Source organism: Vigna unguiculata, chromosome 5 (genome assembly GCF_037176805.1).
Source record: "Vigna unguiculata cultivar grain cowpea cultivar isolate G323 ecotype 2 chromosome 5, ASM3717680v1, whole genome shotgun sequence".
NCBI lineage: Eukaryota > Viridiplantae > Streptophyta > Magnoliopsida > Fabales > Fabaceae > Vigna > Vigna unguiculata.
Window position 1 is genome coordinate 44900365 of NC_140796.1, and position 72089 is coordinate 44972453.

The 72089-nt window shown below is 30.4% G+C and overlaps 4 protein-coding genes across 4 annotated transcripts; 2 read left to right on the plus strand and 2 right to left on the minus strand.

Annotated features, from left to right (window-relative positions):
- The first annotated feature begins 10418 nt into the window (after positions 1–10418).
- LOC114186005 (stem-specific protein TSJT1-like) lies at positions 10419–12168 on the plus strand. Its single transcript, XM_028073996.2, has 4 exons — positions 10419–10738; positions 10963–11203; positions 11300–11420; positions 11630–12168. Exons 1-4 carry the CDS (start codon positions 10527–10529, stop codon positions 11818–11820), a joined length of 765 nt encoding a protein of 254 aa, XP_027929797.1. The 5' UTR covers positions 10419–10526; the 3' UTR covers positions 11821–12168.
- Positions 12169–23915: 11747 nt separating this feature from the next.
- Positions 23916–26839, plus strand: LOC114184885 (lanC-like protein GCR2). The gene is made up of 6 exons (XM_028072269.2): positions 23916–24180; positions 24317–24495; positions 24868–24979; positions 25081–25197; positions 25286–25600; positions 26366–26839. Exons 1-6 carry the CDS (start codon positions 24025–24027, stop codon positions 26702–26704), a joined length of 1218 nt encoding a protein of 405 aa, XP_027928070.2. The 5' UTR covers positions 23916–24024; the 3' UTR covers positions 26705–26839.
- Positions 26840–27305: 466 nt separating this feature from the next.
- LOC114184884 (protochlorophyllide reductase, chloroplastic) lies at positions 27306–29892 on the minus strand. Its single transcript, XM_028072267.2, has 5 exons — positions 29722–29892; positions 29521–29619; positions 28212–28743; positions 27773–28131; positions 27306–27676 (listed from the first exon to the last, which is right to left on the minus strand). Exons 1-5 carry the CDS (start codon positions 29773–29775, stop codon positions 27521–27523), a joined length of 1200 nt encoding a protein of 399 aa, XP_027928068.1. The 5' UTR covers positions 29776–29892; the 3' UTR covers positions 27306–27520.
- A 1322-nt stretch (positions 29893–31214) lies between these two features.
- Positions 31215–37405, minus strand: LOC114184865 (Transducin/WD40 repeat-like superfamily protein). Its single transcript, XM_028072230.2, has 7 exons — positions 35653–37405; positions 33718–33808; positions 33136–33293; positions 33002–33053; positions 32827–32909; positions 32560–32653; positions 31215–32245 (listed from the first exon to the last, which is right to left on the minus strand). Exons 1-7 carry the CDS (start codon positions 36955–36957, stop codon positions 31644–31646), a joined length of 2385 nt encoding a protein of 794 aa, XP_027928031.1. The 5' UTR covers positions 36958–37405; the 3' UTR covers positions 31215–31643.
- Between the last annotated feature and the right edge of the window lie 34684 nt (positions 37406–72089).

The window sequence follows — 72089 nt, forward strand, 5'->3', positions numbered from 1 at the left end:
GACTTGTATTTGTATTAAAATTATGTTACATTGACACAGTTTTTTCAAATTAAAATCTAACAACATTAACACGATTTATTCGTATTAAAATCATTCTATAACTTACCTCAATTTATAATTTTTTTTAAACTTACACCTTATTAATATTTCCAACCGTAATAGTAAAATAGACACGAATGAGATATAAATGCACATTAAAAAAAAAACAACAAATGATTTTTCTAAAGTCCTTCTGTGTTTTTAACAAGATAAATACAATCTAAAATTTAAATAAGATTAAGAATTTTTAATTGAATCTTTATTTAAAAAATTATTTTATAATTTTTATCTAAGTATTTTAATATTTAATTTCTTGTGACCGTTATTTTTGTGTTTCCATTTTCATGTCATAATGAACTTTTTTTATTTTATTTTTCTAATATATTTTAATTCGTATATTAATTCGCTCATTAATTTTGTTATTTTCCTATGGAATAATCGGTTCATCAACAAGTAGAAAAGAATTAAATAAAAAAACCGTATTGATTCATGAAAATAAATCTTATATTTTATTAACGATATAATTAAACAATAAAATACTTGGTGTTTAAAATAATAGAACTCAATTATTTTATCAATAAAATATTTATATATAAATAGAAAATTTAAAAATGAGTTTTATTAGTTATAAACACTTCATCTCTTTAAGAACCGTTTCTTCATTCTCTCTTTTCTCTCTCTAAGTTTTTGACGTTTTTGTTCATTTATTCGACTATCAAAGACCGTTAGGGGCAGTGGCGGAACTTGACCAAAAATTGTAGGGTGCCAAATTATATTTGTTATATATAATTTTTTTGGTGGGTATTGCCAAATTTGAAGACGCTTTTCCGGATCACGTTCTAAAGTATTTTCAAATTCATTATGTGTAACTTTGGGAACCTTAGAGAGTTGTTTTTCATTTTCTTCAATATTTGAATTATCATGAAGTTTCTCAATTTTAGATGACGTAGATGCATTTTTTTCATCTTCATCACAAGCCTTCCTCTTGAAAAAAGAATCAATTCTTTTACTCTTTATCATAATTTTTCTAATATAAATTTTTCACCTCTCACCTATTTACAAAAAGATAAAATTATGAATACCCAAAATTAAATCTTAAAAGCAAGACTCAATATTTTAAGAAAACTAATAACTTCTAAATGATTAGCTTCCCTTACCTTAGAGTAGATTCCTAATCTTGTTCTTCCCTTACACAACTTCAAAGCTTAAAATAGCTCTATCTACATAAAGAAGAGTTTGATCAATAATTAAAGCATGATTTTATTATCTCTAACAGATAGATATATGCCTAGAGCATAGAAAAGCAACATACAAGAGGGAAACATATTGCTTCAAAAATAAAAAGATGAACTTACTCAAAAGAAGAAATTGTTCGGTCCAAAATGTTTCTTAACTCTTCAATTTTGCTGTAGTGCAATTTGATTTTGAAAATAATAAAGAATTGATGGTGAAAATTGAGATGGAAATAAAAAGGGAGAAAGAGTTGGAGGCACGGAAGAGAGAAACCAAATAGAACAGTATAAGAAATTATAATAGAGAACAAAACGTGATTTTTAAATTTTAAAATAGATTTTTCAAACTAAATTAATATAAATAAGGTAATAATATATAAATAAAGTAATAATATATAAATAAAGTAATAATATATAAATAAAGTAGTAATATATAAATATATTTTTTTAAATATATAGAAAATAAAATAAAATAAAAATAATTAATATAAAAAGAGTAATAATTTTTAAATATTATTTTTTAAATATATAAAAAAAAAGTAAAACCAAAAACGGTTGGGGGAGCCTTGGCTCCCCCCTGTCCCTTAATAATTCCGCCCCTGGTTAGGGGGATCCATGAAGTGTGCTCTCTACTTCTACCCGGTCAATTTTTCCAACAGAGTAAGTTGATTTTCCTGCTCTTAACTTTGTTAAATTGAATCATCTACGCATGTGAAAATTCTTCTCTCGCATGAGTTATCTAAGTTTTTCTCATCATCCTCTATTGACTAGTGATTCTAATGATGTTCTTTGATCATATGTTATTGTTGTTCTAGGTTGATTTGTGATCTCTGTTAAGATTTATAAGGAGTCGATACGCGAGTTAGGTCTTCTGCACTGTTTCATATGTTAGGAGGGAAGCTAGTTTTGTCTTTTGAAACTAATATGTGTTGTAATTATGAATTTGATAAATGAGCTGTGGTGAAATTTGATGTATATGATAATTGAGATGAGTTGTTTGTAAGCTATGAGGATTATGTTTTTTTTACCTATTAAAGGAGAATAACTATTGTGCTATGTGTATATCTGAGTTCAATTAATGTGGATATGTATGATAGAATGGATGTGTGATGCTTAAACTGTCTTTGCAAATGTTCTGATGTTTTTTGGACCGCCTTGAGTAGGTATAATTATGCAGAAATCAGATTTTGTGTAATTTTGCAGACTCTTGGGCAAGTATTACTCGCTGGGCAAATGGGTTGATCTGCAGAGTTATGCAGAATATTCATCTGCAGAATTATGCAGATTAACAAACTCAGTTGGGCGAATTTCCAAGTCAAGGACTTTCAGACTTGGACAGTCGTTGGGTGAGTAATTCTCGATGGGCGAATTTTCAAGTCAGAAACTTCCAGACCTAGGCCAGTGGCTGGGCAAGTGCTACTCCCTGGACGAGCATGGGGCAATAGCTGGGCAAGTATTACTCGCTAGGCGAGCATGTTAGAACTTGAATTATTTCTTATGTGATCAATTGAGTATGATTTGAATTGTTGTGGATGGTATTTAAATTATTGATTGAAGAATGAGTATATGAGCATGCTAATTCGAGGAGAATTAGTGGTAGTAATTATATTGTAAGCATTAATGTGGGAGTTCAGTTGGAAAGTTATCATGACGCTCTAATGATCATCAATTCCTCAAGTAGAGAAGATGGGGCATGTGGTGAGAGGAGCAGGAGGTCCTAGCCTAGGGTTTTACCTTGACCAAAGGTGTTAATGGACTTACCTCGTGTGCGGTAATGTTTACAGCTCTATAGAGTAATGAGTGCCACCACAAGTGTACAACTTACCAGAACTCGACATCAATACTTGTATCCAGATCATTTTTGAGTCATAGCTTTATATAATTTATTGTGAAAAATAGAATGATAGTATATGATAAAAGTTGTTTTTAGTATGAATTATATTGATTCTTTAAAAAACTTCACTAACTTACCCTTTCTTTTGTGTTTCTTCTTCCTATGCTCTCTTCTCTTGCTATGATCACCTAAATGGTGTTATTAGCGAAGATTTGGTGGTTGGACCAAGGTAGGGTTATGGTGATCCTGTTGTTTAGATCTCTATTTCTTTATAGTATAGTATTTTTTTTTTTTGAGAAATCTCATAGTTGTTTTAGATAACTTTGTATAAATTTTATATTCAGTTGGGATATGTAATATGATTTTATACGTTCAGTTGTTTAATAGTTTATGATTGTTAAAAGGGATTATACAACAAAAATATTTTAAATATTTAATAAAAACTTAATTAAAATATATAAAACTGAATTAAGTCTAAATTAATAATTTTTTAATTCTAAATCTTAGACGTAAAAGTTCAAAACTTGTGGTTCAAAGTATAGTAGAAGAAAAATCTATCAATTAAAATAAAATATTTATTTATTTATTTTATTTGTTAAGGTAAAGTTTATTAAATCAAAATATATCAAAATAAATAAATTCTTTTAGTTGGCTACTTACACAATTTTCTTTTGATTTAGAACGCTACAGTTTTAAGTTCACAAGTTTGCTTTCGAATTCAGGAATTAAATACGGAAGTTCATGAATCTAACTTTAGTTGTCTATAATTATAAGAATTTTAAAAAATAGGGTCTATTCTACTTCAGGAGAAGTCTTTACCCCCATACGTAAATGTTAGTGCGGTGAGATTTTGCTTATTTGATTTCTTTAAAATAACTTTTAGACAGTATTTGTTATTGTTATAGAATTCAACATTTTTTTACCAATTTTCATTTGGCTAATGTAATTTTAAAATGTTTAATGATGATGAGATTCATTAAAAAGGTTTGAAGTGATTGTAAACTCGTAAATAATTTATCCTCTTAATTTTCAAAAAAAGAAACATTTGTTTTTTTTTTTTAACATTCCATTTAATAGTATAATAGTATTAAATGAAGCTTTATATAACTGATAATTCATAAACGGTTAGAGATGAACATATAACTATACTATTACAATTATCCGCGATAACCATACTAGCATAAGAGATTCTTCATACACAACTTCAAGAAACTAAAGGTTGACCATAAAATTGCAAAGCTTTCGAAAGATGGGAGCTAAACCTAGTTATCACGATCCTAGATCTATACAACTGCATCAATATCTTCCTTCTAAGGTAATCACACACCTATTTCCTTATATGCTCACATTGGTGATTATTGTAAAATAAAGAACGACAAGCATAAGAAACACAAGTACAATAGAGGGTAAGCTAGTTTATAAAAGAAATAATCAAATAACAGTTCAACTGATTACATCATAAAGTAGCATATTTCAAACATTCATAAAAATACCAAACATACAATTATAAACTTTTTAGACTCAATTATCTAGATCTAGACATTAATGTATGATTCTTGGTTGTTTTAGTAATTTATTTATTTTACTTTCTTTTAAAAATATTCTCTTTTATTAGCTCTTTTATTTATTTTGTTCATTTCTTCTTTTTATCCTTTTTTTTTTCATTTTTTCATAATCCAACAACCCCATCTTTTTTTTTATTTATTTATTATTTTGAAAGATTGATGTTGATAATGATTTCAGTACCATAATTGTGTCTTTGTGAGATTTGACACGGGTTAGCTATATTGCATTATTTAGCTTGTTTATTTTGATCAGTATTTTGTGTGACCAATATGTTGTCATCAAACACCTTTAACTAATCCTCATAAAGATGACACCCATTATTTTAAAGAGCTCTCTAGCGCATCAACCACCAGATCATGCGTAAGATAACTCTTCTCATGCACCTCCCATTATTGAGAAACATAACCTACCACCATTCCGTTGTGCCACTCTAATTCACATACATTCCCACATCTAGTGTGTTAAGTCATAGTAAACCTCGAAAGACTTTCCTATGTCATGAATGATCAACATTGAAGTGTTGATCAACCTCTTTGACAACATCTTGAAAACTCTCTTCCTACTTCTTTATGAGGTGGATCCTCTAATGCCATGTTATGTGGAAAATGATTTCTTGTGTGACCTAGTGTTTGACAAAAAGCACTTCCTAGTGTGACCTCCTTCTTGATATCCATTTCAGTCATGGTTCTAAATGATTTTGGGTGACCCTTTGGTTTTTTCATGATGAATCACGGGTATGACAAAACCTCTTATGAACATTGTGTTTTTGTGAAGAAATTTTATAATGGAAATTTTATTATTCTCTTACTGTATGTTGATGACATATTGATTGTTGGTTATGAAATAGATGAGATTCAAATTCATTTGCAATGAAGGATTTGGGTCCTACTAAACAAATTCTTGGCATGGAAATTGTCTATGACAGGAAGAATGGAAAATTGTGGTTGTTCTAGCAAAAATATATTGAAAAGGTATTAGAGAGATTTAATATGAACATTTCTAAGCCTGTTAGCACTCCACCTGTAGGTCACTTCAAGTTAATGTCCTACAAGTTAGAAAGAGAAATAATAAATCTAGAAGATTCCATATTCATCTATAGTTGTTAGTTTGATATATGTTATGATGTGTATAAAGCTGAACATTGCTCATGTTGTTGGTGTTGTTAGTCGTTTCTTTGCTAATCTTATGGAAGAGCATTGACACGTTGTAAAGTGGATACTTAGGTATCTCAAATGTACTTCTAAAATTTGTTTATACTTTGAAAGTGATAAGCCTATATTGCATGGTTACATATACATGACTAGGTATGTGGATTATAGGAAGTATCATTTGAGTTTTATGATGACTTTTATAGGGAAAGCAGTGTCATGGAAATCTAAATTACAAAATTGTGTTGCTCTATCTTCTACATAGGCAGAATGTATTGTTGTTACAAAAGCTACTCAAGAGCTCTTAAGGATGCAAAAATTGCCCCAAGAGTTTGGATTATCATAAGACAAATATGTTTTGTAATGTGATAGTCAAAGTGCAATATATTTTAGTAGGAACTCGACCTATCCTTTAAGGTTAAAACATATTGAAGTTCGATATCATTGGATACGAGATGCATTAGAGATGAAACAATTATCATTAGATTGACGATAATGGGTTATATATGATGACAAAGACCTTACTTGTAGAAAAACTTGCTATTTGGAAGAAGAAAGCCAGTTTAGTTGACTATGTCCCAATTAATTGGTGAGTGGGTGATTTTTAAGTGGGTAACCAATTTATCGAGTCCACAATGACTTAATTAATAAAAATAAAAAAGTGGATTTTTCTTTATAGGCTAGGAGCCCATTATACAATTTAAAATAATGCAACCTTTGCATTAGGTTTTCAAGAAAGGGACAAATAAAGAGTAGTTATGAGTGCCTTTGGTAAGAAAAGAAAAGAAGTCACCAAGAGAAAAGAGAAAGTGAAGAAGAATAAAAGAGCAATTAATGTAGAGAAGCTAGCTAGGAGAAGGTTTTATACCATATATCATATATTGAGTTCCTTTTGTTTTTAGTTAAGTACCCATTGGTATTTTCTTGTGTTGTTATCCACCTTGTTAGTAAAGAGTATATTTTTCTATTGATCTTTTGAAGTTTCAAAAGAACTTGTGGTGTACAACTAATTATTATTAGTGAAAGTTTTTATTGGATTAGATACGTAGGTTTTTCCTCCACATTAAGACTTTTCACATTAGTTTTGTTTTTTGTTTGGTGATTTCTTTCTTTTCTATTTTTTTTTTGCATATTATTTATATAAAAGAGAATTGATCTTGATTTTACTTCAGTTGTTATTTTTATTATCTTTCCAAACTCCATGCACTAAAAGAAATATCTTATGAATGATTTGAAATAATAAATTAACCAATATTATATGATATTTTTAGTGAAGATCATTAAATACACTTCTATAATAAAGATTGTTTAGGACACCCATATGGTGAAAGATTGTCTTGTACACACATTTAATGGAGATTTGTCTTATACTATGTGTAGTGGAGAATCTTCTTGTATAGCCAGTTGTGTCCATCATTGTATACAATGTTTATGTGTTTTACAATTTCTTGAGTGTGAAAAATGTGTGTCACCCGTCACATGTTATATTCCTTGATATGTGGCATGATTGTTGGTAAGTTTTTCTATCTTTTAGAAGTGTACAAAGTCATTTGTAATACATAAACATGTGTCATATCTATAAAGACTTGTACAAAATGTTATGTAATTCTAATCTGTCATAGACTTGTAATAAGCGTTTATAAATCAATGTTGAACAAGCTTATTGAAAGAGTTAAATAGAAACAAAATAAGGTTGAAATAACCAATATATGTAAGCGTATTAAGATTGAACTTTACCCATCTTCTTCAATTGTACTTCTGCTTATTTAAGGCATATTAATGTAGTTATCCAATGTCATTGTCGACTCATTCTAAAGAAATTCCTTAAGTTTAGAAAGTTAAGGAATTCAATCACAACGATTCCTCAATCACTAGTAAATGAACCATTAATGCAAGACTTAACTCCACTAAAGCATTCAAATATATTCCTAGCATTCAAACACATTAGATGATTTGATTGAACCTTAGATTTAAAATTAGTTTTCCAACTCAATATAAATCAGTTAATAAAATGAGTGATTAGTTCATCCAACATTAAAATGCAAAACAAATCATTAACACTAAACAAAAGCTATAACTAAAAACAATAACTACACTGGAAAGAACAAACATATACAATTGAGACATAATTTGGTGAAACAACTACTAAAGAGTGGAACAATTTCCATTGATTATGTGAAGTTAGAACAAAATCCATCAGATCCTTTAACAAAACTCTTGGGAATAAATATGATTTTAGAATTATCGGGGAGAATGAGACTTAAGCCACTTGCAAACAAAACAAGTGATGGTAACCCAACCTTTGTGATTGAAGATCCATGAATAAGGTTCATATGGATAAAAACAAGTCACTCGTTAGTTTTGATAACACTAAATGATTTTAAATCAATTAGTTCATTCTTATGGTATATGTGAAAGCTCTAGAGACTGTATTATTAAAAGGTTAAAACTTTGTAATTAAAGTTCTATGAGGTGTAAGAATTTTAACTTACAAAGTTTTTAATGATTTTCATATCTCTTACGAGTGGTATGTTTTGCAGCTTACGCTTCATGGAATCTCCTATATGAGCGTTGAGTGAGGTCACTTGCATGAGATCTAAGCAAGATCTCTAGAGTACTCCCATGCATGTACATGGACTAGTAAGAGTAACACAATGATAACAACAAGAATTGTGTGGGTGTATGATTGATAAACCACTAATACACATCAAATGTCTGTGGTTCATATAGCTTGTTATACTAATTATACTTTGTGTTAAGTTTCTCATATATCTTACTATATCAGTTCTGATGCATTTCTTTCTATGTGAGACATGATTTTTTTTTTCATTTTTTCTATTTCTTACCCTTTGCAATATGTGAAAGTTTGTTATAAAAACAAAGTTGAATAGTGTACCACAAAAGGTTTTCTCTATGTGGAATAGAATGTGCAAAAAATGTGTCTTTCCTTTCTCCACTGTGCAAACATGTTTACACCAAATTTGCATGATGCTACCTTATTCAGTGGTTCAATCCAACATTGCGCGCAGCTGATCTCGCAATAGAAAATCATAGAGTCTTTTGGAACAAGTTACTTGATTTTTCAAAAACATGTTCCTTGTTCATAAATCATGAAAAGTTAGATTCCTCTGTGAATTTATCTTACATATAAATAATGCTCAATGCTACCTCCGAAAATATACAACACATCTCTTCTCTCTTTCTCATTTTTTCTTCATTTTTTTTTCTCTTCTCTTAAATCTTATGTCATAAGACATTTTAGAATTTCTTATTAGTTATGAGATTATAAAAGTAATGTAATAAAAGAAATATAATGATTTGAGGTAACAAATTAATCGATATAATGTAATAATTTTAGTGAATAAAATATTATATCTATGCCATTGAAAATTACCGGATTCTATATGAAAACCACGGGAAAGCCCGTAAATCGCATTCAATAGAATCATTGAATGTAGGCTACACCTTACCCAGAATTAATCATTAGGAGTGGTGTCCACCACGACACAAGAAAAGGTACATCGGAACTAGTTTCGTCGTGACAATTTAAACCTCAAACAACAAAGACAAACGATAAGAACGTAACATATACTCACAATAATCCACAGCTTCTCCAAAATACAGTGGTTCTGCTGATTCTTGTGTCACAATATTGACGGCCTAAACATGTCTGAATATATTTTATTTATGTCACACGTTGGGAAGTGTAAATCCAATTGTCTTTCATTTTCACCAATTGATTAACGTTAGTTCAAACGAATAATTTAACCCTCTTAATAAATTATTAAAAGCACGTCACATCAATTGCTAACTATCTTGTCCTGTTTTGATAGGTCATATTAGCCTGCTATCACACGCAATTGCATTCTCCTCTAAAAGCAAAAGTAGAAAGGAAAACAATAAAGATTGGAAAATAAAAATTAAAGAAAATTCCAAGTTGAAGGCAAAGAATAATACCTTGGCCTTATTGCTTAAAATAAGAGACTTTGCTGTCCAAACAAGGGAAACTGCTTCCAATCTCCCATGGTAATAGCAAATAACATGGACTTTGGAAGCATGATAATGACCAAATGGGACCAAAGCCAAAGCTGTGTTACGAAGTAGACAAAAAGAGAAATTCTTGTACGTTTTTGGACAAAAATATCGTATTTTGAAAGACTACATCTGTTACCATTGTACTGCATTTCGATGTCTTTAACAGATGTCATACACATAAAACTAAGAATCAAATTTCTAATTATCCATTAATCATATCAATGTATGTTGTAATTATATTGTTAATGTTATAATTAAGGTGATAGATATATATTAATCAGAAGAAAAAGGGTTCCCAGGATAAGATCAAGACTTTACCTATTGAAAATTTGATACTTATCCATCAAACTAGGATATAGGACCCACGCCCACAACTTCAAACAAGGCCACCTTAACCATTCCCAACTTTGGGGTAGGCACCAGATATGACTAAACTAGATCCTCTCCCACTCTGAGATGATGCAATCTTAGCCTTTGATTAATTATTATTTAATATGTAAAAATTTTAAAACATATGCATTCAATGGTGAGATTTTAAAACTGCACACTGTCCAAATTTGTTCATAGAGCTATAAATATCACAATGTTCCCTTGCTCAGAATCCCTGCTTTTCCTTTATCAATTTTAATAGTTGTTTGTAGTGAGGGTAGAGATTCCTGGTGCTGAATCAAAATGTTGGCCATTTTCCACAAAGCTTTTGCTCATCCTCCTGAAGAGTTGAACAGTCCTGCTTCTTACAAAGGATCCAAGAAGCCTAAGGTTCCTGAGGAGACTCTCAAAGATTTTCTTGCTCACCATCCTCAGAACACTTGTTCTATGAGCTTTGGTCATGCTGCTGTGCTGGCTTATGTTCGTCCTGATCAACCTTTCTCTCGTAATCAAAGGTTTTGTGGCATTCTCCTTGTGTAGATCAATGATTTTGTATGCTGATTTTTACTGTTATCTGCACCTACACCTACCTTTCTTATAAAGGGTACTTTGCATTTGGTCATGTGAAGGTAGTAGTAGTAGGTGTGGTTTTTTAAATCAGTAAGGTGAAAGTGTATGATTAGTGTTGAATCATGGTAGGTAGAGAAAGAATGCTGAATTTGGGTTGTCTGAGTTGCAGGTTGTTTTGTGGGATTGATGACATATACTGTATCTTCTTGGGGAGTTTGAACAATTTGTCCTTACTCATCAAGCAATATGGCTTGTCAAAGAACACTGATGAGGCCATGCTTGTGATTGAAGCTTATAAGACCCTCCGTGACAGGGGTCCATACCCGGCAGATCAAGTTGTGAAGGAACTTGATGGCAGCTTTGCCTTTGTTGTGTATGACAGCAAGGTTGGAAGTGTCTTTGCAGCACTGGTATGCTAATCTGCCATTTTGGTTTTTACTTTTGCCACACTTTTCTTACTAATTGAAGTGCTTCTACTAACAAAGTTGTTGGTCATGGTTTTGCAGGGTTCTGATGGGGGAGTGAAATTGTATTGGGGTCTTGCAGCTGATGGATCTGTGGTGATCTCTGATGATCTAGAAGTCATAAAAGAGGGTTGTGCCAAATCCTTTGCTCCCTTCCCAACAGGTACCTTTCTAGCCACACTCTCTGCATTCTGATTTCATAGTATATAAGTGAGCCTAAAATTCATCTTAGGCTTAAAATTCGTGAAAAATCAAACTACGGAACAACTTAAGCTAATGAAATAAAGAGAGGTTGCTGTGAAACTTGAAGGAAAATGGAAGTACAATTTTGTGATGCATTGAGATCCATGACATGTTGGTGGTGGAATGCAGGGTGTATGTTTCACAGTGAAGGAGGCTTGATGAGCTTTGAGCATCCAATGAACAAGTTGAAGGCAATGCCAAGAGTGGATAGTGAAGGGGCCATGTGTGGGGCCAATTTCAAAGTTGATAAGTTTTCCAGAGTCAACAGCATTCCTCGAGTGGGAAGTCAATCCAATTGGATGGAATGGGACCAACATTAGCATAAAATAATCCTTATGGATAATAATGTTTAAATAAAAGTGTCATCCATGGTCCAATTTACCCTTCTGAATCTATTTCCTCTTCGTCTTGGTTGTGTTGTTTTTTCCTGTTTCCTTCCGGCATGGTACATATTGAAGCGTTTTCTCAAACATGTTATGTGCTGACCGTGGTGCTTGTGTTGTCACTCACATAGATTAACATGGTTCAAGTCAGGAACATCTGTGTAAGTGTTTTATTGCATTGAGATGTGCCAAGTAGGTCCTAGGAATTGTAATGTAACATGGATGACATGGTGTACAAAATGGATGAACAAGGACAAACTATAGTTACTGCGCTCAATTTCTCAATCTAAAGTGCTTCAGCTAGTTCAACGCTAGTTACTGCATTCATTTGAAAAACTGTCATTAGTGTAATATGATTTATAGATAATCTTCCTTCTAGTGTGATGCATATGAAAACACCTAATAGAAACACAGTTTTAAATAAGTTTCAATAAATTAAGAAGATGTTAGTTCATAGCTTCCCAAGTCATCATCAAGAAAATGCTAGCAAGAATATGGAATACCACAAATATTTTCTCTGAATTTCTTGTTTTTCTAGAATCTAGAACAATGATGTATGTCTTACACATGCTTAAGGGAAAAAACTAATCTGTAGTTGGGTAACGAAATTGACTTTCATTGTGGACAAAGATTTGGAATTTAAATAGGGTGTGAGATTAGACAATGCACAAACATAGTAATAGGGATTTATTTATAATTTATGTTATTTATTTTTATTATTATTTACTATCATTATTATTATTATTATTATTATTATTATTTATTACTACTTATTATATTTATTTATATCATATATATATATATATATATTATGATTTATTATTTATATTTATATATTTTTTATCATTTATTACGAATTATTTACTATTATTTTTATTATAATGTTTTTTTTAATATGCTTATTAACATTATTATTGTATAAAACTATATGAAATAATTAGAAAAGAGTTAATGTATATTTTCTTGACGAAACTAAATTTTTTTAATAAAAAATAGTCATTACTATATATCTTCACATCTAAATTTATTATGAAATAAAAACATATTTGTTATTTTGTTATTATATGAAAAATATTATTAAAAATAGTAAAAGAATAAAAGAATCATAAGACAAGGGAGAAGATTTTCTTTTGGATAATTTTAAAGTCGACTTATCAATAGTGATCGTCTTCTAAAAATATGAGATTCTAAACTTTATATTTTTACGGTTTAATTACTCGTATATGTCATGTGTCAGTCTGTAGTTTTTTTTTATTTTTAAAATTTTTTAAAATTTTTTTTAAATTTTTTTTGAAAAATAAATAAAAATGTCACACATTGAGACATATGTGGGGACTATATCAAAATCAACACAATGACATATGACAATGACACTAACACGTGGCATTGCAATGCCATATGTCACACACAGGGACCTGACACGTGACATTTTAAATTTTTTTTTCAGAAAATTAAAAAAAATTAAAAAAAATTAAAAAACTACAGACTGACACGTGATACGTCGTTAACGGCGTTAGTCAACTCCGTCTGAAAGGGACCTAATTGAAGCACTTTTTCAAAAATTGAGATGCAATTGACATTTTTTTAAAAGCAAGTACCAGATTGACACACTTCTATCAAAGTGGGTACCATACGCGTAATTAAACCTATTTTTACACAACTTCAAACATTTACACCACCACCCTCAATGGCGAAGCATACATGAGGCAGGGAGGGGCCACGGCCCCCCCAAACTTTTTCATTCTTTTAATTTTTTAATTTTTTTTTAAATTATATATTTGTTTAAAATTTGTTAAATTATTTATTTTTAAATTTTTTTAAATATACATTTTTTAAATTAGATAATAGTATATTGAAAAGTTAATAAAAATAAAATTAGGTATTTTTTATTTTTATTATAGAGTATAACATTTAATGTTAATAAATTGTAAAATATAAAATCAAATATAATAAAGAAAATAAATTATTAAGATAATTTTTATTTTCTATTCTAATTGTCTTTTTAGTTTTTCACATATTGTATTTATCTCTCATCTTTATTTAATTTCATTTTGTTATGTTACGAAGAAAAAAAAAGTTAAGAAAAAACTTATTATCTCTACCCTTAATTTTTATATCTTCTCCTTCCATTCTTAAAAAAGAAAAAAAGTAATTTTTTTTTTATCTTACTTGGTAGTGAAATACGTTTAATATTTATCACTATCTTTTTATCTCATGAACCTTTTGTATATATATTTTTTTATTGACAATTTTTAATTGTGACCTTTTTATCATAATATTTTAGTAATTATGTCTCTCAATTATAGGTTATATTATAATAAATTATTTTTTAGTCTTAAACTTGTTTTTTTTTAAATAGGTATATGAATGAAAAACAAAAGAATAAATTCATTTTTTAAAATTGATAAAAAAGTAGTGAAGATTAAAACATGACAACATGATTGCTCATCGCATACGATGGACAATCCGTTAGATAGTGTAGTTTGTTTTATAGTTATAGGTAGGCTAAAGTATTATTCATTTTCATTGAATCGGTGACAATAATGTTAAATATATAAATTTTAAGTATATTATTTTGGTTCCCCCAAAATTTTTGATCAAGATCCGCTACTGACCACCCTCTAATCATAACAAACACCTCAACCATGTAGACCAAGATTGGAAGTTATGATTGTGTTTACTTTACCATGTTTTGGAATGATAATTCATATATATTTTTTGAAGAACAATTTTGTTGTTATCTTGTAATCTGAATTAAAATTTGACTTTCTAATATGTATTTTGAAGTATTATTCTATATTTATTTATGTATCTTGAAGTATAATTCTCTATTTATCGATGTTTAAGTTGTATTTATCATTTTTATTTTGAAGTCCAATCGTGTATTTATGTATTTATGAGTGTATTCATAAATCAATGCAATGTTTGACATGTACTTTACACACATTCATCATTGTTACTTTGAAGTCCAATTGTCTATTTATGCATTTATGAGTGTATTCATAGATCAATGTAATGTTTAAAGTAATTTCTATCATCATATACACACACAACCATTCATCACTAACATATTCAAAGCACCATTTGAAGTAATTGCAACCCACCCGATTTCAATTATGGGTGTGAACAAAACCATATCAGAATATTTATTATTACCAAATAATTAAAAAAAAATATAACAAACTAAAATTTCATAAATATAATATAGTAGTTAGGACAACCTTAAAACCATTTCCTAGTATTCTTGAAAGTTCTGGTTGTTATCAAAATTGTTACATCTCCACATTTACAATTGAAGGTTATAGCACACGTCTTATTACAACTATCGTGAGAAAAACTATTATTGTTTAAGAGAAAGGATGCTCAATTTTTAAAGAAAACTAAGACAAATTCGATTCAAAAAAATATTAAAAAATAATTAAATATTTGGCCCAAATATAGAAACCAAAATAATAACTATTGAACTAACTTATAGTATTAAATTTAATATATATATATATATATATATATATATATTTATAATTTAATATAAATAAATTGGGTTTAAAATATTCTAAACTATGTTACATATTAACTAAATGTAAAATTAAATGTTAAAATATTCATTCATAAAATTAAGGATGACTTAAAGATATAATAATAAGTTTATATAAAAAAAATTATATTTGTAATATTTTCAATCATCATAAAAAAAAATAACATAGTTAAGAAGAATAAGATAATGATTTAAAATTTTATTATAACTATATAAAATAATAATTAACTAAATTAACATTTTTTTCTAATTTTTTTCCATAGAGTTGCATTCTGGTATAATTAACTTATTGTAATTTCTTATATACTTAACTCATAACTCAACTACTTCCAAAAAAAATAAGTATTAAGTATATCCACCAAACACTAACCGTAAACTCAAAATTAAAGTATATTCATTCAATTGTTGGTTTTTTCATCATTCTTGTGTAATTTCATTTGGAAATTAGTAGACTTGTGCAAGTTTTAAAAAGAAATTGCATATGAACAAGTCGTGTCAAGTTGACAAGACTTCACAACAAAGAAGTTGTGTCTAGCTTAAACGACTCAATTATATATGAACTTAAATCTTGCCAAATAATAACAATTTCCATAAAAAAATTATCTAAAAGTGAAGTCGTCAAACTTGAGATGATTTCAATTTTGGAATGAAATGAATTGAAGTCGTGTCTATTGTGACAACTTCAATTTTGAATGAAATGAATTGAAGTAGTGTCATGTTGTGACGACTTTAGTTACGAAGAATTGAAGTCGTTATAGCATGACACTTGAAGTCGTCATAGCATGACAAGATTTCAATTCATTTCATTCAGAACTGAAGTCATCACAACATGACACGACTTCAATTCATTTCATTCCAAAACTAAAGTCGTGTCAACATGACAAGACTTTACTTTTAGATGATTTTTTCACAAAAGTAATCATAACTTGACACAATCTCAGTTCATCTGTAGTGAAGTCGCTTTAGCTTGATACGACATCTTCGTTATGAAGTTGTGCCTACTTGACACGACTTGCCCATATGTGATATTTTCTTAAAACTTGCACCATTCTAGTAATTTCAAAATGAATAATGGTGAAAAACCTTCACCGATTAGCTCACAAGCATTATCATAAGATGGTACAAGAATCCTTATCAATTTCTTATCTCTAATATCTTCATCTACATAGTTAAAAAGAAAAGTATTAATACTTGATACATATTATATCTCAATTAAATCAATTATAACCTAAGTAATACTCAATACACACTATACATCAATATATATATATATATATGCTAGTATTATGGAGTTTGATTTAGTCTCACATTGTTTAGTACTATAAGACATTGTTCTCTATTTTGCTATATAAGCAACCCTTTGTAAAGCTTGAAATACACACTGAAATAAAAATACTTCCTAGTATAGTCATGGACGTATTGAACTACGTTCAATTCTTGTGTCGTTTATTTTTCTCTCCTTTTGTTGTCTTGTTCCTAACATTTGGTATCAAGAGCCAATTTCTTAGTGTGCTTTATGGTTACAACTTTGTTTGATCTTCCACATCAGAAAAGATTTAGTTTTTTCTTGGGAATCTCATTTTAGAGAAGTATTAGAAGCAATGACATTGGAAGAAGCAAAGGTGAGGGTTAAGAAGTTTGATGACAATGACTTTGGGTTCTAGAAGATGCAAAAAGCGGACTACCTATATCAGAAGAAGTTGTATCTACCCTTAACAAGGCAGATGCCAGATGACATGGAGTAGTCAAATTGCGTTAAACATCATGGATGAGAAAACAACCGTAGCTTTGATGTAGGCGTTGTCAAATATGCATGAGAAGTTATTTGCAACCAATAAAGCGTATTTTATTCGCAAGCTAGTCAATCTCAAAATGGGTGAAGGTAACTTCGTTATTAATTGATATGAATCGCATTATGGCCCAAATGGAGAAGGACTAATATACCAATTTGTTGCAGTTTCTTTTATTTAAATAAAGGTCCAATGCTTTGTAAAATTGACTGACCAAATTGTGTTTTGGCTTAACCAATTAATGGGCTTTAGTTTGAGTGGAGCATTTTTCAGTTACAATCAACCTTTAAGTAGTGGATCATTTTTAGCTTGAGTGGATCATTAATAGTTTTAAGTGGACTATAATATAAATTTATGTGTCTTTTGTAATTTTAGTGGTTAAAGCTTCTGTATAAGCTTATCACTAATCATATTAGTGAATTTAATACAATTATTGCACAATTGACATTAGTGTAGATAACTTTTGATGATCAAGTGAAAGTATTACTAAAGTTGGTAATTCTGCAAGTAATAACAAGTTGAAGCTTGATAACATCTGCGACTTGATCTCAAGTGAAGATGTTCGCAAGAAAAAGTTTAGTAGAATCTTCCAATTTTAATTTTGGTTCAACATTGATTACTAAAATTAGAGAAAGAAGTAGCCAGAAAGGTCATAATCAAGGCCAAGGTAGATCAAGTCTAGAGGGAGATCATAAACAAAAGTCCAAAATGATATCACTTGTTGGAATTGACAAAAAATGGTCACTTTACAAATCAATGTTGAGCTTCAAGGAAACACAACAATAAAAAGAAACAAGATGATGATCAATCAGCAAATGCAACAACTAATGAAATTGCAAATGCACTAATATGTAGTTAATTCTATTGACTCCTGAATTATTGACTCAGGTGTGTCATTTCATACTACACCTTCCTTAGAACTATTGTAACATCCCTACTTTTAATAAACTGTATTATTTATTTTAAATAAAATAATTAGAAAATCTTATGTTTTTACTAATGTTTCATATTTTATCTAAATATAGTTTAAACATTAAAAATATATTTTATCACGATATAATTTTTACTTATTAAAAATAACAATAAGAAGAAAACAAAGCTAACAATAAATATATATATATATATATATATTAGATAAAAATATATTAATTAAAATATTATAAAATAGGTGTGTGTATAAAAAAATGAAGAATCTTCTAAAAGAGATAAGAAAAAAATAGAAAATAAAAAGAAAAAAGAAAAAGAAAAAAGAAAAAGAAGAAAGAAAAAGAGATAAACATGATCTCATTAATGTAAGTAATAAGGATTTTGACAAAAAAAAGCACATGCATGACTTTTATTTATTTATATATATATATATATATATATGTATATATATATATATATATATATATATATATACATATGTATATATATATACATATATATATATATATATACATATATATACATGTATATATATCAAAGATAGTGACGTTTATGGTATGTTTGTTGTCAAATAATGAAATCAAAATAAAAATATTTGGCATGTGACAGTTGGGGTTTATTATTTGATTTTTTTTTCAGGATTCAATCGGAGGAAGTGTGCATGTTGATCAAAATATTAATGAAAGAATTTCCATTGTGTTGAACGTCATCTAATATTTATTTTTATAATTATTTGGACCTGTATGGACTTAAGTTTGTTTGAATTTTATTTAAAATTTATGACAATAATGTATTTTATTTTATTTTATTTGAATTTATTATTAAATATTTATTTTTTAAATAATTTTGTAAATACCCGTGGGTACCCGTGATACCCGCGGATATGAAAACAATAGACGGGTACCCGCATAACGGATACCCGATGGATATGGGTACGGGTACGGTACGGGACGAATATTTATTCAGTAAGTACGGGGGAGCTACTACCCGTACCCTACCCGCCCCGTTAACATCCCTAGTTAGGGGGAGTGAGGTTAAGTTTTTTTTATATTGATCTTGATAAACTCATGGGTGTTATATTAATCTCTTATTTATTTTGAATCATATATTATTTTATTTACTTCCATTTAACTTATTTTCATTTACTATCCTCTTATATTTATTTATTTTATTTTATTTATCTCCAGTCATGTATTAGTCATACTTATTTAATTTATTTAATATCCAATTATGTACGGGTCCTGTTTATTTATTTTATTTATCTCCAGTTATGTAGTGCTCCTGTTTATTTATTTTATTTATATCCAGTTATACACTGCTCTTGTTTATTTATTTTATTTAATTTATCTCCAGTTATGCATTGCTCATGTTTATTTATTTTATTTATATCCAGTTATGCACTGGTCTTGTTTATTTATTTTATTTAATTTATCTTTAGTTATTCACTAGTCCTGTTTATTTATTTTATTTAATTTATCTCCAATTATGCATTAGTCCTATTTATTTATTTTACTTAATTTATCTCTAGTTATGCACTGCTCATGTTTATTTATTTTGTCTAATTTATTTCCAGTTATGCACGAGTCTTGTTTATTTATTTTATTTAATTTATCTTCAGTTATTCACTGGTCCTGTTTATTTATTTTATTTAATTTATCTCCAATTATGTATTGGTCCTATTTATTTATTTTACTTAATTTATTTCTAGTTATGCACTAGTTCTGTTTATTTATTTATTTAATTTATCTCAAGTTATGCACTGGTCCTGATTATTTATTTTATTTAATTTATCTCCAATTATGCATTGGTCATGTTTATTTATTTTATTTGGTCTCCAATTATGCACTGGTCATGTTTATTTATTTAATTTAATATATCTCCAGTTACACACTGGTCTTGTTTAATTTATATTTTTGTTATTATGTTTATGTATAACATTTTAATCCTTATCTTTTTATTTATTTAAAGTTCTTGCTTTGATTCTTATTTTATCATTATTTTATTTAATGAGCTTAGACAGAAGAAAATTACATGTACATTTTATTGTTATTTTATATTCTTTGTGTATAGTTTATATAATGACATGATTTGATAGTCATCACATTTTATGACCTTTGAAAATATCCAAGAGTATGTCAGTTAAGTAAGAGTTAAGTCTGGTTTCAATAAGTTGAGATTAAACCAATGTTAGAGTGTTGTATTTGGGAAGTCACAGTTTGGTACACCACGGGATGAAAGGCAAGGACCATGGTGGGGTCTAAGGAAGTTTTACCAAGTAGGTGAATATCTGGATAGCTCATAATAGCGCACTAGACTAGAATATTCATAGGCCAAACTTTGGACTATCTGATACCTGCTCAGCATCGCCAATGTTAGGTAGTGAGTATATATCTCTTTTGTGGGCCGATAAATGGCTAATATTCACGAGAAAGAAATAATTCTGATTGTACCAATATTTTATGAGAAATACTCAACTACCTAATCACTTCCCAAAGTAACTTTTGATGTTTATAATGGATCATTAGAAGTGGAATATGGATCCATATGTCTGGTAAAACAAGATCAAGTTTAGTGGTTGTAGGTCCAATTCTAGGCCCCTAGTATCTATATTGTTTGTTGAGTTTATTAAGATTGATATTTAAGGCTTATAAAGAACTCACTACTTTCATATTTTCTTTCATATGTACCTGCTGCATCAGCAGAAGAGGAACATGCTCAGTGAGAGTTGTTCGAGATATTATTGGTAGATCTTCTGAAAATTAACTTATGAATAATTTCTATGAATATCTTTAGGAGATATTAAAAATATATATAATCTTCTATTCTGATGTAGGAATTTTAATATTATACAAATATATATTTTTGTAATATTTCATGAATACTTACAGAGATGTAATATATATATATATATATATATATATATATATATATATATATATATATATATATATATATATATATATATATATATATATATATATGAATATGAAGCTTTATTATTGTTGGTATCCTCTCAAAGAAAATCTTATTGTACAAAAAAATAATTAATTCCATATCTTTTTTATCAAATAATAATTATTTAATATAGTAGCCGGGGCGTCACAACTATCATCTAATTATGTTTAAGGAAAGTTTAGGAAGATCTACCTTGCAGATGGAAAATCTCTTGATATTATAGGAAGAGGTAAGATTAACATCAAAACCTCTAATGGAAGCATGTGGACTTTAAATAATGTCAAGTATATTCCTGCCTTAAAGAGAAACTTAATATTTATAGAGCAGGTTAATGATCAAAGGCATTACACCACTTTTGGAGATAGATATTGGAAGGTAATGAAAGATAATATTGTTGTTGTTCGTGTAAAGAAAGAATGATGTCTTTACATGATTATAGATAAGGATATGATATCAATTGCATAAGTTGGCAACAATTCCTCTTTGTGACATTATAGGCTTGTGTATATGAGTGAGAAAGGAATAAAGCTAATGATCTCAAAAGGTAAAATACTTAATTTGAAGCATGTTGACATTGGACCTTGTAAACATTGTATCTTTGGAAAGCAGAAAAAGGTTAACTTCTTCAAAACAAGTAAAATGTCTAAAGTTGAAAGACTAAACTAGTGCATGCAGATGTTTGGAGGGTAGCTTCAGTGAAATCCCTTAGAGGTTCACACTATTATGTAATCTTCATTGATGACTCTACAAGAAAGGTATGGGTCTATTTTCTTAAAAATAAATCTTATGTTTTTTGTGTTTAGAAGGTGGAAAAATGAGGTTGAGACTTAATCATGTTTAGAGATTAAATGTTTGAGATCTAATAATGGTAGAGAATATGAGTAGTGAATTCAAGAAGTTTTGCTTAGAGAATAGGATCAGAGTGATCAAGACAGTTCTAAGAACATTAGAACAAAACAATGTGGTAGAAGAATGAACATAACCTTAAATGAAAGAGTAAGATGTATTAGAATCCAATGAGGATTATCCAAGGTATTTTTGCAATATACATGACAACCTATCTCATAAGTAGAGGACCATAAATTCCTTTAGACTATCAATTACCGAAAGAAATATAGTCTAGAAATGAGGTAAATCTTTCACACTTAAACGTTTTTTGTTGTGCTTCATACATTTTTTTAGACTCTAACAGTAAAGATAAATTGGACCCTAAGGCAAAACAATGTTATTTCATTAGTTATGGATCTAACATATATGACGACAAATTTTGGAATGATCAATACAAGAAAATTATCAGAAGTAGAAATGATACTTTTAATGAAAACATGTTCTATAAAGACAAGATTGTAGAATTCATAAATGAAAATAAATAGCTAGATCAAATATCATTAGAAGAAATTCCAGAAAGTGATGTAGTAAACAAAAAGCAGAATATAAAAGTAGAGCATGAGTTAGAACTTGAACAAGTAGTAGAGTCAAGAACTCCTAAAGTCTTGATTAGAAGATCTAGTAGAATAATTGTAGCACCACAAAGATTTCTCATTCATTACATTACTTGTTGTTGACTGACGTCGGTGAGCCAGAGCATTTTGTTGAGATAAAGTCTCTTTAGAAGAATAAAACATGGTATTTAACCAAGCTACTAGAAGGAAAGAAGGTTTTGCAAAACATGTGGGTCTATAGGTTAAAAGAAGAAGTAGATGGAAACAGAAGATATAAGGCTAAACTCGTAGTAAAAGGGTTTCAACAGAAACAGGGAATTGCCTTCACACAAATTTTCTCTCTTATTGTCAATATGACTACCATTAGAGTTATCTTGAGTAAAGTAGTTGCAGAAAATCTTCATTTAGAGTAAAGTATTTTCACCCCCTCTTGGAAACTTCATAGTACAGACAAAAAAAAAAAAAATCTCTTCCTCACAAATTCTTAACTTTCTTTAGACCAAGGAAAATATCACCACTACATATGTTATGCATTAAACTTATACTTTTCTTAAGGAATTCTTATATCTGCAACAACATTCAAACACAACAATCATACCACCAATAAATATATTTTAAAAAACAAAACATTAGACTAAAAAATTAAATTAGCTTCCCTTACATTAAGCAAAACTCCTATCACAATTCTCCCCTTAAGAGTTCCACCACTTACTATGTTCCTATCTACACAACCCAAAAGTTAAATTAACCATCAAAGGATAGTTCAAGGAAAAAAGTTAAATGAAAATGATATAGATGACAAAATAATTATTTATTTTTAAAATGTATAAAATTCAATAATTTCTAGAGTTGGTTTAAAAATAATATTATATAAATTCAAATGTAAAATCTTAAAATAATTTTAAACAATTTTATAACAATTTAAAACAAATAAGTTTAAAATTTAAACTTATAAATACATTTAGAGTTAAAAATGTTTTTGGTCGTTTAATTTTCAGTAAAAGTTATAATTAGTCCATTTTCAAATCTTTGACCCAATTTTGTCCCTCAACTTTAAAACTGTGTGAATTTAGTCTTTTGAACCAATTTTTGTTAAGTTTATTTAATATTTACGTACATTTTATGATTAAATTCGTGTATTTAAGAAGGTTAGAAGACTAAATTTGGTCAAAATTTAAAAAAAAAGATTAATTATAATTTTCACACGCAAATAAGAACCTATAAATTTAAAACAATTTGAAACAAATAAATTTTAAATTTTATACAAATTTAAAACAATTTGGAGAAGGTATAAGTATAAAAACATAACTTTTATTACTTTTACTGAACTGCTTTTACTTTATTTAGCATGGTATACTCCAAAATATTCCTCTCTTTTTCTTTCTATTTTGTTACACATTTTAATGTAAATCACTTTTGTTTTACAAGAAAGATTTAATTGAAAATACAGTTTATACCGTTTTCCGGCGAGTTCTACCGCCGTTAGCCGGAGATGGCCGATCGGTTCTTTCCAAACGAGATGCCACCCTTTATGGCAGAGACAGCAGACCAAATTCCATTGACGGACTCTCTCACGGCCCTTCTCTCTCTCCCTTACCAAGCCCTATCTGCAAAGTTCCAAGAGTCTGCATTTTACTTGAAACAATCGGTACTCAAAAACTTCGTTTTGAATTTGTGGGTTTCTTTCGATTAGCTTTCTTTGATTTTGGGTAGGCTCAAGTTAGCAGCTTTAGCGATGTTCCTTTCTTGGGTCGGTCTGTAAGTGTTTTGTACTTGTAGTTCAGGTGGTGAGGGAGACATGGGGATCACGTGGGAAGCGTGTGAAGGACTATACCCTTTACACGGGGGCTCTTGGAACAGCATACCTGCTTTTCAAGGCCTACCAAGTAACCAAGGATGGGAATGATCTTAACTTGTGCTCTGAGATTGTTGAGGCTTGTCATTCTGCTTCAGCAGATTCTAGGTATTCTCTCTTTTATTCGTCTAAGGGTATTATGAGTTATGACATAGCCACTAATAAGGGTTGGCTTAAACTCTAAATTGTTTAATTATAGCGTTTATGTTTTAGGTTTTAAGGATTGCTTGCTTTTGATGGTTAGATTGGAATACAATAGCGTTGTTTGAAACACATTATACTGTTGCCTGTCGTGCTTTGTCCATATTATAACTAGAATGTTTCTACCATAATCCACAATATCATCTGCCATATTTTTTTGTTGGATGTTTGGTTTGTGTTATAAGCTGCCATCTGCTGTTAATAATGCTGGTTGCAATCCAATATGGGAAATGAGATGATCTTGGTTTAACTTTCTAAATTCTAATGTATGAGTTGCAGCCGTGTGACATTTCTTTGTGGGCGTGCCGGTGTTTGTGCTCTTGGTGCTGTTGTAGCTAAGCTTACTGGTGATGAAAGGCTACTTGACTATTACCTGAGACAATTCAAAGAGGTATTTTGTTGTCTGTATTTCTGATCCCTGTGATAATTCCTATTTATACACGGAATCAAGTTGTTTAACTCTTTTCATATATGTGCCTTTGCTTAGAACAGATTGTAATACCTCGTGATTCGCCCTATGAGCTATTGTATGGGAGAACAGGTTACCTATGGGCTTGTTCATTCTTAAACAAGCATATTGGTAACAACACAATACCTACTACCCACATGGTAATAAGGCGTTGTGCTTCATGATGAGTCTCATGCATTTTTTTACTCTGCAATTTATTTTGACAAGATGGGTTTTTAACTTCAGTAGAGATCAGTAGTGGATGAAGTTATCACGACTGGCAGACAATTAGGTCACAAGGGAAGATGTCCTCTGATGTATGAATGGCATGGAAAGAAATACTGGGGTGCTGCACATGGACTTGCAGGAATTATGCATGTTTTGATGGACATGGAACTCAAGCCAGATGAGGTGGAAGAAGTCAAGGGTACCCTACATTACATGATTAACAATCGTTTCCCAAGTGGCAATTATCCCTCCAGCGAAGGAAGTGAAAATGACCGTCTTGTGCATTGGTGTCATGGTGCTCCTGGAGTCACTCTTACCCTTGTAAAGGCAGCTGAGGTAATGTTTTCCTTAGTTGCCAAATTCAAATGCGTACTGTCTGCAGAGTCTTATCGGATGTAGTGTGTTCATTCATGTGAGATATGATTTTTCATCTCTGAAAGGAAACTACTGGTTATAAATTTTGCATCATTTTAGTGTGTTCATTCCTGTGAGATATGATTTGTCACGTCTGAAAGGAAGATACTGGTTGTATATTTTACATCATTTAAGCATATGACGTGATTTGTTCCCTTGAAAAAGTGTTTCCATAGAGGCATGAAGGGAACTCATGAATTATATACTTTGCATGAATCTGGTTACAATGGACTAAAACCGTTGCCTTTGAAAAGAATGACTAATACTAGTGAATATGGTGGCACTGAAGCTGAAAATGGTATATGCATCTCAGTTGGTATTTAAAGTTAGAGAAATGTTAGGAACATACTCTTTGACAAACTCTTTCATTGTTTAAAATTTATTGGAAATCATAAAATTTTGTGGGTCTTACGTTTTATTTAATGAATCCCTTTCATAATTTTGTAGATTTCATTAAGTTTTAAGAGATGCAAAAAATTGTGCTAAGAAGAATGTGTTCCTACTCTTAAGGGTAGCTCAGAGCAGAAATCATATTCCTTTCACTTGTCAAACTCCTGTACAAACAAAAAACTAAGTTTCACTTCTGGTTTTCTTATGTTCTAAATTGCAGAAGTTTGCAATCATTATTGAGCCTAGCTGCTAAATACATGTTCACATCTCATGCTATAATCTTTGCCATCAAATTAGGTTTTTGGGGACAAGGAATTTTTGCAAGCAGCTGTAGATGCAGGGGAAGTAGTATGGAAGAGGGGTCTGCTTAAGCGAGTTGGGATCTGTCATGGCATCAGTGGGAACACCTATGTCTTCCTTTCTCTTTTCAGCTTGACAGGAAATGAGGAGTATTTGTACAGGGCCAAAGCATTTGCTTGTTTCCTACTTGATAGGGCACAAAAACTGATCTCAGAAGGAAAGATGCATGGAGGAGATCGCCCCTATTCCTTATTTGAAGGTCTTGGAGGAATGGCATATACTTGTCTAGACATGGTTGATCCACAAATGGCCAAATTCCCAGGCTATGAACTTTGAGTCACTGTGATGATGTATATTAAATTACACATATCTATCATGAAAAACTTTGGAAATATGAGAAGAAATTGCAACTTTATAGTTGTGGCTCTGTTATGTTATATGATATGTATGGGAGAGTAAACTGTTATGCATCATGCATGTTCCAGCTTTCAAAAAAAAAAAAATGTTTGGTTAGCATATACATCTTGGTTAACGATTTTATTTTTATTAATTCTTGAGAGAATTTAACAAATAATTATCTTTTTTACAGAAATTGTGACTAATGAGCGTGACGTGAAGATAAAAAAAAAAGAACAAGAATGGCTTTTTACATATAACTACACATGAAAAAATATCTAGATTTATTTTTTCATTCATAATGTTATTAATATTTCTATTCAACTAGTTAACTTGCTTGCTACTTCAGATGAAGAAGCTCTGAGTATAGCCTCTCTGGTTTCTCCTTGCATGTTGCATGCGCTGGTGCTCTTTATATGGATCAAGATCTTAATTATGCCATATTTTCTGAAGCTCACTTATAAATGACAATTAACGAAAAACTTGAAAGATTACACCACATTTTACAATTTTTAGTTACTATGCACAGTTATTTCAGAGGTTTTGAGCAAGATGGCCACACCCTCATGGGTCAATGATTTTATTGAGTCTTGATTCACAATCAACACCCTACATCAAAGCAAAGAAGTACCTAGCTAACAAAACAACATTAAGGCATTCGAAATGGTAGGATATATCTTATCCACTCTATTGAGATATCATTTTCCTCCATGCAAGTGCAAGGTCTTTAGAACATGGATTTTGGAGGCTCTTCCCTTAGGCCAAACCAACGAGCTTCTCACTGATATCCCACACCCTACGAGCCTTCTCAGCATCACTGGCCTCCTGTGACAACTGGTTCTCAAATGAAGCAGATGTTTTGTTCCAGCTCCAGTAAACACCAGATTTTGTAAGACTTGGATCACTCACAACCTGTGTAAAATACAACAACAACAACACATGAGATATAAAGACACTTGAAAACTTCAAGCTCTTGTTATCATTATGACCTTAGAGGGTCATTGCTACCTGAGCAAGTCTCTTTCCTGCTTCCTCTTCTGAGACATAGCCTTTGGTTATGTACTTCTGGAATGGAGGGAATAGAGTTCTGAACAAGGGAATGTGCTCTCTGAACAAACCGGTTGTGGCAATGCAACCAGGGTAGAGCGATGAGAAAGTGATTCCAGTTTCCTCATGGTATCGTCTGTGGAATTCCTGCATTGTGAGCATATTACAGACTTTGCTGTCCTTGTATGCCTTGGCACCATCAAAGTCTCCACCATCAATCATGGCTGAACTGTTCAGCCCACTCAAACCACCCTGAAGTCCCCTCAAGTCACCAAGGTTTGCCTTGGGAGGTACATTACCAGCCAATGTATTGGTGTTCCCTGTTGAATCCACACAATGATCAGCACAAAAATGCAACCAAATAAAGTGTGATAAGAACTAGAATTCTCAATAAACTGACCAGTGATTGAACCAACAATGATCATGCGCTTTGAAGGGTAATCAGATTTTTGCAAGTCCTCAAGCAACAGGCGTGCAAGGAGGAAATGTCCTAGATGGTTTGTTCCAACACTAAGTTCAAAGCCTTCAGCAGTGTATGTAGGTTCCTTAGCAGTTGGCAAGTAAACAGCAGCATTGCAAACCAACACATCTAGTGGCATTTCTGATCTTCTGAAGTTATCAACAAATTGGCGCACACTGTCAAGAGAGGCAAGGTCCAAGTGCATGATAGTGTAATTTTCCTTAGCTATGCCAGCAGATTTTGCAGCTCTTGCAGCTTTCAGGTAATCCCTGCAGGCCATTATTATATGCCATTTTCCTGTCTCAGCCAAAGCCTTAGCAGTGGCCAGGCCTAATCCAGAGGAGGCCCCAGTTATCACAACACTACCTTTCCTCAATGTTTTCTTGCCTTCTGGTGCAGACTTGGTCACTGCTGGAGAGGCTGTAGCCACTGTCTCTGCCCTCACAGCACCAATTTTTCGCAGGGATTCTCTCTGATAGAGAGAGGGGGAAACAAAAAAAAGTTAGATAAATGTCCACAAAACATTTTTGTTTAGGAGGGTAGGTGGATTACACAGTAACTAGTATTTTGTTTGTTAGCAAAATCTCTTATAGTATTCGGATAAAATCCCATTTCAAACAAGTATAAGGACATATCAGAGGCTAAAGCATTCTAATTCGTGTGTTCCAAAAACTATTCAGTTTCTGACTGGAATATACTTCCCCCTCTGTCCAATAACAAGTGTCGTTCTAATCTTTTTACACGAACCAGTAAAAGCTAATAAATAGATAACAAGGTGTAACAAATGTATAAAATTAACTTTAAATTCTTGTTTATTTAAACAATAGTATAGAAGAGTGTAACACTTATCATATGTGACGGAGATAAAGATATTGTTTTGGTCATTTCACATGAGAAACCTTAAAACATGGATTTCCAATAAAAGAAAAAATAAAAGAGCAAATTATACTGTCATGCTCTGAGATTTTCTTAAATTTCTCTACCATATCTCCTTTTTTATCCATAGACTAATTCTTATATTCTTCAAAATGGATTTCATTGACATTGACACTCAATTACCCACAGAAAACACATTGTACTCCCACAAACAAGGAATTAGTAAGATTTCATTGGGTGTGGTGGGCAACCCAAGTGTTAGTATAATTTGCTCAAAAATTAAATCTTTCTTAATGTCCACTACTCAGAGTTTAGTAAGAAACAGTTGAATGGAGAATTGAGAAGAAGATTGGTAAAGCATTAATTGAACTACCTTGCACCTCAATGCAGAGGAGCTGAAGTCAGCCTTGACAGGTTCTGACAATGAGAGACCAAACAGTGTAGAATCCTTGAGAGACACACCACTCTTTCCCTGCAAACACAAATGACATGATCCAATTATCTGTAAGGAAAAAGCACCAAACACAATGAACAAGAAGAAACAACAGCATCCTGGTGGGAAATTAAAGCTAACCTCTTTGGGGACAGAGAAAGAAGCAGGAACAAGAGAAGCAGCTTGGAGAGCCATTGCAAGAAAAAGAAAAGGATTAGAAACTGGATTTTGGGTTTTAGAACGTAGTGAAGTTAGTATAAGTGGTGTTACCACTGGTAATGGAATGTGTGGTTCATGTTTGTGCACTGAAAATGAATATATATACATGAAATGATGTTTGTGATGATATGAGTGGATAAGATAATTTGCAGCATGTGCATGTGCCACGTCATTTCAAAGCAACCAATGGAGTGTGGAGTTTGGGATTTCTTAAGAAGGGATATTTTGATCCGTTGGCAATAGGAGCCACTAGTAGTTATGGCCTATGGAGTGTAAATATCAGTGCTGAAAGTGATTGAAGGAGTGGTGGTAGGTCCTAGAAGATAAAATCTGAATGAATTGAGTCCTTTTTTTTGGAAGCTTTCTTCATGGGGTATGGGTGTTGGTAATTTTTTTCTGTCACAAATGAAGAAACTAGAATGTTTGAAGAAACTCCATGGTCCAAATACTTGTCTTTGCAAATGTTAATGTTGTTAAGGGAATGTTAATCACTGTTTTTTGGTTCATAACCCAATTGGCACAATGAACTATTGAGCCTACCAACATACCAAATTAAAAGTATGTTTCCATTTGATAATTTATAAGGTAGAAACGTGGTTACATTCTATATTAATCTCAACGTAAAAAAAAAAACAAATGTGTATTACACATTCATTAATATATTATATTTTTGATAATATTTATATTTTAAATTATTTATTCTAAAATAAAAAAGTTTGAAGTTTCAAAAATTGTAATTAGAGAATTCTCTAGATGATACGGTGAAAACTTATCAAATGCAATACATAAACACAATCACCGGCAATCATCACAAGATGACGCACGAACCACCACGGCAACAATTTCAAACACTCATTGTCGAAATTTATTTCCAGAAGGATAATATGGGTATTTTAAAAAGTACGGGTGCATGTGGAGAACATGAGATGCAAGAAGAATTTGCAAGCTATAATTCCTACTTAAGAAAACAAGAAAAAGGCCCAATTTTAGCAGAAGACTTGGTATCCTTTTATGAGTAGGTAAATTGGAATGTAAGATTTTGGAGCTCCTCATGCACCAAGTGCGTAACATTTTTTTTTAATTAAATAAAATGACATTAGTTATGCTAGAAATTCAAGTCTGATTTTCACACATTAAATAAACAAGAAAATATTAATAAATATATAAATCCATAAACTTATTGTTCTAAAATTTTAGATTAAAAATGATGTGAAATTTTACCTAAGTTTAGTCAGGTTGTATTGTTTTTAAATCTCTCCCGTGATTCTCATTTTTTATTTCAGGACCAAATGGTTCATATTGCTACTTAGAGCTGTAGATTAATATTGCACGTCATGCTACCAAAATAAATCTTGTAAAATTTTTGTCAAGGTTATCTTGTGTAAATAAAATTCTGGACTGAATAAAGCCACACATAACACTAAATTGCAGCCATGCTGCTTTATTGAAATTGATTCGCTTTGGACAAAATATAGAATTCCATAACAAAGCTCAAGACAAATAAATCTGTAAAAGAATCATCATTTCTAATTTCAATAAGCTTTTCCGTGCTTGCGTTACTCTACAATTGCCGATTACATCCATCGGTTTCTAAATTTCCTGCTGTAACTTTTTTTTTTTTCTTTTTTTTTTGTTTGACAATTTCCCCTTTATCCCCCTCAGTGCCTGAATGGAATGACAACCTATCTTTCATTCAACGCACAAGAACAAGAAAAGAAAATAAATGAACCCCGCTAATATTACAAATCTCACCCACTTTTTCTGTACAGGTTTTTCACCAACAAATGGAGAAGGTGAAATCAACCGCCATATGATCATAAGCATCTTCGTTCTTTCACCACCTCTTATATCCGAAGTGGCAATCCAAAATTTTGGAAAGTTCTAATTTCCCCTCGAAGGCCGGCAGTTACAATCACCATTCCCCAGGCTGACATTTTTTGACTTGCCCCATTAGAGAAATCCATACTCACACGAGGGCTTTGGTTTCTTGCAGCCAGAACAAGTTTTTCCTCTGGCCAGGTTGCAGAAATTCTATCAAAAAAGTAACTATTTGTGGCACTTGCAATGGTTGCATGGCGTGGACTATTGTTGTAACCAGATGCAGATCTTGAACCCTCACTCACAAAGTTTTCCTCTACAGGGGTAGGAGGATGATTGGCTGATGCAACTTCATCAACATTGTTATCAAGCTCGGGTTGTTCTCCAGAAAATGTATCCTGTATGTCCCATGCATCATCACCCATACCAGGCCAGGGAATGGCCACTGACACATCTTTACAGTGAAAATGTTCATATGATCGTGTGACAGTGACACCTTTGCTTCTGTTCGGCCTGCAATCAGCCTCATTTTTCCAGATGTATACATGAGAGTCCTCACTTGCTGCGACAACATATTTACCATTTGCTGTGAGGGATGCTGAAATTGGGCTAGTTGCATTCCGAAAGCCTGCATAAAACTTGCATCAGTTTGATCAGCAGCAAGGAAATAAGAATACTGAAGACTTGTTGCCATTTTAGACTAAGTTGATAAGCTAGCAAGACCGCACAACCTTTTCATCTGTCCAAATAAATATACCATATACGTCTGATAAGAAAGAGACAAATATCCTCCCACTCCAGACAAAACATGAAAAATAATCATGTTTTTCTTTGACACAATTAACAAAACAAATTTTGATGCAGATAAAAGCAGTGTACCAAATGGTTTTCTCACACGTTATACTATCTTTAAATAGATTTTCACTTTATATGACTACATACCTTTAAACTTATGGACCAGATCAACACCATCAACCACCCGTATTCTTGAGTCAGCAGATGTGATAAGTACCTCTGATGAACTTCCAGGGGCAAACTGTTTAAAAATTTAGATAGAAAGACAAGTACAGAGTCAAAGCAAATCCACTAAATTTGTACGCCCTCCTATTTTATTTTACTTTGCTTTTTCCCCGTTCAATGTTTTGGATAGATACAAAAAAGTAGCTTATCTCATAAAGCACAACAGTAAATCATTATTCATTACATTACCTGGAATCCAGTAATTTTCTTATGATGTGATTTCTTTTTCTTGTTTTGCAGATTGATCTGACTTTTCTGATGCAACTTATTTTCTGAACGAAAAAACAAAACGATAATCAGTGGCCCCACAATCACCAAAATATAAATAAATAGACACAGCTAAAAAAAAAGCATCTGACAGTACCAGATGTATTATATAAGTGGCAGCTACCCTTGTATGAACCAACCAGTGCACCCTGAACCAGACAATTTAACTCAGTTGAACATAAAATGGTACTTCTGAGTGTTCAAAAAGATTCATATTAATCTTAGACCAACCTGGCCATCAGGTGTATAACAAGCAGCAGTGACCATCTCATGTAGATCTGTCCAATCAACAACTTTTCGATCCGGAATGCTCCATATGCGAACCTTAGCATCCAAAGATCCACTAATGAAGTATCTATCATCAACAGGATTAAACTGGATGCAAGTTACTGTGGCAGAGAGAAAGAAAGATCGAAGCAAAAATCTTAATTAGCAAAGAACGAAAATGGAGTCAGTAGGGAGGTAAGGGGATTCATTGTAAAATCTAATCCACCCTAATGGACATCAAAGAGCTCTTGTACAATTAGTTCTATTTGCAGTAGAGACGACATTTTAATAAAACTGCCTGTATACCACAATGTGATTATCAAATCCTCAAATAAGGGGGATGTCTTGAAGAATATCGGATAGGGATAGGATGAACTTAGAATCGGATACAGTCGGTAGTTGGGAACAGGCAAAATAAACAATCATAAAAAGTAAAAACACAGAAAAATATACGAGTGATCTGCCATTGATATTAATTAATGCATATGATTTCCACTAAAATTAAGGGAGAGAGTATTGCAATATGTAATAACTGCATTTACTCACCAAAGTCACTGTGTGAAAATATTTTCAAACAAGACTTGCTAGACAGATGCCACAGCCGCACAGTTTTGTCCATTGAAGATGAGAGCAAGTGCTGAGAAAAATTGGGGGAAAATATATTAAAAGGATGATCTAAATATACATGCATTTTAACTCATTCGTAGAATATATTGTACTGGTTGTTCACAACTATTGAGATTTTAAAGATTTCTCAACTGACACAGTAATAATAAAGATCTCTAAATAAATAAAAGATATCTCCAATGGAAGTTTTTCAAAGACAACATTTTGGCCTGCAATAAATATCAACCATTACAATTCATCCATAAAATTTCAACCACTGCAAAAGGTGCTCACCCTAGTCCCACATTATTGTGACTCTATCTATAGGGTATAACTCAAACAAGGATGCTGAGGTTTAAGATGTGTTTCGGTATGAAAAGAATCAAGTAAAAAGTTTTGATCAAATGTTTCAAAGTTAAAGATGGTTTCATCAAACAATATAAATTACAACCAGTATCACATATTGCCCATTTCTCTATTATCGGGTTTGAACGTGCAACAACAAATATTATTTGGTACATGTAGCCAAGTCTATAAGGAAAGGGGAGATAAATACATATTTCTTATAAGGGAAAAAGAGACAGGATTACAGCAACTTAGTTTAGAAATGCTTTAGGCCAGTTTTTGAGTTTGACTTGGAAACTGACTTTTAAATTTGACTGGTCTACTAATAACAATTTCAATTAGGACCTCAGTACCTAGTTAGTCAATGTCTTTCTTCTTTTTTTTCTTTTTTCTTTTTAGGTTTACCAAACACTACCTTAAACTTACATAGGAAACAATGAAAAATGACCTCTAGATAAGATTAAAACAAAAGACAAATCTCAATAATTTATCACAATGGTAGTAATAAACCATCTGAAAAACACTCCCATGATACAAACGGGAATCTAAGCACGTCACTGACTGGCAGATATACTGTGTCTCTTCAGCACTCTTGAGCAGTAAGTTTTAGCTCTCGTTTGCAGAATTCATCTTAAAACAAATTGACATCAAGTGAAAACAAATATATAAGCTACATCCTAAGAATTGAGGCAAGCTATATAGGACTTCCCAACACTCGTTTCTTTATAGACAATCCAAATTATCTCCATATCTATTGTTCACTATAGTAATTGCTGGAAAAATTGAACATACCCAGAGGATTTATTGTCAAAGTAACCATTAATTATATTAACACAAATGCCATCCCCGTAGTTTATAAGTTACCTTCCTAAATTAACCATTTTTAAACTCCTTTCTAAAAAATGCCAAAAATAGAAATGTAATTCTATAGGAAAAATAGACCGATTTATACCCATTAAAATCAAAATTTTGTAAACCAAAATCAACCTGACGGGGTGTAGGGAAAAAGAAGAATCCAGAAACCTTCTCATTGGGCCAGAACTTTATCCACTTGATCCAACAATACATATTACAACGACTCAACCCAAACTAAAAATAGCGTAGTAGCTCATGAACTGCACATAAATACCTTTCAATGTAATAACCAGAAAACACGAAACAAAATAAGGTAGAACCTCACTCAAAAAGATAATCATCGTTGCCTAAACTGCTTATAAAACACAACAGATAACACAATTTGAAATCCATATTTATTATCCCTTGATGCCTTTTCAACCACTTAAAAACTGTCCCACTCCCATCAATTATCTAAGAACGTCAAACCTTTCTGATATAGATACAGAGCAGAAAACTCACTCCAACAGTTCAGTAAATGCGAATTGTTCAGTTAACAGAAAAAATGAATAATGTACAAAAGCATATCTAACACAGGAGTGCAAAATACTCGGTACAGTTATACTGACACATTGAAATTGAACACTTTTCTAGAACCAAAGAACATCAAGACCCATATGAAAATTGGAAGCTAACCTGAGACTTAGACCATGAGAGATCAAGAACATCATGAAGATGTCCCTGAAAGGAGCAAACTGGTTTGTCAGTGAGTGCAAACACGGTCTGCGGCACGACAAACTGGTCGAGGCTCAAGGACTTCCTACTCACGCTGGACCTTCCCTTCCTCTTCCTCTCCACATCCCTGAGCGGAGACAGCATTGCCGCAGCCGTCGGTTCCGGCGACCCATTCACCACCAAAAACATATTCACACTCCCCCCATCCTCCCCCTTCTCCCTATCGAGCAGCAGCAGCTCCCCCTTCCTCTCCCCCTCCACCACCTGCCACACATGAATCACGCAATCCTCACCAGCACTCGCCAAATACTTCCCATCCAAACTAAACTTAATGCTCCAAATAGACCCACTATGCGCCTGAATCTCCTGGCTCTTGTAAAGCGCCGTCACCTCCTTGCAACTCTTCCCGTACTGCTTCACTCTCACCCTCTCCGGACCGTGAAACGCGGCGTCCTGGCTGTCATCGGTGGCGGAGCTGGACCGCCGGCCGCCCTTCTCCGACGAGGTGTCCCTCTCATCGCTGCTCCGTCGATCCCTGTACCCGGCGACGGAGCTCGCGACACTCTTGATACTCTTCAACCACCCCCCACCTTTCTTCTTCACCTTGGAGCCAGTCGCATTGGAATCGACGCTAGCCTCTTCAACATTCTGCCTCCGCATTAGCTCCTGAACGATGGGGGAGTGCCCCACCGTCATCTCGAACTCCTCCATCGTCAAGTGCCTCCCCGTGGCAACCTCCCGCAGATTCTCCCAATCGTTCACCACGAACTCCTTCCCGTTGTCGAGATCGCGTATCGTGCAGAGCTCTTCGGAAGGAGGCTTGGGGTTCGGAGGCCTAGGATTGGCGGCGCCGGCGGAGGATGAGGTGGCGGCGGCGGCGGTGGTGGTGGTTGTATTTGTGGTGGTGACGTCGGATTTGGATCGGATTGGGGAAACGCGATCGCGTGGGGGAGGGTGAGGGTTTTGGCGCGTGAGGGAGGAGAGGCCGAGTGATAGTAGGAGGCGCGTGCGTCGCTCGGAGACAGAGGTGGGTTGGGAGATCCATATGTCGTAGTTGTTGGTTAGGGGGAAATTGGGGAGTGTGTCGTTTCGATGGGGCTGGGGTTCGTTCTCGGTTTCGTCGTTGTCGGAGTTGGAGTTGGAGCATGAACAGGAGGAGGAGAGAGAGAGTAAACGGTCGTTTGAGTCGTAGAAACAGTCTTGGTCTTGGTCCTGGTCTCGTTCTTGTTCTTCTTCGTCTTCTTCTTCTCCCAGGGCTTTGCTCATGGTTCGTGGCGACGATGAGGGTTCAGAAGATTGGGATTGGGATTGGGCATTCCCATTGGCAATGAAAATGCCCAATCGATCCGATCACTCCCACCGATTAGATCCGACCCGAATGAGATGCAACACTCCACAAGCACATAATAATATTACGAATAATGCGAGAGAGAAAGCAGAAAGCAGAAAGCAGAAATTAGTTTCGGTGGTTCCAGAGCCTACGCTATATCGCTGTTCCTACTGCTATCGCTATGCTATGGTGTGGTAGCACACAACGCAGGCACCATCAATTTTCTTTTTTCCTTTTTTTTTCTTTTTTCAGCGTTTCATCATATAATCAATGCTTCTACCCTCTCTCTCTCTCCTTCGCCGTTTTTCCTTTGCGTTGTGTCTGTCTGTGTTTCGTGCGCTCTTTTCTCCCTTTGGACTTCCAACTACTAACAAATAACAATTTCATTCGGTGAGGGACTCCTCACTGGCTAACGCTGTTTCCTCTTTCTTCACTAAATAATCTTTATTACTCTTTTCTCTAACTTCTTTAATTTAATCAATTATTTTTCATTTTAACTTCTTACCATACATTAATGTATCATACCCGTTACGTCATTCTCATATTCCCGTTTACGAATTCAAAACAACGTCAAATATTTCTACAGGGGTTAAAATCAATTATGACGTCATAATAATATATTGCTTCCTTTAACTACATTATCTAATTATACATTAAAATCTAACCAGACGTGCAAGATTAGTTTTAATCTTTCAATGAATAAGAACCCAGACCACGTCTTCTCCTGGCTGGGTATTACGACTTTTTTGTCAAAAATAAAGGGTGCTTTTGACTTTAAATTTTGCTACCAGTTTTTTATATTTTGTTTTAAATTGATGTCAGGAGTAAATCTCATTTTTAAATATTAATTTAAAGAAAATAACTATATAGGTATATTTTAGCCATATGTCTATCACATTTTAATAATGGAATAGATCATGATATCATTGCAATTTGTCAGCACTTTTATTTTAAAATAAATAAATTGTTTCCTTTTTAAAAAGAGAAACCATATTTTATTTTCTTAAAACGATTCATCATTAAGAAAGGAAAAAAAAAAAACTTTTAATATATGTTATGAAGGCAAAGACAAAAAAGCCCCTCTCTATATTTTTGTCACGAACATGTTCCATGCCCGGAGCTGATTCCCACCAACAATCCCATTTGCATCGTTGTTAGCTAAATATTAATTCCAATGTCAGATTTTCTTTCTCATCTACAACACAATAATTTCAAAAATAAAAAATATTTTTTTTCTTATTTAAGAAATATATTAGTGTGGCATGAATATTATATTAGCATATAATGAAGCACATAAGCATGATTATTTGACGATTAAGTTCAAAGTAACAAGACTGTAGATGGTAGATGTTTACCAACAAAAGTTTTTGTGTTCCTGAAATTGTCTCTGGAACAGTTTATGTTCCTGAAAGCGTGTTGCATTTTAGTGAGGCACCATAATTGTGTCTTGGATTAGCACTCAACAACACATTTGTTTTATTTTTGACATTTCAAAGCTACCATGACAACAAAGACATTCACGAGAGGAATTTTAGGAACATTTGATTATACTAACTGGGGACAAATTAAAAAGGTAAAGCTGTGTCATTATGTGATAAACACTGTAACTTTGAAAAGTGGTGACTTACAAGGCTCACCTGAATCATGCATAGGTAGGGATCACTAAACCTCTTTTTTATCATTAAGGATGATGTATTATTATATTTTATTCTTTGTTTTAATAAATTAATCCTCTTCTTATCTTTTACTTTCTTTCTTTTTTTATTTAACTTTTGAGATTATTGTTATATATTTTCATCTTCAACATCATTATATCTCAAACCCATCTTATCTTTTTCTTCCACCAATAACCCAAATTATAATACTTATGAATACCCAAAGTTAATTACATTGAGTAATCTAAATTAAGCTAGGGATATCCATTTAAGGACCTCCCAAATTCCTTTTCTTGGTCAAAATAAATGGCACCTAATCTTTCAATTATTGTACCCAAAAATGAATAAATGGGTATGCTAATTATAATTAGCTTCAAACTTATGTTAATTAGTTTCCCCGCATAGAGTTTTATTTTTTAAATGATGACAGCTGCATGAGAACATCGAGAATTATTGGAACCATTATATATAATTTTAAGATAGTTTTATTCAATGACTCGAAAGATTACAGATGAGGAATTTTTAAAAAATTAAACCTTGTATGTGTAAGCTATATTAACTTATTGAAAATATTGTAGTTTTCTGTAATTTCATTAAGAAAAACTTTAGACTCTTCTTGCACTAACATCAAAATAAAATAATGACTACAGATTAATTGAGGATTCCTAAATCTAGTAAACTTTAGTAATATGTGCGAATTATGATAAACAAATATTGTCGACAACAAATATATGTGAAAATAATATTTAATGGGACTAAATAAATTTCAATGAGAAGGACACATATACTGTAAAAGAAGATTTTATTCATTTTTTTATGTAATAATATATTTTACATTTATTTGTTAATTAATTAGAGAACACTTAAAACATTATTTTTAAGTTATGTATTATAAAAATCAATAATTTCTATGGATAAGTTTATGGTAAATAAAGATGTAAAAAGATGAATAATTTCATGGTATTTCAATTGAGTCTATAAATATAAATTTTATGCACTCATCATTAGCATTACCATTAGTTACATGGTATTCTCTGTCTGATTTATAACATTGTCTCAACAAACTTTTCTCTTGTTTCTTTCAGTTTTTGGTACACAATGATTGTAACTTTAATTTCAATTTATATTATTATTATTATTATTATTATTATTATTTTTTATTATTTCATTTCAAAAATACACTTAAACTAACAAGTTTTCAAGAACTAAATATATATAGGTTGTCACACATTAAACTCAAAATTATATGTTTACAGTTAAAAATGTTAACTATTCATTCTACATTAAAACTTTTTTGAACCTTTAAAATGACCTCTTATTAATTAACCCATTATTGGTACACAAGAAAAAGCACATCCAGAAATAATAAACTTGATTTTTTTATTATTTAGTAAGTACAACAGTATTTACTCTAACATGATTAACAAATAAACTCTTTCTCTATATAGTAATTAACACGAGTATCTGAATCTAGACATATTCCACAGGGTACAACATTACTTTTAATTATGATACTTAAATGTTAACATCAATCTATTATATATTATAGTTGTTGTTTTTATAGCCAATAAATAAAGTGATGCGTTTCATAGAAACTTATAATTCTGTGATATTAAAGGTCAATTATATCGCTTACAAGTTAATTTGTCTGTAAGTGAAGACTTGGGGTGGTACAAAAATTGAAAATAATATTAATTATATAATTAAATACTTTACAGATCATCATAACATGGAAACATATAATGAGCAATCAAGGCGTAACAAGTGCAAAATACTTCTACACATGCCAAATATTCTTAGGGTCGGAACTCACTTCACATTTATTCTCTTCTTTTTTCTTCCCTTCCTTTTTTTTTTTCTTTTTTGCTTCCTCCTTTTTTCACCCCATAAGAATGGTTCTTTTGTTTCTTCTAAGTTTGCAATTTAATCATAAAAAAGAATCTTCCTTTTCTTCAAATCACCCAAAAAAAAAAAGACAATAAAAAACACAATTCAATACCCTAAAAGAAAAATGCATGAGATGATTATTTATATGTTATTTCAAAGTATAAAATATGTAAATAATTTGAATTGTTCAATATAGAGAGAGAGAGAGAGAGAGAGATGGAAATGTAGAAGAGTTGATTAACTTCACGTAATCCTTAAATTCAACGTAATAACAGTAAATTACAACTCAAAAACAGAAGGAAGCATGTTGAAGAGAGAGAAAAAGCATGTCTGGTTTTTTATTTGTTTCCTCAATGCATATGAAAGTGGTGTCCGAAAAGCACTTTGTCCTATGGTAAATGGTTTGAAGGGAAAAAGAAAGGTATATATAGAATATTATTATCCTATATGAGAGATTATAAGTCTAGTGCATTTTCTTTTTCTCAATCAAGAGAGAGACATAAAGAGATATATAGAATGAAATAATCATAATTACAATTTAAAATGTTCGAATAATAGTAAGATTGTTGAAATGTATAATATAGAAATTATTTTAAAATAGAATTAAGAGAAATATTAATAAATGTTAAACTACGTGCAACATTCCTTGCATGTGTGACGCAATGATTGAGTTCACCTTGTAGGTTGTGGTCAAAGTAAACCTTGCAAAGGAAACATTAAGTGGAACTTTAGTGAAATCCACAGATTATTAGATAGCTGGAAATAAGGCTTTAAGTCTTCAAAATCACACTTTACATTTTGTGTTTGGTGTGGGAAACCATAGCTTTTACCTCTTTTTCTTCTTATTCTTTTGCTTTTTTACCCCTGTAATTTTTTGTTTCCTGAATTTCATCAGCACCACCTTTAGTTATGATAATGGAAAAAACAATGGGCTTTGAACATACATCATAATCCTCAAATACATATTATATTTCTTGTGATCTAGCATTGTCGGTTGTTTTTTTTTTTTCCCCATAAATTACTATCAGTTTTGCATAATGCATTGTGTTATGTTGTTTATTTTAAGTGGAACTAATTGTTGGTCTCTTTTAGAAAAATCAAGCTACCTATTTCGTTAATATGACCTTAAAATAATAATTGATATTAAAAATATTTTTGTAATAAATGAATACAATATGACCTTAAGAATAATAAAAGCAACAAATATATATTGGTTGAAATATGAATTTCCTCTAATCAAAATTGTTTTATTAGAGGGAAGATTGTTAAAGATTGTATTTGTATTACTTCTAAAATTATTAATCTTCTATCTAAAAAGGTCAAGGGTGGTAATTTAGTCATCAAGATTGATATAATTAAGGCTTTTGATACCATCAATTAACGTTTCTTAATTCAAATGTTGTGTTGTTTTGATTTTCATGATGGTTTTTTGACGTGGATTCTTGCAATATGCTCACCTTTCTATCCAAGTTAAATTGGTTACTTCACTCTCTCTCCTTTGTTTTTTTGTTTTGCTGAGGAAGTTAATAGGGGCATCTCAAAGCTCATTTCTAAAAAACGTATGCTTCCCATGGTTGATTCTCGTGGGATAGAATTTCCTCCTCATACTCTTTATGCTGATGATATATTTATTTTTTTTAGAGGAGGTACTAGAATCCTACATCATTTGAAATATTTCTTGCATGAGTATGACACTTTCTCTAGTCAATGAGTGGGTTCTACTAAAAGTCACTTTTACATTATTGATGCTTTTGCTTCTTTTGTTAGACATCTCAAGAGGCTTCTCTCTTGTATTCAGTGATCTCTTCATTTTACGTAATTAGGTATGCCAATTTTTGTAAAGACTTCTAAGGCGCAATTTTTTCAACCTTTGGTTGATAATATTCGTAATAAGCTTGCTTCTTGGAAAGAGGGTTTCTTAATATGATGGGAAGAATTCATGTAGTAAATTTGGTAATTGTTGGCTTATTGTCTTATAGTTTCCAGGTTTACAAATGACCTATTAAGATTCTCCTTAAGGTGGAACATGGATTCAAAATTTTATTTAGACTAGAGATTTACAAAACGAGGATTGTTCATTGTTAAATGGTCTATCTTGTGTTATTCTAAGGTGAATAATGGTTTGCAGGTTATTAATATTTAGTTGCAAATAAAGCCTACCTGTTATGTTTAGCTTGGGAGTTTGCTTATGGCAAAATGAGTTAAACTAAACTCATGCGTATTTGATGTCTTAAGTCTAGGCACCTGAAATATATTTTTAAATCGTCACCAATTTGGCATGGTATTAAGGATGCATATGATGTTGTTCTTGAAAATAATTTTTGGGCACTAAGTAAGAGTGATTGTATTAATCTTTGGAATAATTGTTGGTGTTATGACATTTGCATATCTAAATTAGTTGGAATTCCTTATTTTGATAGAGTAAGGTTATACTTTGTTCTTCATTCGGGTGGACAAGTACTCACTGGAATTTTTCTTCTTTTGTTGCCAATTTATGTGATTTTTTCTACTTTAATGGTTAATAAGGATCATGATGTGCCCAATTGGATTATGTACGCACTACACCATTTTTTAGTTTAAACAACAACTTAAAAATGTTGCTTAAATTAAAAAAAAAATTGTGGACTTAAGTTTAGGCAACGATTTTCTAGCTATGGAGTATGCAGTAGTTGCTCAAAGATGACAATTTGTTGAAAACAATTGCCTTAGATGAAGGCAATAGACCACCCGCTTTTTAGCCAACACATTTTAAATGTTATGTAATCTTTAAGCAATGCTTATTTAATTGTTATGTTTATGTTCATAACATAATTATTTGATATCTCCCTAAATAATTGTCTCATTGAGGATCTAACTCATGACCTTGACTTTGATACCAATTGTTGGATTGAACACTTACCATTGATTTGTCTACTTAAGATTGTTACAACTAAAGTGTCTTGACCCACCTAGTCTTCACCATGAGAAAATCAATGCACCTTACAACAATTTAATTATTGTTGGGTCACATGAAGATAATTTAAAAATATTTAGTTAAATTATCACAATTTAAATTTGTTGTATAAACTATCCACATTTTAACAATTGTTGCCTACAACTATCTACATTTTCTAACGCATTGGTTAAATTAAATAGGCAACATTTTTGTTATGCTCTTTAGGTTTAAGGAAAATAAAACTCACAATATAACCAACAATAAAAAATTGTAGCTTATTCCTATTTCATGCAATGATTTTTTGGTTGTTGCCATATAAGCGTTGTTTAATTTATAGGTGTGAAGAACATTCATATCGTATAGTATAACTGAGAATGAACCAACACAAAGAAGAGACTACAATGTTATTGTTTTCCCCACTTTTTTTATAGTCAACACTTAAAAAATGTTGCTTAAATAATCAATTATTTATAAAATATAATCTTTACTAGTTTTGAGCCACACCTATATATTTGTGGCTTTTTCTATGTTTAGGCAATAATTTTGTACATGAGGACTATTTCAATGTGGTATAAAGTAAGAAATGGTGTAGTGACGATACTAGTGTGTTTTCTCAAAATGTTGCAAAAAAATTTTACTTTTCTAGAATGAAATGTGTGGATTGGGGGGTCTTGATTTGGTTGGATGAGGTGCCACCAGCTAAAACTTTGGTTGTTTAGAAGTTGTTGTATGGTCATTTACCTATTGATTTGGATGTTCAGAAAAAATGAGTGGTTTTATGCTCTATGTGTTCTTTATGTGGTAATAATGTTATATCTTTTTCTCGTTTATTCTTTCATTGTTCTATTGCTATACAATTGTGGAAATGGTTGAAGAAAGTTTTTCAGGATTTGTAATTTTCTTCTTTGAATTTGGTTATTTAGTTTATGAAGTCTTCTTGTAGTCATTTGCTTAAAGTAATTAAAATGATTGTAATTACTATAGTTTTTTAGATGATTTGAAGGATGATAAATCATAGTATATTTCAGGATCCAATTGTATTTCCTTTTGTTATTTTTCAAATTAAGGAGTTAACACATATGGCTGGGAACAAATCTAAGAAACATATGAGTAATATTATCTCTAATTTTTTTGTGCTGAAAATTTTTAATATTCAAACTAGGGAAGGTAGGGTAGTTTCATTTATGGATGTAATATGGCAAGTTTCATCTACCAATTGGCTTAAGGTGAATACTGATGGTGTAACTAAGGGTTATTTTGGTTTAATTCCATGTGTTAGTATTTTTAGAGGAAGTCGAGGTGAATATATGGGTAGTTTTTCAGCTTTTTTGGGGTACAAACTTCTATTTATAATGAGTTTATGAGGGTCATTTATCCTTTGGAGCATGCTTGAAGGAATGAATTTCAGAGGCTTTGGTTGGAAAGTGATTCTTCTTTAGTTTGTCGTGTTTTTTTTTGGATCAACAAGTGGTTCCTTGGAGTCGTAGAGGGTGATGGTGTTTGTGCTTGCATTTTTATAAGCATATGGAATTCAAAGTTTCTCATGTTTTTCGTGAAAGAAACCATTGTGCTGATAAATTAGCTAATTTAGTTTTGATTCATAAAGAACAATATAAGTGGTTTAATGTTTTACCTTCATATATTTATTTAGATTTTGTTTTTCATAATAGGTATAATTTGTCTATGTTTCGTGAAGTGTAATTTTTTTATCATGGATGTGGTGTGGTTCCCTCATGCTTTGTATTCCTTTATTTTTTATTTTAATAAATTTTTCATGTGATGACAAATGACTGATGTGCTTTTGGGGTGTCAGCATAGCTAAGATGTCAAAGTTTATAATGATATCTAACATGACCTTATTTGGAAATATGACTTGAATCAGTATAGAAAATGACATATAACATTAATTAGAGTAAAAAATCTAAATTATCCCTTTTATGTCGGTTTAAGACATAATTGATGTAGAAAAGAATTCATATTGTTGATATATAATATTTAAGTATGTTTGTTTGAGTTGATTTGAAGGTTCCAACTATGTGAATTTAATGATGGATGTGTTATAGTTAATCCTATAGTGAATCTTGTGTTGAGTTGTAATTATTTGGTTTAAATTATGTTTGGATAAGTATGTGGTGCTTAATCATGATATTTTGTGCGCTACAATTATTTTCAAAATATTTTAATCGATTGAAATGAATTTTAGCTTGTTGAAATTTCATTTATTATTGGAAACACGAGCTTTAAACATTGTAATTGATTTAATTGGTTAAATTCATGGTGTTTTTGTTCATAATCCTCAAATTTTATGTGTTTCAACCAATTGAAATGTGAATAAATTTATTAAAACAACTAAAAAAGTCATTTTAAGTTATTTCAATCGATTCAATTACTAATTGATTGAAACTATTTCAGCAACTCATTTTACATTGTGTTTGTCAATTAAAACAAATTTCCACCTCTTGGTTTTATCAATTTAATAAAATTGGTTTCTATTTTTAGATATATAAGAGAACCCAAAATAACATTTTAGATATATTTTTTTGCATTTCAAATTATTCTTTGAAAAGCAAAAGACATTTTTTGGAACCCTCTTTCAAATATTTTTTTTTAAAGATCAAAATTCAAATGTTTCATATCACTCTTGTTAAAAATCAATTGTCTTTGCTTCTAAAAATGCTTGTTCCCGTAACCAATTCAAAATATTATGTATTACCATACCCTAACTCATGTTTGGTTAATCCAAATATCCATCGTTAACAACAAGACAAATTTGAACAATACTTTTGATATGAACTTACTTGTCATTCATAGTTAATGAAATTTCAAATATTAATAACTATAGTAAAAAGAAAATTCAATATAAATTTATACACGTAAATCAAATGAACTAAAATACCAAATTATTTCATAATTAAAAAGTTACCATTGTACTACAACTTTTATAGCTATGGTTAGCTTTTTATGTAATGAAAAAAAAAACACAAAAAAATATTGTTGTATTATACTGTAAAAAGCGACAAATTTAAAGAATCGTCGTACAAAAAACGTTAGTATATACATGATTTTTTGTAGTGATTGTACTACAACTTTTATAACCACGCTTAACTTTTTATGTAATGAAAAAGAAAAACACAAAAAAGTATTGTCTCAATTTTTTAGAAAAGGTGTGACTTTATCTCAATAGAAATATTATTTCTTTATACGGTAAATACATATATTTTAATCAATATTTTCTTATATTTCACAAAAATATGACAATAATTTGCATTGGTTTTCGAGTGGCACAAATGAGAATAATGACATTGAATCACTAACAAATGAAAATTACACCCAAAGTTCAATACAAAAATGTAATCAACAAAAAATTCATGAAATATATGAAATGTGTATTAAAATATAGGTTAAAATATTTTGTTAGTCCTCGTTTTTGTACCAAAATCTCAATTTGATCCTCATATTTTTATTAGTCTCAATTAGGTCCACATTTTTGTAAATCAATAACAATTAGGTTTTTTTCCACATTTTTGAATTTTTTTGATTTTTTTTTTATTTTTGTTTTATTTTTAAAAAAAATATTTATGCCATGTGTCACGTTTGTAGTGTGCCACTTGTCAATCTAATATGGTGACATGTGTCAAATTATTGTATGAATCTCAATTTGATCCTCCTATTTGTTAATTTGATTTGATTTCAGTCCCAAATATTTTTTAAAATTTTTAATTTCATGTGTTCCAAATTTAGACAAAATTTAATTTTTATATAGATGTTATGATGATACTTTTATTACAAGTGATATTTCTATTACATATTTTTAATAATATTAAATTTATTTAAATTTATATTTTACATTAAATTTTATTTAAACTTTATTTTAAAATTATAAATATATAGATTTATAAATTTATATTCGAAATATTTGTATAACATTATATATCAACAATTTTTTGGAGATGGCTTAAAAGTAACAATTTTATAAATTCAAATGTAAAATTTTAAAACAATTTTATAATAAATTAAAATAAATATATTTAAAATTTTAATATTAAATACAATTAATATTATTAAAATATTTAATAAAAATATCAATTTTAATAAAAAAAATAATCATAACATTATATAAAAGTAAAATTTGGTCTAAATTCGGAGCGCTTGAAATTGAAAATTTTTAAAAAAATTTGGGACTGAAATCAAATCAAATTAACAAATATGAGGACCAAATTGATATTCATACAATAATTTGACACGTGTCACCATATTAGGTAGACATGTGTCACCATATTAGATTGACATGTGGCACACTACAGATGTGACACGAGGCATAAATATTTTAAAAAAATTATAAATTTAAAAAAATTTAAAAAAATCAAAAAAATTCAAAAAAACAAGGAGTTGACACGTGACACCTATTTAATAGTGTTAGTTCTATACTAACGAAAATGACCTAATTGTTACTGATTTACAAAAATGTGGACCTAATTGAGACTAATAAAAATACGATGACCAAATTGAGATTTTGGTACAAAAATGAGGACCAACAGAGTATTTTAACCTAAAATATATGTACTTATAAACTACTAAAGGGTGAATAGTTTTCCTAATTGTCCAAACAAACAATTTAAGATTCAATAGAATAATTGTACGTATCCTAGTTAAGATCATGATACTAATGCATCTATTCTAAAATAGATGAGATCATGAAACTACATTATGATGCTTAAGCAGTAACATGATTGCTTAAGGACTAGTGAAACAATGAGTTTTATGTTCTAGAACTTTTTGAGAGAGACATGAGAAATGTATACCATTCAAGCTTTTTGAAAACATTCAAGCGGTAGACACTCAATTGAACAAAGTTTGTATAAGCACGGAAGAGACAAAGTCAATTATACTCTTTGAGATTTTCTCGCTCAAGTAATGTGTGAGTGCTCAAGTGAAAAAGTTTTCTGTCATTTAAGAAAGAGGTACTCTACCAAAACAATGTGTAGCTCTAATAATGAGTTGTTAATATATATTTGTTAGAATATAAATGAGTTTATAGTGTACCTCTAAATATGTATATTGATTAGATGAATTGTTGGTGGGATGTGTGTGTGTGTGTGTGTGTGTGTGAGTGTGTGGGTGTGTGTGTGTGTGTGTGCGTGTGTGTGTGTGTTGCATTACACACACACATAATGATATTTGTCTTATATATGTCCCTCGTTGACGTTTTGTCCCTTTAAGTGTGTGATGAAGGATATGTAGGATGGTATCAAATCCCAAGAACTGGGGTATTAAAAGTGAAACTCATTAAGAAAAAGAATTATATCATGCTTCATCGATAATTTGATCACATAATGTAAGACACTAAGTCAGTGGCGGAACTTGGACAAAATCTTTAGGGGTGCCAAATTAGATTTGTTATATATAATTTTTTTTAGTTAGAAAAAAAAGTTTTTTATTTTTTCTTTTCATTTTCCCTGTTTGAAACAAACACATAAAATAGTAGAATTTAAAAAAATTCACTATTATATCATGCTATTAAATCATGATATCAAACCATGAATATCATTTTAGATAAGTCATTTGTACCTCATGAATTTGATTTGGTGGGTATTGTCAAATTTGAGGACGTTTTTCCAGACCGCGTTCTAATGAATTTTTAAATTCATTATATATAACTCTACAAACTTTAGAGATTTGTTTTTCATTATCTTGAATTCTTGGTTCTCATTAAATTTCTCATGAAAAGTGTAATTAACGTATATGCATTTTTTTCATCTTTATCACAAACCTTATTTAAAAAAAAAGAATCAATTTTTGTACTCTTTATCATAATCTTTCTAATATAAATTTTTCACATCTCAGCTATTTAGAAAAAGATAAAATTTATATTCACAAATCACAATTATCACAATGCAAAACATAACAAAACTCATACCACTTTAATTAAATAAGCAACACAGTATAAATTCAAAACTTAAAAAAAATCACCAATAGGCAGCGAAAAACACAAAATCCCTAAATTTCATAATTAAGGGTTATAATAATTTCGAAAAAAGTATAATTACGATTCATACCAATTTCATAAAAGAATCCCTAAAATCATAATTAGGTTTATACTAATTTCGAATAAACTTAATTTGGAGAAACATTATAAAGAATTATAAATCTAACATACATAAATCATAATAAGATATTAACATTTATATGTGGGAGATCATGCGAGAAGTATACTTCAATTTCAATCTATGTGTTCCCCAATCTTTGTTTCCCAATCTATCTCTTTGTATTTATTTTATTTCTCTTCATACACTTTCACGATAATTTACACGGTGAAAAAATCCTATAGCCAAAAAAAATCCTAATCTCATTTATAAATTAATGTCTCTATTAAATTTTTTATTTTATTTTTTATTATAATTTTCATAATATAAATTTAATATAAATAATTTTAAAAATCCTAATATTTTATTATAATTTAAAAAATATATATATGTATAATAAATTTCAAAAAAAAAATTTGGGAGAGTCGTGGCTCCCCTCTGTCATGGCGTAAGTCCGCCACTGCATTAAGTGGTGAGAAGCGGAAGAAAATTTGTACATTATGTTGTTACACATTAGTGCATGAACCATGACATAGGAAGATGGGAATGAATTTCTTATATGCATGCAATGAGTTAGGTGTTAATATATAGTGATATATACTTTATACCGATCTTCTGAAAGACATTAAATAAAAATATACACTATTAATTAGGGACATGCTTGTGAATTCCTATATCTTAGGGATAATTTTCTAGTTGTATTGTGTTATATTGTTTAATGAAAATGTGGTTGAAGATATTTCATCGTGATGACAATACTCCTATTGTAACTCATAATCTATGATTTGTTGAATGTGGTTAAACTTTAAATTTCTAGATGTTGTAATAATTTACATGCATATATTAGTAAATATATATTTATGTATTATTATATAAGCAAATAAATAAAACGTTATCTATATTTCATATTTTGATTTATAATAGATAATAGAAATATATATATATATATATATATAAAAGATTTTGTTTAAATAATAATGAGTTATTAAATTTGGTAATTTACAATTTTATATATATTTTTTAAATTATACTTAATTATAAACTTAGAAAATATTGACTTTTACCTTTTGCAATAGTTTGTTGAAACAATTAGAAGGGAACCGAAACAATTCCAAGTGTTATGTTAAAATACTCTATTGAGATAGTTTTTACATGCATCTAACAAAAAATTTAAGCAACTTTAAGCATTAATTGTTGAATATTGACTAAGTAGAGTAATAATAATAAAAATTAATTATTCATGTGTGTATTATAGTTATATTAATTATAAAATATTTTAATATTATTATTATATATAATTTTAAAAAATATATAAATTATAATTTTTTTTATTAGTTTAGTTTTTTTTGAGATTATCATTATATAATATTATTTGCTTCCGTATAATGCATGATCATTACATATGATAAATAACACAATAATAGAAAATTGGGTAAACTAGAGCTTTAAAAACTTTCATAAAAGTATATATTAAATCATATACACATATTACATTCACATATCATCATACACTAAAAAAAAATGTAAATACCGACGTTTATTTTTGTAATTTACGTCATTTTTAACTGTCGTTATTTACTTGAGTGACGGTTTCCTAAAATGTCGTAATTCTTGCCGTCACAAAGTATAATATGGCGGTTATAGATGAACCGCCGCAACAACCGTCATTTTATATAACGTATAAAGTGGCAGTTTAAAGAGGCAAAAAGCGTCAGTTAAAATTGACGTAATATTTTTACTGGATGAAAAATATAATGTGAAAAACGACGCTTTAAACTAACACTATTATCATTATATTATGACATTTTTAAATGTCACCAGTTTAATTAATTACAATTAATTTTGAGATTAATTACGTCATTATCAAATGTATCAAGTGACGTAATTTTAATATTTAATTATTTATTCTTTTTTAATATTGCTTATACTTTCATAATTCGATAAAATTATTTTTTCATGATAATTTAAAATATATAAAAAATTATAGCACTATCAAATAGAAATTGATAAACTAAATTGATTCATTGTCAATATAACATAACTACGCCAAAGTACCAATTCAAGAATTTGGAAAAAAAAAAAGACAACATTAAGAGTACCAAAATATTCAAGAATCTAAGAAAAAAAGACAACATTAAAAGTCTTAATCCTAATCCTAAAATACTTTTCTTTCACCACTTGCTTCAATTATATTATTTGAAGATGATACGCCACTCCCAACATATAGTGCCTGCAATGATTAAAGAATAAGAATATAAGTTTATGAATTAGATAACAATACAAATTTAAGTAATATTCTTTTCTACGTTATATCTTATTAGCAGAGAATGTACCAAACCAATAACCATTACAGCAAGATGTTTCGAGACTTCTTCTCTCAAAGCAATAGAGACAAGCAACTTTGCATTTAATTCTTAACCGTTACAAGCTCACTTTCAATACAACCTAAGCCTGTAAAGAAGCAAAATGTAAAATAAAGATTAAACATGAAAAAACCAAGGAAGTATTAAAATAAAGGCTGCATGAACCAAGAAACCAAGATTAAAATATGTAAACCAAGAAACCAATTTACATTTAATAATATATTAGATGAAGACCCTGTGTGTTGGATTTGGATTCAGTTGAGTATTTTCTATTCGTGTTTCTATTTTTAACACCCGCATTACGATTTACAAATTTTCTTATAGAAGAGCTTTAGTTTTATTCTTTCTATGCCTAAAGTTCTTTACATTAAGGATTTGCAAAATCCTCATTTGAAAGAACTACTTAAGAAAAATCTAAATAAATATAGGGCTGCAGACAAATAAAAATAACGAGAGATCCTTAAGATTATAGATAAGATTAATTAAGGTTATAATAATAAGTAAATCATTAAGTCAACGTTCTATAGCAAAGTATAAGTAGTAGAAAAAGAGAAAAAAAAAGAGTAGAGACCACACAGCGAAGAATTTTAAATACTACTTACCATGAACACGTGATTCCAATGCAATTAGAGTGATAAGCTCCCCACGTTTATGCATCTTTCAGAAAAAGTGACTAAATTTCAAAGCAATAAATATATGTCACAAGATATCACAAATTTAAGAAACGAAAACCCAGAAAATCAGAGAAAGGTAAATGGATTCACAAATGGAAAGCAAACTTATCATCCAAGGGCAAAAGTTCTTTATTTATGCTATTACAGAAATGGTATAGGGAAAAGCATTATGTAAAAACACAGAACAATGTAAGTATTTTGCAGTGACTGACTATAAAACAAAAAGAAAGAAACTCATAGAGCAATTTCGCCCACATCACACTCTTCATATTCAATTTCTTTACCTCTATTCTTTACACCAACCAAAACCTCCAAAACACACAACACGCACAGAGCAAAGGGCACGCACAGAGCAAAGGGGCACCCATATAGAACACACAGCTTGAACCTTCACCATCCACACCCATCACAGAACCACATGAGAATCACAAAGACGTCATCATCTTTATCTTCAAACAAATATATAAGGATCACAAACAAATTCAATTTATCCAAAAACCAATTGACATCAAAACATAGCACAACAAACAAATATCGCCTTTCCAAAAAAAAAACATTGTCATTCCACAAAATCAAAACATCTCTGTAACATCAATAAAGTCGCTCATAACAATATATGACCAGAAAATAGCATAATTTCTGGAAAGGAAAGAAATCAATAATTCAATAGGGGGAGTTTCTCCATAAAGTCGTTAACTTTGACAATTCTCAGAAGAGACGAGGAAGGAAACATGATTTAATTGAACATAGGAAGAGAAGAACCTAGGAATTTTGTTGTGAGACAATTAGACTTGAAGGAAAATGAGGTACCTGAACATGAAGAGAAGAAGGGATGTTAATGTTGTCACTAGAATTGAAGAAGAACCAAGGGGTGCCATGTTCGGGTTCAACGATGAATCGAACCCCAATGCCTAGAGGCAAACCCTCTTCGGTTAACGTATACCTCCAATTCACCCGAATCTGCATACACAGCAAGCAAATCAATACAACGCTTCAAACCCACCTTTCTACTCGCATCATTCATCATCCTCGAGCCATATACAACAAAACACCCAAAATCACCTTAACAACCCCAACCACAAGAACAGAGAATAGAAACCCAAATTCCAGTACCAAACACTCAAGCCTCATATACCTCAATCAGCCAGTCGCGACGATTACGAACCTAGTCGTGGTGGCTGGTGCAGTGGTGGCGAGTCACGCTGTCTCGAACGTGTTGGAGAAATGGAGGAGGAGACGCTGTTAACGCTAATGTAAGAGCGCTTCAGGTGTGGCAGAGGGAAGGGCGATGGCGTCGCCGATAAGGCCTCCGGCGGGTGCCGGTGTCATTGGTGGTGGCTAGAAGGCGAACACATGTTTCAGGGGTTGGATTGGTGTTGTTGGTGTCGAGAAGAAGAGATTGTCGAGAAGGAAAGAGTGAAGTTGAAACGGCGTCGCCGACGTTGGCCTTGGCCGGCCATGGGGGGCAACGACGTCAGCGATTGCGGCTCCATAGGTCCGACGACGTGGAGGCTCGACAGGGGCTGCAGTTGCTCGAGTCTGGAAGAGGAAACAAAGAAGGGGCTGCCTTGGTGAAGTGAGCTTAATTAGGGTTAGAGAAAAAATGGGTCTGTGTGGTTTTTCTCGTGCACCCCAATATTAATCCCAGGCCAGAGACAAGGAGAAAGGAGAAAGAGGCGAAACGAAGAGAGCTGAGTGAACGTTGTGAGAGTGAAGTGATCTAGGTTTGAGTAATTTGGGTGTCACTGACTTTGAAAGTTAAGAAAATATTAAATTGTTGAGTGGGAAAATGAAATAGAAAAGAGAGGTAACAAAGTTTTACACAAAAAAAGGGTATCGAGATAAAAGTGGAACAGGAAATAATTTCATAAAATTATAAAAATAATGTTTTATATAAAGTGACATTTCAAAATGACACAATTTTAAATAATAATATGACAATGTAAAAGATGGTGGTTAGAAACGCCATATTATACATGTGCATTATGGTCGTTATCAAACTGATGTATTATACTACGAAAAGCGACAGTTTTAATTAACCGTCGTATTAAAAACATCGTTATATACATGATTTTTTGTAGTGATACTCTAATAAATAATGAATCTAATCTCAACTATTAATTCAATCAACATCAAAACCAAGTATCTAACAATCATGTCATTGGCTAGATCTCATGTCAAAATACTATTAACATCAATCATCACAGACACTTGATTTTGCTTCTAGAAGATACATGTGCTAAATTAGACGTAGAAACCACATCTGTCACATTGTCTTCACTAAGTTGACACCACAACAAAGCTACATAATAGTAACGTCTTTTCACTGATGTAAGAGGGTAAATCTTTATGTCCTACAAGACACAAATCTTGTTAACTGCCCATTAAGTCATAGGAACCTCCTTTGACTCTCACCACCTAATATTTTCTACTATATGATTTCAATATTAGTAAAGTCAAGATATCTCCTTCATATCTCAATTCAATACATTGCTTACATCTCAACATAGTATAGTGTTCCTTCACTAAAAATAACTATGTATCCGAACATTGTATGTTATATCATAACCATAATGTCATAGGCTTTCATTCATATACATATATATATATATATATATATTTGTTGATAATATCATTTGTTCATCATTTATCATATTTAATAACATTCAACCCAATATATTAATGTTAACTCATTTTTTTCAGTCGTCGTTTAGAGTTAAACAAAACCCAAATAATCCCCCTAATGAAGCATATGGCAATTGATTAAGGATCGAATCCAAGGAAATGGTGCGTGTTAAGTCTAGTTTGCGTAAGTTAATCTCGCTAAAAAGAAAATAAAAGAAAACAAATGGGGGAAAAAGAGATTTTAAAATAAAATAAGAAAAGCATAATTTATTTTAATTGAAACTAAATATGATATGCATGAATGCATTATGCCATGATATGCATGAATGCAATGCTAAATGCAGGATGTGATATGGAATCTGAATGGGAATGGTGACGTGAATGAAACATGCGTATGTAGACCTGCCATGATAAAATTTGATATTATGCAAAAAATGAGGAATGAGTATAGACCATGAATCATGCTAAAGCCTAGTTCAAAATGAGCCTAGAATCCGAAAGCATGCAAGAAAACTAGTTGTGGTATTCAACTATGTTGTGACAGTAGGAAAACAGTGCATTTCAGAACTTGTATGATGTAGTTAGATGTAGAATTCGTGAGCAGACTTATTCTAGTATGCAACAGTGAAACTAGACCTTAACAAAAACAGAAATTCTCATTAAATCACTCAAATGCAAGTTCAATACATAGCAGAGATGCAGATGCATATGCAAGAACTATTCCAGCATGTAACCAATGCTAAATGTTTATATCGTGATGAGCACATGCCAATGAAGAAGTACTATTGCAGAGCCAATGAATATATGCAGCCAACCATATACAATTGTAATTCTAACAGCTATGCAAATGCTAAGGATTGGTTTTGGTTCTAGTTTCAGCAGCAAGGCATCCTAAAATAGCACAAGCATTAAATTGTAGCATTAAACTAGTTCATTATAGCAAAACAGTGTGCAGTGATCCAATTCTATGAATATAAGTGTTGCTTGGAATGATCAAATCATATTTATATGCATTATAATCCTTGGACATAATTGAATTCAACTGAATTAATGCAATGAAAGAGTGAATTTTAACTACGTATGCATGTGCATGACCTTCTTCAGCATGTAAGTAATAATGATTGTTTCAATCATGATAAGCACAATGTTGAAATGCTAGCAGAAACTAGGACATAAGCCAACCCAAACAGAACTAATCCAGATGCAATGCATATGTTCCTAATCATAGTAGGAGAATATGGATGCTTGAATGTTATATCATGAACAACTAAAAGATGCAAATGTAGGTCCAGAAATTAAACATGCATGAGTTAATAGTCCCTACCACTACTATTAACAAAAACCATGATCACATAAATTAAATGTTGCAGGAAATTTAAATATGAGACAAGGAAAGTAAATGATGCAGAATCTTAAATCAATTAACATAATGATAAAACCAAGCAGTAAAGGAAATTTAAAATGCTGCAAACATAGAAGCTAAAAACTGTTTTAGTGCTTAAATTATGGCCCTCTTGCACTCGAGAAAATATCTCGGGAAGTTATGCCCACTTTGGGGTCATATGGATTCCAAGAAGGAACTAATATTGTGTGCAAACTAGCAACCCAAGTTCAAACAATATCACAACCACATAAAATGAACGTAAACAGAAACATCAACAAAACAAAATGGAAATCTAAAGAGCTGAATGTAAAGGCTGAATTGAAGACTGAGATGCAGTAAAGGAATTTTAAATGACTCAACATGTAAAGATGAACACATTAAACGCAAAAGCAAAGATTAAACCAACAAAATTTAGAACTGAAGATTGGAAGCATCGTATCTCATTGTAAAATCAGAACAGATTACACAAGTTCAAGAAAGTGCTAGAATTTAAATTGGTGAAGAGAGTCTCACTCAACCCAATCCCGACCACTTTGTGCTTGTGATGGATCAGATGAAACTGCCTAACACACTAGAGTAAACCTAATCTTTAAAGTCCATTTTGTGCTCATCAAAGAAGAGGAACCCATTATAATTCACTCACTCTCCCTTGCTCACAAGAACATTGAGCCCTAGCTCTCACACATTTTTCACTCTCGCGCACTAGGGCCCTCCTTTGCCAACCCTAATTTTTGCCCTTTTTAAACCCCAAAAGAGAAGTGAATTAGAAAATTAACAAAATACTCTCAAACTATCCTAACCCATTTCTCCTTTCGATCCATCCAAAATTTTAGCCCTTGAACCCTGTTCGTTGCACCCAGCCTTGATCTTGCTCCATTTTGATCACGCGATCTCGAACCTCCATCACACATCAAGGGTTTAACTACAATTAGGCAAGAATAAAAGGGTCTCCTAGCAATACAATCTTTTATTAAAAAGGGAACTTGAAAAGGGCAAACAAAATGAAACAAAATGCTATTAAAACTAACATTTTAACCACATTTTAATAAAAACACTATTTTTCTAGGCAATCAACAAAAACTAATTAATTAAAGACACAAACATATTTATTTAAACTAAAACTAAACCTTTAGAAAGGAAAAACACTGCAAAAAGGAGTGCTAACAATTAATCAACAATATAAAAGTATGATGAAAGATAAAAATATTTAACATTTAAAAACATATTTTTCAAACATTTAATCACCAAGCCATCATTTTGTTCACTTAGTCAAATGCATTATCACACCCAACAACTTTTACTCCCACAACAAAGTATTCACCCAACAACTACACCATTGAAGTTTTTCATAAAAAAATATCCCACACAATGACTAAAGCTTTCAAACTTTTAATTAAATGATTTTTTTTTCCAATAAGAGTTGATTCACCTAACAACCAAGCCACTAGAAGTATTTAGTTAAACAACTTGCACAATAATCAAAATCTCGAGTTTCAATTAAATGGATATTACCTAGCAAGAGTTATGCTCATTCAACGACTCTATATAACTCAAATTTTATAGAATATGTCAAGTGATCCAATTGCTTCAAATTGAGTTATTTTCCATTTCTTATACCTAACATGGAATATTTTGTTCCAAAATAATAACAACCAATTGGACTTAATTGAAATATTCTAACTTTTCATCACAAAATATACAACATATTACCAGACATTCATATCAAGATTCAAACAATTTGAATATATTCAAACAACACATAATTCCTGCATAAAATCAAATATTGTGAGAAGGTCACATTTACATTCAGATCATCTATCTTAAGGTAATATAAAACAAAAAAAACTTAACTAGCTTCCTTTACCTATTAATAGTTGTTTGTTCAAAGTTAAACTCTAAAATGCACTCTCTTTCAAGAAACCTAAACTTATATACAGAAGACTCTAACCAATGATTTGAATATACTTTATCCAATAAAGATTACATGCAAAACTCCTAGTCTTATCTTATGTAAAATTTCTCAAAACCAACTTAATAAAAGAGATAAAGAAGAATTTACTTTAAAACAAATTTTGATCAGAAAAATTCTATGTTCTTCAAAAATCTAAAACAGAAATACAAAAATAGTAAAGAGAAAATATTTTTAAAATATAATAAATTTTTTAAAATTATATTTAAATAATTCATTTTTTATTTATAAATTTGTATTTAAAAAATAAAATATTCATACTTTATCTTAATTATATTACTATTTTTTAAATTATTACCTGCATTACACACTTTTATCCTGAATGGTTAGGGGAATTGGTTTTCCTTTACATATTTCATAATCTTTAAAATATTATAAAATATTATACATAAGAATGATAAATATGTTTGATTGGTATTTAATAATATATAATTATTTCTTTTAATTTTCAAATGGTAAAAAAGAAGAAGTATAGTATATACTTGTTTAAGTTCGCACTCATTTAATTTTGTATCGTCTAAATTCACATTTGGAAATAGAAAATTCTCAGATCAATAATTTTATGACTTTATTTTTAGAAAAAAATCACATAAATTCCTTTGACATTTATTTTCGATTCATTCATGTGTGATTGCATATCAACCATTTTGTAAAATGCGACGAAAGGTGAAGAACGCACCCTTAGCCTAATTTACATAATTCGATGATGAATAAGGAGAATCTTTTAACTCGCTCGTATTGAAATCAAGGTCGATAACACTTTCTAACAATTTGAAGATAACATCGCGTTGGTCAACTTCAACTTCATCTAGACCAATTTCAAATTCACTATCATCAGATTCAAGAGTAGGCTCCTGTAATATGACCTCATCACTCGCTTGCTCGATCTATTCTATAAGAGTGTCTTTGAATAACATGGAATCGTCACTATCATCATTCATACATTGTTCGGTTTCTTCGTGAATATCATTATCATTGGAATCATTTAAGATGTTATAGTTGCTTAACATAAAAACTATTTCATTGGTTGTCTTGTCGTTGTCGCAACCCATATCAACATCATCCCAGAAGTTGGAAATTATATAATGCTTTTTGAAGCGGTTTTTCAAACTCTCTGATGATATATCATTCCAAACAATGTTTGTCAAGTTTGTAGCATCTGATAAGTGTGGAGAGTACTCGTAACCAATTTCTACAAGTCCTCATTTATTTTTTTAGGCAACTAATGTCAATTGACCCTCCAAGGTTTGAGAGTTATCGTGATAGGCAATGATATCCTTGAGTAATAGGTATTTGTACCTTTTTTTTAAATGTTGCAACGATTCTCATATCCATAGAATGCTTCCATGAAGTGATGTTGGTTGGGAAGAAAACAACGTGGATGTCATTCCGCTTGAACGCGATGGAGTGACCAAGAGCGTTGTGAAGGATCAAAAGAACCTTATGACCTATGCATTAGTGAACGTAGGGCTCAAAGACTTTAACGAACCACTTGTTGAAAGTTGGTACATCAATCCTATTTGTTCTTCTGTTGAAAATATGGAATTGTCCAATTGTTTCCCGAAATGTAGGTTGGTTCTTTTGCCTTTCCAATCATTGTGATTGGGACACGTTCAGTTCTAATTGCATTACAACACACCACAATTGTAACTTCGTCTTTGATCTTTTTCTTTCTTTTTACGGTAGACAAATCCTAGTTTGAAATCAAAACCGTGTGACATGAAATCATTTTGGAGAACAACCTGATTTGTCCATATTGTAAACACATGTAGGGTCATATTGGCTAATAGCAAAGCATAACTCTTCCAGTGTTCAAGATTGGTCTTATCAAATTCACCACCTTCGCCAAACAAATTGGTGTTGTTTAAACTAAGCAATGTCGAAATCGAGTGAACCATCCCCACACAACCTTGAACTTTTCGTCCGAAATTCCCAGCAATCTATTTTTCTTTGTGGCAAATCAAACTTGGAGGAAAAACAAGCAACATTCGACTTCTCGCATCAATCCATTCAAACAATTTCTTCTTAAGTTCAAGAAATATGACCAGTGATACTTGAAATGTCGTTTCTTGAGTGGCTTGATCGACTCTCTACGATCGCTCGTGAACCACATCTTTGTTTAGTTTCAAGTTTTGAATTACTTTCTCATCAACTTTGTATTATTAAGCAATACTTCGCATGGACTGCGGTTTAGATTGCTCCAACAAAGCAATAGTCTGCAGACGTTGATCATTCAGACGTAGATCTTGACCTTTATGTTTCGTGTCTCCCCTGATTGCTCATCTTTCATAATGAGACAAATAGTTTTCTCCGTAAATATTGGATTTATTATATGATGTCTAATATTCTATAAGTCTGCATCCTAGTTAAGTTCGCACCAAACTTCCTAAATCAAAATGTAGACTTAAGCAAGTATATTATAATGGAGATATATAAGATATCTACCTATTTTTCATAGAATAAAAATAGTTAAAATGTGAATAATCACAATTTCATGAAAATTAAAGTACCGGATTTATTTTTTCTAGATTTATTTTTTCTAGGTTTATATGTATTTTTAAAGAGAAAGTACAATGTCCTAGTGAGGATATGTCGTATTTATGTAATGTGTAAGAGATCTTACAGTATTAAATAAGGGAGAAAATTTTGAAAAAAAAATGATTTTTAATTTTATCTTCATGCTATGCGAAGGCAAGGTTACCCATCAATTTGGATGATGTTGCATTTATTAGGGCTTTTATACATATAATTACGTAGGGGAACTCAATCTAATCAAATAAAATAACTATTCAATTATAAAATGAAAACTGACAAAAACATTATTCAAATAAAACCAAAAATACCGCATCGAACTCAAAAATAAAAAAGAGATCCAATAAAACCAAAATTTTAAATCAAACAAGAGCGTGTGTAGATTATCCAGCAACTTAATTACCTAAAGTACTTGCGACCAAGTCAAATAAATTAAATCTAACCAAATTTAGTTAAACCTAATTAAAACCCATCTAAACTACACCAAATTAAAGCAAACAAACGCAACAAACCTTGCATTAAATATAAATTAAAATTCATTATTATTTCAAATTTTAATATAATTTAATTATCAAAAAATAAATATTCTCTTTCCGATCCAACTACGTTTAATATATTTATTTATTTTTAAATTTTGAAAACTAAAATACATTCACTTTTGAATCAAAAATAAATTTTATTTTCACAATCTAACTTAGAAACTAAAAACATGTTTTATTTTTATTTTTTAAAAACAATTTGTTAGTTAAAGATTTTACAGATTTTAATGAATAATGAAAAGTGGAGAAAATAAAAAAAAATAAAATAAAAGTTTGTTATTAGAAAATAGATTTTAGTATAGAGACATGTAAGGAAAAAAAAAGTGTAGACGGAAGAGATGGACCCACACATATTCTTTCGTGAATCTGTCCTATCTGTAAATAAATTGTCGGTATCATGAAGGACATATTTAACTTACTTTTTCTTATAAAAATTAGTTTTGTTTTTATATTTTTGTAACTATATTGTTTTGGTTTAACACCTCTGATACTTTCAGACTTGTTTGAATAACTTTCTTCATAAAGTATTGTTAAAATTAATTTATCTATGTGTACTCATTTATTAAAAGAATTATATTTCTTCTAAGTTTTTTTTTTTTTCTGTTTCTAGTCTGTATAAGATATTTTTAGCTTATTTTTAGTTTTCTTCCTTGAAAAAAGATTATACATTTTTTATTTTTTTATTAGTAAAAATTAAACACTGTGAGAGAGACTATAACAATTTAGCACTAGGTTTAATCAACTGAACTAAATCTTTAAAATTTAAATATTTTACATTCTGTTAAATTTGAGCTAAATGTGTTTTTCTTTTTTTCAGTTTTAATTTAAAAGTAACCGGGAACAGATTTTACGTAAACATGGCCTGAATAAATACTTTAAAAATTTCAAAAAGATAAAAATAAACAAAATAGTTGATGATAAAAATGTTGAATCAAACTAAACTACTACACATTGATTTATAATTCTTAATAATGTAAAATTAAATTATTATTTTAATCCTCATTTTTGTAAGAAGTGTTAAATCAGTCATTCAATCTTTCTTTTTCTCTGATTTTGCTTAAAGCAATTTAATTTGGTCTTAGTTTTTTATAATTGAATCATTTTTAAAAAAAATCAAAATTAAATTAAGACAGAAAAAACTAAATAACTAATTTAATATTTTTTGATAAAAACAATGATCAAAAGAGTAATTTAGCCTAATATAAAAGACAAAATGCATTTATAAAATAATCTTTTAAAAACTAAAAAAAAATTTGAAACATACAAACCAAAAAATTTAAATTTGAACATGAATGTTCCTACACAAACTCCACTCACCCCTTTATCTCATAACAATAGCATAGGTATGACACCTTCAACATTAAATATTTATGACCAAGCAAAAGAAAATTTTAGAATCTCAATTGACTATAATAAATTTGTGAGTTTATTTTTTGATAGTAAGAGTAAAATTGATAATTGATTTAGAAATAAAAGGAAGAAATAGGTTGAAAATGTAGGTTGTTAGGAGGAAGAAAGTGAATAGGGTTATGGAAGGAATGAGAATGTGATTAGGGCATGTGAGTGGCAGCTATTGTCAAAGGTGGCTAGATAAATGATGATCACCATTGATGCATTTTTCTACCTTCTTTAAAGCTTCCATGTGCATTGTACTATTTCTCCCATTAAATTCAAACCATAATAACAGAACAAACACACAGACACCAACTTAAATGCATGCCTCCCATTTCACTTTTTTTATAATTAACAATATCCTTTCAAAAAATCCACTTCTTACTAACAAAATCAAAGCTCAACTTCTTTTTCTAGGGGAAATTCCACTACCTAAAACAAATTAATCATCTTTTTTCTAACCTATTTTATAGTTTTCTTTTTTTGTAAAATTTAAGATTTTCCTTTCTTAGTTTTTGATACATATTGTGAGTATATATACTCATTAATAACTAATGAGAACATGCTTTTAAAATTTGTTAACATATAGTGAATATAATTTGATATATCAATAACATTGTTTTAACAGTTTATTAAAACAAATGGGTAATTTTTATTGATATTCGTGATATATTAAAGAGGGGAATGTTTTCTACAACTTTGAGTGCTTTGAATAATTAATTTTGAATGTTTTAATGTTGTTTTTATTAGTCTAAATAGTTTTAAAATAATGTACATTTTAAATTTTATTAAAAGATTATTGATTATTAAAATAATAACTATTATGAATAAAATTTATAATAGTTATTAAATTAGGTACTAATTAATTAGAAATTAATTTAAAATTAATTTTATTAGTAATTAAATTTTTAGTAAACCAATTTATAAATTAATTTTTTTGGTAATTAAAATATTGGTAAGTTTAGAAATTAATTATAAATTTTTATTTATAATATTAACTATTTTAATAATTAAATGGTAATTAAAGTTTAGAAATCAATTATAATTTTTATTTATAATATTAATTATTTTAGTAACTAATAATATTTTATTTTATAAATTAGTATCTAAGTCGATTATTACAGTGTTAATAATTTTTTATCACTAAAATTGATTATTAATTAGAAATTTTATACGATATTTTAAAATATATTCAAATACTATTAGGTCAATATATATGATAAACATGATTTTTGTTAAACGTTTATCCAAACACCTAGTTTGAAAGATTGTTTTGATTTACAATCAGTTGTTTTCAATCATATTGGCTTAAAACGTTTAAGAAACTTCCGAAGATGTTCAAATACTGTGAAATCGTAGTTTTTAGTAAGGTCAAAATCAAGATCGATTTGGTGAAATTGTTTGTGTTCCTTTTTAGTCAAATCTTAAAAATTCAATTACTCATAATTTCTCTACAACTTTGTAATTTTTGAAATACATCTTGTTGATGTATGGATTACATGTGTATCTTCATATTTAGATCTAAGTTCATAAATTAAATGTGATATATATTTTCATATGTATTTTTTTTTTTAATTTGTATATTGATTACTTTCTTTATGAACTTCTGCATGAATGTTCCAAATTTTTGTATGAGTAAAAAAAATAAGTATTATGCATTTTTGAATGTGTTAAAATTTGAAGAATATATCGTGTATGTCAAAGTATGAATATGATATGATGAAGATGTTGAATTATCAATTTATCATTTAACTCTCCAAAATTTTTACTTAATTTTATGAACGTGTTAAAATTTTCCAATTTATTGAACATTAAAAGCTTTATCATAAGAATAAATAAAAAAAAGTAGGTTGACTCGCACTCATGCGGCGCGAGCCAAACTTTTCAGCCCGTATTGAAAATGCGGGACCGACCAGCCTGACCCGCATTTTGCAGGTCAAGTGCGAGACAGACCTAAACGGATTAAGTCAACGTGCATTGTCATCCCTAATTTTATATATATATATATATATATATATATATATATATATATATATATATATATATATATATATATATAATGAAAAAACCTTTGAAACCTTTAAAAAACAAATTTAGCATTCTTGATAGAAAATTTTGAGGCTAATAATGACGAGGTTGAGCATGAGAATTATGATGCTGAGAATGACCATTGAGGGAGTTCGTGCACTTGAATTTTAGACCTAGGTTTCGGAGGAAAGAAGCTTCTCACACTATGGGTGGATAATTGAAAGGCTTCCCTTGTGCTTTTATGGCTATTCAATCTAGTTTTTTTATTTTTGTATTATTTCTTCTTCCTCTTTTATCCATGAGTAGCTAAAACCTTTTATGTTGAGATTGGGTGTTACTACACTAAACTCTCATGTATTATGCTAATATATATATATATATATATATATATATATATATATATATATATATATATATATATATATATATATATTATATACATATAAATTTCTTTGTGCTTCAACATTAATGTTTTACTTTTATGCTTCAAGTTTATTGCAGATACCACCCACAACTTTTTAAGGAAATTTTTTGTGATTGAAAAATACTTTCATTGTCTTGACTTGAGGAAAAACACCTAATGTGTGTAGGAATGGGTTATGGTTTTATTGGTCAACTTTTAATCATTGAGCTTAAAATAAATTGTTTTGTTGAGTCACATAAGGAATTCAGACATATAAGGAATTTAGGTTCATTTCACTTAAGAAATTTGAGTTTTGTATAAATTTGATGTATGATGTTAATGCTGATAGATAAAGTATATATTGAGTATCAGTGTTCATTAACTATAACCCCGACAATTCTACTCTTTTGCACAAACTAAACCTATTATACTTAAGAAATCCATAGTCATCTTTATATCAACATTTGGTTATTTAAGTAGTCTAAATTAGTAAGAAATTATATACTTTGCAATTATTATGCAAGTCTCCTGAAAAAATAATACTTGAACTTTCCATTTTACTACTTGTACGATTTGACACGTTTGTTAAGGATGTAACAACCTATCAAACAAAATTAATTTTCACACCGCAAGCTAAGTGACAAGAACCTCCATCGACTACCACTCCTTAATATCTTCCTCTATGTGAGTCTAATAGTAGCAGAGTCAAGATAACATCATTCTCAGAATCCCCATCCAGTACACAACTTACAACTTCTCAATGTTGTATTTCCTCCTTGGAAATAACTACATTCACATCACATATATCAAATCAACAACTCGCAATAGATTATGGCATATGCTTTATCTCTACTTGGCCTCTCTCATACCAAAAGTAGATTATGGATAAATCTTAACTCTACTAAATCACACACCCACACAAAAAGAGTAGTATACTAACACCCGACTCTACCAACCACAAAACCAAACATTTTAATTTCAAAATCTCAAACCATTGATTTTAAAAAACATAATATTCTCGTCTCGCTCAACGAGCATTTAAGATCACCTTGTGAAACAACTTTTAGAGTTATTAACTATTAAGGCTCGCCCAACGACTATCCTTACTCGCTCAATGAATCACCCCTAGAGGTATACTTGCCCAATGAGTCTTGTTGCACTTAACGACTGATCCCCTCTAAGCTCTCTGAATTTTTAATAAAATAATGTTTCTCAATGAGAAGATTGACTCGCTTAATGACTAAGCACTGAAAGCTCTTACCAAAATAATTTGTTCAGTGAGTTCAGACTTGCCCAACTACCCTAAGCTCTTTAGATTTTAATAAAATGAATTTTGCTTGGCGAGTAATTTACTTGCCCAGCAATCTAATCCTTGGGTGCCTTATCCAAAAGGCTCGCTTAGTAAGTAAAGTGATTTTAGCTTTCTGAATTTTTAAATTTAGAATTGTGCTCTGTGAATTGATGGTTGCCCAATGAGTCTACATAATTTTAGGAACCTCAACATAGATATATCATATTGATCACTTGGTCAAAGTGAGCAATTTCCAAACAATTATCATTCCAAAAGGATATTTTTTATTCAAAATGAGTTTAAAACAAACCAAACTAATTAAATTTATATATTTCAGATGTTCCAAAACTCAAATAATCAATACCACATAACATGCATCAAATCAGCAGAGATTTAATTAAAAACAGTTATCCAAAAATTTATCATCACATATCAAAGTAATTAAGCCAACTAGTTGTTTATATATTCATATTATCTAGCTAAATATGTTATTAGAAAACAAACTAGTTTCCCGTACCTAATATAGGCTTCTTTACTCTAAAAAATTCCAAAAGCTTCCATTCCAAAGACTACTATACTTGAACATAAAAAAACCCTTGATAAATAATTTGATCATACTCTAGTAATCTTAGATAAACACATATTCATCTTGAGCCCTTTTAAGTTACATGTAGTAACTCTATATACCCATGAATGCAAAATATCTAAATATTAACTCAGAGGACGAGTAAAGATGAACTTACATTGATGGAAATTCTAATTGGATATAATTTTTCTATTCCATTATAGAATCCTTATGACAATCTTTGATCATCAACAAGATGAACAAGTGGATCATGATGGGTCTTTCAAGAGAGGATTCATTAGGGAGAAATTACATAAATGTAACTTAAGTTTAACCCACATAAGGAATTGACACCACTTGCAATCCAAAATCTTAAAACAATGGATTATTGTTCTTCTTTCTTATATGGTGCTCAACTTTCTCATTTTTTACGTAATGTGAAACTTGGACTCATACTTGAATTCCTAAGATTTTATTAATTTATAAAGAAGTTTGAGAAAGAAAGAAAAAAATTTTTAGAGAAGTTGTGATTTTTGTAAAATAAAACTTGAATAATTGATTTTTTTTATTCATAAATTTTTATATTTTATAATAAAATATTCAAACTTTATCTATACGGTGTCGTTTTTATCCATAAATATTTTCTAGATTCTTACAAAATTGATTTAGATTACCCAAGTTATTGAGTAACAATTTTTTTTAATCTCTTAAATTTCTCCAATTTCATACCCCAAACTCAAACCCCCACCCTTTGTTAGTAAGTATAAGATATCTATATAATCATTATTTTTAAATTATTTTAATTAGGGTATTAGGCCTATTTGCGAACCTACAAGTCCAAAATGACGATGAAACAATTGTTTTTAATAATTTTAATTATTATAAACTTCTTAATATTATGATTTGATAATATAGTGAATAATAAAATAACATATATAACAAAATAGACAATCTGGTTTTGTCTGTAATATTTTGAGATTTAATCAAGTCAAATAAATATCATATGAAAATAGTTGCAATAAGGATAATAATTTAAGTCTCAAAAAGAACTCCTTGGTGTGTCAAAGGAATTTTATTTATATTGTATTCCCTTTCTAAGTTTCTTTTGGACTTTATTATGAATTTTAAAATGTTGACCTATAACAGCTCATCATTCTGCACCTCTCCAATAACATTGACAACTGTCAATTGTTTAAATATCATATAAATTATTTTAGCAAAAATTTTAAACTGAGATCCGTCATGGTCCATTGTAACTAAATAAAGAAAAATATAATAAAATATATTGCTCCTTGAGAACATGGAAGGAATATTCCGATTTCCTCTCATTATTGATAAATGAGGTGAAATTATAATTAATGCTGATAATTTCGAAACTAGTTATGATTTATTTTAATGAATATAAAACGAAGAAGAAACTTTTAACTACGGTGAAATATGATTATGTCTTCAGTAAATTCTCTTGTTCAATCCTTTCTTATTTAAGTTGACATATATTTTCTAATATTCCGTGTTTAATATTATTTTCGTTTGGTTTCATTTTTTTTTTAATTTTGAACGAAAATTAAGAAATGTAGCTATCTCTTAATTTGTATTACTTAATTAAGTATATTAGAAATTTACGTATTTTTTCAATTTAATTTTTATTAAAAATTTATTATATTGAATATGCAAAATATTTTGTATTTTTATCTAATTATAATGTTATTTGAGTCTTATGGTCAATAAGATGATATAATCATTATTTGTGTCTTTTAGTTTCTAATTTTTGATCAAATTACTTTTCTTTTTTCAATTTCATTCAATATCAACTTGTTTCTTTTATTCTCAAAAAGCGAATTCAAGATGGAAAAACAGAAAAATAGAAACAAGGATTGCATCATCTTATTAAGGACAAAATCGAACAAAAAATACTTAAAAAAGTACAAAAGAATATTTAAAAAACTTAATAAAACAATATTTTTTAACAAAAAATTAAATTAAAAACACTTAAATTTATAAGATATTTAAAATTTAATTATAGAAATAAAGTTTTCAATCCCTTTTGCAAAGATTATACACATCTTTATCTACAGTAGTACATACTATATAAATTCGTTTTCCCGAGTGTAAAAGTATTAATGATAGTTAATATTAACTTGGGTTCAACTTTTAGATTATATTTGATTAGAAAATTCAATTTAAACTTAATTTTTTGTTATCATCATGACATTGATGTAAAGTATCTACTATTTTTCTGGCAAGTGTCATTATTTGAATGGATCTTACTATTTTGAGGCTATGCATTTGGTAGGAAATAGCTTTACTCTTTCAGAAACTAGGCCAATTCAATTTATGAGCATAGGACAATTATGGGCCATAATCTAACGATTTTTAGAGGGTAGGGTAGTTGCACGCCCAAGGTACGAAACGAACCAAGCTACACAATTTGGAATTTGGATTTTTGTTTTTAATTTATGATTTTGACATATGGATTGAGTTTTGATTACCACAATAATAGATGTTAACATGTAATATGGGTTAGGACAAACAAATTGTGATTAAAACCTTAATCCGTTTGTGAACGAAATTAGTTGTGGTGTAGATTGGTACTAAGATTCATAGCCACTGGTTTTGTATATGAGGCCAAAAAATAAGAGTATTGATAGTTTCTATTAGTGGTGTCTTTTGCAATCATAGTTGAAAGGATGCATGCGATTATACGTTGTTTTGTAATACCAAACATCATTCGTATAAAGTACAAGTCACGTTGCTGTCACTTTGATGCAACTTTTGAGAAAACAAAGAAACAAAAATAGTGTCTGATAATCAAATTCAAACGTTGTATATCTTGTCAATCCAATTTGCAAACGTTTCGAGCGACTTAAATTGCCCAAGTTGTCATCAATCTTATCTAGGTGTAAAGGGTCATTGAAATCTAGTTTAGATATTGGAGATATCATGGTGGATTCTTTGCAATAATGCAAGTGTTAAAGAAAATGGATCATTGAAGAAAGTTGTTGGTTTGATTTTGGGAAGTGAAAACTTTGGTGGAATTGATTCGTAAGAGAGAATTGGTGTTGCGTTAAGAGTGTGTGATTTGAATAGGAATTGTTCCCTTGAAAGAGTGGGTTATGTTTGAGAGATGCGAAGCAGAAAGCATAGGCATGTGGGGCTTTTGTTTTTTGGGGAGAGGGATTTGACCCTATGGGATTCGGTCCTAGTAACTAAAATGGACCCGATTCCATTTACTTTTTTTATCAATCTTCTCTCTTCAATTTCAACATGTGAAGTTGTGACTAAACCAATGGAACAACAGTAATTATTGTACCTACACAATTCCTTATATTTGCTGAAATCAGACCTTATTTGACAAAATAAAAAAAAAAAGGTAGGTTAAGTTGATTGAATATTTACTACTAGCAAGAAAGTTTTAACCAAAGAGACTTATTTGTAACGGTGGAAGATCGTTAAAATTTAAGTCTAACTCATTATAACCAAATAGACTTATATGTAAGTGGATAGATACAACATTAATTAATGAGACATAAAACCTTTAAACAAAATCTTAAGATAATGAGTTGGTATTCTTCTTTATATGTTACTCAACTTTATCATTTTTACTCAATGGGGGACTTAAACTCATACTTAGATATCCAACAATAAAACCTAGGTTCATTTTGGTGATCCGATTAGAGGAGTACATGGCTGAAGAATCCTAAATTTGAATTTCTTTTATTGAAAAACTTATTACCAGGAGTTTGAAGTAAGTGTATCACATTGTGGTATAAATAACAATATAAGTAAATGTGAAAATCTAGTAGGAGTAATATATAAGGAAGAAAACTAAAAAACTTATTGTTTTAAAAGTTTTCGGTAAGACATGGTATCATAATCTCTTGTATGATTTTTCTTATGGCTCATAGTGTCGAATCTTTTTAATATGGCTCCCTTGAAAAATCCAACAATGATTAATTAATAATTTGATTCCTATATTTAAGACTCTCATTCAACGTGTTTAGAAGATGTTACATGTTACTGTCAGAATCTATATTATCTTATACCTCTTGAACCTCCTCTATCTTTTTCTGGATTTTTTTCTCCCTCCATGTTCTTTCACATTTCGCCACCTCCCCCACCTCTCTTCACCTCCCTTTCCACCGTCTATAAGGAGCCATATCATCTCACTCCATCATCCTAAATACCCACAAAAAGCCTCCTTAAGCACCTCATGCACATCTCCCACAAACCCAAATTTCACGTAGGTAATAACCAATACACTATTAACAAATACATCCAATAAAATTGTGCAAAACTCCAAATTCAAAAGAGGATAATACCTTAGATGCGGTAATTGACCTTAATAATGTTATCTCATCATACCTGAAATCGAAACATTTGTCTACAATTAAATTTCATAACAAATATTAGATGAATATTCTTAATGGATATCCGTGGATAATGGATATGGGTATTTTAATTACCCTCTTGTTATTGGAATGAACGTGAATATCATAGTATCCAAACCTGCACATATTTGTTAATTTATTAATGAATTTTATTTGAGTATTTTAAAATAAAAAAATGAAGTTGTTAGTGAGAGAAATATTAGTGATCGAAGAATTGAGAGAAATATTAATGATTGAAGAATCGTAGAATTTGATTTTGTATATTCATATTTGTATTTAAATATATGAGATTGAAGTTATTTTTAAAAGGTTAAATATTTTCAAGTTTATACTTTGGTGCAACCCCTTTAAATTA

Bases quoted from the DNA above. Each gene is read 5' to 3' on its own strand.
- LOC114184884 (XM_028072267.2), bottom strand. From the start codon at position 29,775: ATGGCTCTCCAAGCTGCTTCTCTTGTTCCTGCTTCTTTCTCTGTCCCC. The intron at 29,620-29,721 runs GTTAGCTTTAAT...TTGTGTTTGCAG, and splicing joins CTTTCTCTGTCCCCAAAGAG to GGAAAGAGTGGTGTGTCTCT. The intron at 28,744-29,520 runs GTAGTTCAATTA...TCTCTCTATCAG, and splicing joins CCTCTGCATTGAGGTGCAAG to AGAGAATCCCTGCGAAAAAT.
- LOC114184865 (XM_028072230.2), bottom strand. From the start codon at position 36,957: ATGAGCAAAGCCCTGGGAGAAGAAGAAGACGAAGAAGAACAAGAACGA. The intron at 33,054-33,135 runs GTTGGTCTAAGA...TGTCTGGTTCAG, and splicing joins GTTATACACCTGATGGCCAG to GGTGCACTGGTTGGTTCATA. The intron at 32,246-32,559 runs GTATGTAGTCAT...AGTTTTATGCAG, and splicing joins TCTGGTCCATAAGTTTAAAG to GCTTTCGGAATGCAACTAGC.
- LOC114184885 (XM_028072269.2), top strand. From the start codon at position 24,025: ATGGCCGATCGGTTCTTTCCAAACGAGATGCCACCCTTTATGGCAGAG. The intron at 24,181-24,316 runs GTACTCAAAAAC...CTTGTAGTTCAG, and splicing joins CATTTTACTTGAAACAATCG to GTGGTGAGGGAGACATGGGG. The intron at 25,601-26,365 runs GTAATGTTTTCC...CCATCAAATTAG, and splicing joins CCCTTGTAAAGGCAGCTGAG to GTTTTTGGGGACAAGGAATT.
- LOC114186005 (XM_028073996.2), top strand. From the start codon at position 10,527: ATGTTGGCCATTTTCCACAAAGCTTTTGCTCATCCTCCTGAAGAGTTG. The intron at 10,739-10,962 runs GTTTTGTGGCAT...TCTGAGTTGCAG, and splicing joins CCTTTCTCTCGTAATCAAAG to GTTGTTTTGTGGGATTGATG. The intron at 11,204-11,299 runs GTATGCTAATCT...ATGGTTTTGCAG, and splicing joins GAAGTGTCTTTGCAGCACTG to GGTTCTGATGGGGGAGTGAA.